Source organism: Bombus huntii, unplaced genomic scaffold, assembly GCF_024542735.1.
Source record: "Bombus huntii isolate Logan2020A unplaced genomic scaffold, iyBomHunt1.1 ctg00000151.1, whole genome shotgun sequence".
Lineage (NCBI taxonomy): Eukaryota > Metazoa > Arthropoda > Insecta > Hymenoptera > Apidae > Bombus > Bombus huntii.
The window spans coordinates 31,243-103,331 of record NW_026099394.1 but is presented as its reverse complement, the minus strand read 5'-3'; the positions used below and the strand labels follow the sequence as shown (position 1 = coordinate 103,331).

The window sequence follows — 72,089 nt, the reverse complement described above, 5'->3', positions numbered from 1 at the left end:
CGGGCGTCTATCTCTCCTTACGTCGAAGGGAGGCGTCCTTGATCTTCTTGGAACGCTAGGGGGGGCCACGCCCCCTAGCGCCTCGCTCCTATTGCGTCGTTCTGGGGACCCCGTCCCCCTGACGCCTCTTCCTGGTTTCCACGCGCTCCTACGGCGGCCGCGGCGGCGCCGGTGGCGGCGTCGCGCCCCTGTAGCGCGTTGTATTCCTAGGGCGCTGCGACCTCCTGGACGGGTCGCGATCTCGTTCCCTGCTACGTTCCGCCCGCTCCTTCGCCAGCATGACCTGCTCGCAGTAGGTGCGGACAGCGGAGTACTCCTGGCGCCCTCTGAGCATGGCCGCGACGACCGCTTCGGGGGCTAAGCTCTCGCCGATTTCGAGCCGCAGGACGCGTCGTGGTTCCGCCCACGCCGGGCAGAACTCCAGCGTGTGCTGCGCCGTGTCCTCCTCTTCCTCGCAGTGGTGACAGACGGACGTCGTCTCTCGCCGAATCCTTAGCAGGTACTCGCCGAACACTTCGTGGCCGGTGAGCAGCTGCGTCATCCTGAAGGTCAGCGGTGCCCCGCCTCGATCCCTCCACGTCTCCCAGTTGGGAAGCACGGCGCGAACGGCCCGGTGCGGCCGCACTGCGTCCTCCTGGATCAGCTGCGAGCGCCATCGTTCCCAGGTCTCCTTCCTCGCCTCCTCCCGGATGTTCGAGGCCGGCTGGCCGGCGGTCGGTGGCGTCGGATTCCTCTGGTGTTCGTATACGCGTTCGAGCGCCAAGGCTTGCAGCTCGAACGGCGGGGAGGCCGCCAGCACGGTCGCCGACGCGTACGATGTCGTCCTGTAGCCTCTCGCTATGCGGATAGCGGTCGTCCTCTGCAGCCTCCGCAGCAAGGTCAGGCTGCGGCGGCTGGTCGCCAGGCTTCTGGCCCAGACGGGTGCCCCGTAGAGAACTCGGGACCGAACCACTCCCTCGTAGAGGCGGCGGACTCTCGATCCCGCTCCGCCGATGTTCGGTAGGAGGCCGCACAGGGCGTTGGCCGCGGCCGTCGCCTTCGGGACCAGTTGCTCGAAATGCGGTCCGAAGGTCCATCCGCTGTCGATCGTGAGGCCCAGGTACCTCATCTGTCGTCCCACCGGGACCTCTTCTCCGCCGATGTTCACCGTCAGCCCGGGGGGAGGCGTTCCTCTTCGCCGCTGGTCGAAGAACCACAGCGCCTCCGACTTGGCCGGCGACACCGTCAGGCCGAGCCTCCGAATGGCGCTCACCGCGCACGCCACTGCGTCCTCCGTGCGGTTCGCCGTGTCGTGCCACCACCGTCCCCCGGCCAGGACCAGGGTGTCGTCGGCGTAGCACACCGTTCCCGCTCCCGGGGGCATCGGACATCGGAGGACCGAGTCGTAGGCCGTGATCCAGAGCAACGGACCCAGCACCGACCCCTGCGGAACGCCGCGCTCGATCCGTCTTCTCTCCTCTCCGTCCCTGCCGGCGTAGACGATGTACCTGTCGGCGAGGTACGCTCGAACGATCCCCACCAGGTACGCCGGGACCTCGAAGTGGCGCAGGGCTTCCAGGATCCTGCCCCAGGGGATGGAGTTGAAGGCGTTGGTGACGTCGAGCGACACCGCCACCGCCACCCCCTCCCGGGAGACCTTGTCCTCGGCCATGGCCCTCAGCCTCTTCACCGCGTCCACGGTCGAGCGGCCGCGGCGGAATCCGTACTGGCTGTCGTGCCATCCGGGCGTCCTCTCGGTGATGTGAGCCTCCAGCCGGGCGGCGACGATCCTCTCCAGCATCTTGCCCACCTCGTCCAGCAGGCATATCGGCCTGTACGCGGACGGCGAGTCCGGCGGGCGACCCTCCTTTCGCAGCAGCACCAGCCTGGCCGTCCGCCATGTCCGGGGGTAGACGCCCTCCTCCAGGCATCTGTCGAACAGGTGTCGCAGGCGGGGAGCCATGGTGACGATCGACTCCGCCCACGCTCGGCCCGGTATTCCGTCGGGGCCTGGCGCCACGTCGCGGGACGCCGTCCTCCTGGCCGCTTCGAAGAGCTCCTCGTCGCTGACTCGCAGTTCCTCGCTCCATCCCGTCGCGGTCGTCGTCGCCGTCTCCTCGTCGTCGCCGTCGTCGTCGACGGAGGAGGGGGAGGATGGCGCCGGTTGGCTCGCGTTCGCGTCTTCCGGCGGGAACAGCGTCCCGACGACGTTGTCCAACAGCGTCGGCTCCATGTCCGAGGTCAGCGGGGGCGCCGAGGGTCGCAGCTTCTTGGTGACCACTTTGTACGGCCGTCCCCACGGGTCGGATTCGACCTCCTCGATCAGCTCCGTCCAGCACCGAGATTTCGCGGTCTTGATCTCCCGCTGAAGAGTCCGTCTCGCCTCTCTGTACTCCTCGTAGCGGCGGGAGATCTCCTCCTCGTCGCGCGTCAGTCTGCGACGACGGGCCCTTAGGAATCTTCTGCGGGCCCGAACGCAGTTCTCTCGCATCTCGGCGATCTCCGGGGTCCACCAGTACGTTCCCCGGTCTCGTCCGCCCCCCGGGACGGAGCGCGGCATCGAGGCGTCGCACGCCGCGGTCATGTATCTTCGGAGCTCCTCCGCCTCCTCGTCGATGTCTCCCTGCTCGGTCGCCCGTCGGGCGTCCCAGCTCCAGGCGGACACGATCGCGGCCGCCCGCAGCATCTCCTTGTCCATCTCCTTCAGGCGCCATCGCGGCGGCGGCGGCGGCGGCGGCGGGCGGCGACGGTTCTCTCCCGGTCGTCGTCGTCTACTCCTCCCGGCGTCGTCCTCGGTCCCCAGGGTCACCTCCATCAGAATGTAGAGGTGGTCGGACAGCGTTTCCACCCCCTCGGCCACTCTCCAGTCGCGGATTCGCCTGAGCAGCTCCGGGGTAGCCCACGTGATGTCCACCACCGAGGATCCTCTCCACGCCACGCAGGTGCTCGCCGAGCCCCTGTTCGCCAGCAGGAGCCCCAGACCCGCTGCCCAGTCGGTGAGCATCCTTCCTCGGGAGTTGGTCCTGGGGTTTCCCCATTGCGTCGAGTGGGCGTTGAAGTCCCCCAGGACGAGCACCTGGCGGGGGAGGCATCTTCGGACGCACTCGCCGACTCGGTCCAGAAACTCCCCGTACGCGTCCAGGTCGATGTTCGGAGAGACGTACACCGCCACCACCGCCGCTCCTAGCCACTCGACCGCGACGAAGCCGCTGCCACGGTCCAGCAAGAGGCACGAGGCCGACGTCCACGTTATTCCTGCGGATCCGTCCAGGTCCCCGATCCAGTTGGGCGAGTCGGGTATACGATGCGGTTCCGCCACCGCCGCCAGGGCCACCTCGTTCTCCCGGATGGTCTGGAAGAGCAGATCCTGCGCTCTTCTCGACCTACCGAGATTGCATTGCAGCAGGCGCTTGAACTATGCCGCCACCTCCATGGCCTCCTCCCGGCCATCCGCCGCTGCTGCTGGTTCGGCGGCGCTTCCCGGTGTCTCTGCCGCGGCGGCTGCTGCTGCTGCTGCTGCCGCTACCGCTGCTGGTTGGCGGATCGGTCTCCTCCTCTTGACCTTCGGGGGGCTGCATGCCTCTCCGCCCATCCTGTGATTCGCGGGTGCCCCGAGCGACTCGCACAGCGGACACTTGGGAGCGGAAGCGGGACACTCTCTGGCGCGGTGTCCGCTCCCGCCGCACCTGTAGCACAGGTGCCCTCGGTCCTCGCCGGATACGCAAGTGGCGCGCACGTGCCCCAGTTCCAGGCACCTGAAACACTGCAGCGGCCGCTTCGGTATGGCCCTTATCCTCGCCGTTGACCAGCCCAGGGCTATCTTCTCCGCCTGGGCCAGCTTGCGGGCTCCTGCCGCCGGACACCTGACCCATGCCGATCCGAGGCCGCCTCTGGTGGCGCCGATCTCGCCCACTTGCACCTCCGCGCTGCCGCATCCCGCCGCCGAGGCCAGTGCTCTTCGCAGCTCCTCCTTCTTGACCGAGATGTCAATCCCGGTCACGCGCAGCTCCGCCATCCTGGTCGGTGTGGCGATTCTCACCGCCGTCGGGTCTAGCGTCTCGGCCAGCCGCGTCGCCAGTAGCGTCGCCTTTCCCCTGTCCTTGTCTCCGGGGACTTGTATTATAATGGCGCCCGTCATCGCCTTCTTCATCTCGAGGCGCTCCGTGCCGAGCTCCGATAGCGGGATCCTCGTTCTTGCCGCTTCCAGGACGTCGGCGTACGACATCCTCGCCCCCTCTTTCAACGTCAGGGTCACCGCGGATGTTCGCGGTGCGCGAGGGGGCGTGACCACCTTGGGTGTCCGCGGTGGTCCTCTCTGCGTAGCGGGGGCGCTCGCCTTCGGTGCGCCCGTCGTCCTGCCGGCCTGGGGTTGCCGCTGTTGTTGCTGCCGTACCCGCGTCGGTGGTGGCGCGGTCGGACCTTTCCTCGCCGCCTCTCCTCCGGCGGCGGCGGCGGCTGCCTTCGCCTCGCTCGCCTTCTTCCTGTTTCTCCTCCTTTTCTTCGTCGTCTCCACCAGCTCCCATCCGCCGTCCTCCCGTTCCCTTCGGGGCGGCGTCGGTTGGGCGGCGGGAGGGTCGACGGGGCGGTCCCCGCTGGGTCGCGCTTCGGGGGTGCGTTGACTTCGCGCGTCTCCGAATCGTTCTTCGATGGTCCTGAGAATGGAGGGACCCAGTTCTCGGACCGCTCTCTCCAGGGCGTCCAGACGCGTCCTGTTCTCGGTTCCGCCTTCCCACGCGGGGCGGGCGTATTCGGCAGCCGCGTCGGAGCATCGCGGGCACTCGTTGATGCGAGCGGCCAGTCTCCTCAGCTCCTGGCGGAGGGCTGCGTTCTCCCCCTCCAGCACGGACAGCCTAGCGTCCACGTCGTCGGTGGCACGCGCTGGCCTTTCCCTCCTCGCGGATTCCTCGTTCCAGGCGGCGGTGATATAGCTCGCCGCGTTCTTCAGGGACCTGATGTAGGTCCCCTTCAGGTTCGACGACGTCGTCGCGACGTGCATGATTTCAGACACGTGCATCGTCAGGCCCGCGCTGATTTCCGCCGGAGAACTCGTCCTCATCTGCACCTCCAACTCTTCGGACACCACCGGTGTTGTCGCGGCTGCCGTTCTCTTCCTCTTACCCCTGGACGCCATCGAAGCCAGCGACGAACGCGAGGCGATCGAGGCGACCGACTCCTCGTCGTCGGACCTCGCCCGCCCCCGCGATCCCCCCGCCATCGGTGACGTACCGTCGTCCATCGTGGCCGGCGCGAGAAAAACGTACTCGGACCTGTTCGCGGCTCTCAGCGAACGTCTCGTCGCCTTCCTCGGAGGCTCCTCCGCGGTCTCCATCCTGTCGTCCTCTGAATGTCCTCCTGCCGTTATCCTCCTCCTCTCTCCCGTTGTTTCATCGCCAGTCGTAGAAACGCGTCCGGGGGCCTGGCGGTCCACCCTCGAACGGCCGTGGTCGCGAGATATCGACGCAGCGGGGCCCACTTCACTACCCGCGACTGCGCCGGTACTGGGGTATCCCTCCCCTGCACCGTAAACTTTGTCGTTTATGTTCTCCATTTCCATATTGTTGTTCGTTTTTCGCCGAGGTCGTCGTCGAAGTCTCCGTCCTGGTGCCACTCACTCTTTCGCGCCCTGCCCCGGTCGAAGCCGGTGCAGGGCGACAGGGAGCCCCGCGAGAAGGTGAGGTGAGTGGTCTTGACAGGCATGGGCCCGCCAACTTCTCCGAAGTTCTCCGCACCGGATCGGCGAACCGACGGGTGCCAAGGGCACCGATCGGCCGCCACCCGACTGTAAGAGAACATCAGATCCATCGGGGTTTCCCAGGGCATGGTCCTATGCCCCGGGAACCCATGCCCGCCTCGTGCTCCCCAACCTAACCCCAACCTAACCCCAACCTAACCCCAACCTAACCCAACCTAACCCCAACCTAACCCCAACCTAACCCCAACCTAACCCCAACCTAACCCAACCTAACCCCAACCTAACCCCAACCTAACCCCAACCTAACCCCAACCTAACCCAACCTAACCCCAACCTAACCCCAACCTAACCCCAACCTAACCCCAACCTAACCCCAACCTAACCCCAACCTAACCCCAACCTAACCCCAACCTAACCCCAACCTAACCCCAACCTAACCCCAACCTAACCCCAACCTAACCCCAACCTAACCCCAACCTAACCCCAACCTAACCCCAACCTAACCCCAACCTAACCCCAACCTAACCCCAACCTAACCCCAACCTAACCCCAACCTAACCCCAACCTAACCCCAACCTAACCCCAACCTTTTTTTTTTTTTTTTTTTTTTTTTTTTTTTTTCGTGGAGAAATCCTCATGGACACCCGCTAGGCGGGTAGTGTCGGACTCTTACCGACTAAAACTCCACGGTGGCCTGTCCTGACGCCTGAGTCGAGATGCACCCGGGATCTCTCCCGAATTACTACCGGTTACCCCCGGGCGTCTATCTCTCCTTACGTCGAAGGGAGGCGTCCTTGATCTTCTTGGAACGCTAGGGGGGGACCACGCCCCCTAGCGCCTCGCTCCTATTGCGTCGTTCTGGGGACCCCGTCCCCCTGACGCCTCTTCCTGGTTTCCACGCGCTCCTACGGCGGCCGCGGCGGCGCCGGTGGCGGCGTCGCGCCCCTGTAGCGCGTTGTATTCCTAGGGCGCTGCGACCTCCTGGACGGGTCGCGATCTCGTTCCCTGCTACGTTCCGCCCGCTCCTTCGCCAGCATGACCTGCTCGCAGTAGGTGCGGACAGCGGAGTACTCCTGGCGCCCTCTGAGCATGGCCGCGACGACCGCTTCGGGGGCTAAGCTCTCGCCGATTTCGAGCCGCAGGACGCGTCGTGGTTCCGCCCACGCCGGGCAGAACTCCAGCGTGTGCTGCGCCGTGTCCTCCTCTTCCTCGCAGTGGTGACAGACGGACGTCGTCTCTCGCCGAATCCTTAGCAGGTACTCGCCGAACACTCCGTGGCCGGTGAGCAGCTGCGTCATCCTGAAGGTCAGCGGTGCCCCGCCTCGATCCCTCCACGCCTCCCAGTTGGGAAGCACGGCGCGAACGGCCCGGTGCGGCCGCACGGCGTCCTCCTGGATCAGCTGCGAGCGCCATCGTTCCCAGGTCTCCTTCCTCGCCTCCTCCCGGATGTTCGAGGCCGGCTGGCCGGCGGTCGGTGGCGTCGGATTCCTCTGGTGTTCGTATACGCGTTCGAGCGCCAAGGCTTGCAGCTCGAACGGCGGGGAGGCCGCCAGCACGGTCGCCGACGCGTACGATGTCGTCCTGTAGCCTCTCGCTATGCGGATAGCGGTCGTCCTCTGCAGCCTCCGCAGCAAGGTCAGGCTGCGGCGGCTGGTCGCCAGGCTTCTGCCCCAGACGGGTGCCCCGTAGAGAACTCGGGACCGAACCACTCCCTCGTAGAGGCGGCGGACTCTCGATCCCGCTCCGCCGATGTTCGGTAGGAGGCCGCACAGGGCGTTGGCCGCGGCCGTCGCCTTCGGGACCAGTTGCTCGAAATGCGGTCCGAAGGTCCATCCGCTGTCGATCGTGAGGCCCAGGTACCTCATCTGTCGTCCCACCGGGACCTCTTCTCCGCCGATGTTCACCGTCAGCCCGGGGGGAGGCGTTCCTCTTCGCCGCTGGTCGAAGAACCACAGCGCCTCCGACTTGGCCGGCGACACCGTCAGGCCGAGCCTCCGAATGGCGCTCACCGCGCACGCCACTGCGTCCTCCGTGCGGTTCGCCGTGTCGTGCCACCACCGTCCCCCGGCCAGGACCAGGGTGTCGTCGGCGTAGCACACCGTTCCCGCTCCCGGGGGCATCGGACATCGGAGGACCGAGTCGTACGCCGTGATCCAGAGCAGCGGTCCCAGCACCGACCCCTGCGGAACGCCGCGCTCGATCCGTCTTCTCTCCTCTCCGTCCCTGCCGGCGTAGACGATGTACCTGTCGGCGAGGTACGCTCGAACGATCCCCACCAGGTACGCCGGGACCTCGAAGTGGCGCAGGGCTTCCAGGATCCTGCCCCAGGGGATGGAGTTGAAGGCGTTGGTGACGTCGAGCGACACCGCCACCGCCACCCCCTCCCGGGAGACCTTGTCCTCGGCCATGGCCCTCAGCCTCTTCACCGCGTCCACGGTCGAGCGGCCGCGGCGGAATCCGTACTGGCTGTCGTGCCATCCGGGCGTCCTCTCGGTGATGTGAGCCTCCAGCCGGGCGGCGACGATCCTCTCCAGCATCTTGCCCACCTCGTCCAGCAGGCATATCGGCCTGTACGCGGACGGCGAGTCCGGCGGGCGACCCTCCTTTCGCAGCAGCACCAGCCTGGCCGTCCGCCATGTCCGGGGGTAGACGCCCTCCTCCAGGCATCTGTCGAACAGGTGTCGCAGGCGGGGAGCCATGGTGACGATCGACTCCGCCCACGCTCGGCCCGGTATTCCGTCGGGGCCTGGCGCCACGTCGCGGGACGCCGTCCTCCTGGCCGCTTCGAAGAGCTCCTCGTCGCTGACTCGCAGTTCCTCGCTCCATCCCGTCGCGGTCGTCGTCGCCGTCTCCTCGTCGTCGACGTCGTCGACGGAGGAGGGGGAGGATGGCGCCGGTTGGCTCGCGTTCGCGTCTTCCGGCGGGAACAGCGTCCCGACGACGTTGTCCAACAGCGTCGGGTCCATGTCCGAGGTCAGCGGGGGCGCCGAGGGTCGTAGCTTCTTGGTGACCACTTTGTACGGCCGTCCCCACGGGTCGGATTCGACCTCCTCGATCAGCTCCGTCCAGCACCGAGATTTCGCGGTCTTGATCTCCCGCTGAAGAGTCCGTCTCGCCTCCCTGTACTCCTCGTAACGGCGGGAGATCTCCTCCTCGTCGCGCGTCAGTCTGCGACGGCGGGCCCTTAGGAATCTCCTGCGGGCCCGAACGCAGTTCTCTCGCATCTCGGCGATCTCCGGGGTCCACCAGTACGTTCCCCGGTCTCGTCCGCCCCCCGGGACGGAGCGCGGCATCGAGGCGTCGCACGCCGCGGTCATGTATCTTCGGAGCTCCTCCGCCTCCTCGTCGATGTCTCCCTGCTCGGTCGCCCGTCGGGCGTCCCAGCTCCAGGCGGACACGGCCGCGGCCGCCCGCAGCATCTCCTTGTCCATTTCCTTCAGGCGCCATCGCGGCGGCGGCGGCGGCGGGCGGCGACGGTTCTCTCCCGGTCGTCGTCGTCTCCTCCTCCCGGCGTCGTCCTCGGTCCCCAGGGTCACCTCCATCAGAATGTAGAGGTGGTCGGACAGCGTTTCCACCCCCTCGGCCACTCTCCAGTCGCGGATTCGCCTGAGCAGCTCCGGGGTAGCCCACGTGATGTCCACCACCGAGGATCCTCTCCACGCCACGCAGGTGCTCGCCGAGCCCCTGTTCGCCAGCAGGAGCCCCAGACCCGCTGCCCAGTCGGTGAGCATCCTTCCGCGGGAGTTGGTCCTGGGGTTTCCCCATTGCGTCGAGTGGGCGTTGAAGTCCCCCAGGACGAGCACCTGGCGGGGGAGACATCTTCGGACGCACTCGCCGACTCGGTCCAGAAACTCCCCGTACGCGTCCAGGTCGATGTTCGGAGAGACGTACACCGCCACCACCGCCGCTCCTAGCCACTCGACCGCGACGAAGCCGCTGCCACGGTCCAGCAAGAGGCACGAGGCCGACGTCCACGTTATTCCTGCGGATCCGTCCAGGTCCCCGATCCAGTTGGGCGAGTCGGGTATACGATGCGGTTCCGCCACCGCCGCCAGGGCCACCTCGTTCTCCCGGATGGTCTGGAAGAGCAGATCTTGCGCTCTTCTCGACCTACCGAGATTGCATTGCAGCAGGCGCTTGAACTATGCCGCCACCTCCATGGCCTCCTCCCGGCCATCCGCCGCTGCTGCTGGTTCGGCGGCGCTTCCCGGTGTCTCTGCCGCGGCGGCTGCTGCTGCTGCTGCCGCTACCGCTGCTGGTTGGCGGATCGGTCTCCTCCTCTTGACCTTCGGGGGGCTGCATGCCTCTCCGCCCATCCTGTGATTCGCGGGTACCCCGAGCGACTCGCACAGCGGACACTTGGGAGCGGAAGCGGGACACTCTCTGGCGCGGTGTCCGCTCCCGCCGCACCTGTAGCACAGGTGCCCTCGGTCCTCGCCGGATACGCAAGTGGCGCGCACGTGCCCCAGTTCCAGGCACCTGAAACACTGCAGCGGCCGCTTCGGTATGGCCCTTATCCTCGCCGTTGACCAGCCCAGGGCTATCTTCTCCGCCTGGGCCAGCTTGCGGGCTCCTGCCGCCGGACACCTGACCCATGCCGATCCGAGGCCGCCTCTGGTGGCGCCGATCTCGCCCACTTGCACTTCCGCGCTGCCGCATCCCGCCGCCGAGGCCAGTGCTCTTCGCAGCTCCTCCTTCTTGACCGAGATGTCAATCCCGGTCACGCGCAGCTCCGCCATCCTGGTCGGTGTGGCGATTCTCACCGCCGTCGGGTCTAGCGTCTCGGCCAGCCGCGTCGCCAGTAGCGTCGCCTTTCCCCTGTCCTTGTCTCCGGGGACTTGTATTATAATGGCGCCCGTCATCGCCTTCTTCATCTCGAGGCGCTCCGTGCCGAGCTCCGATAGCGGGATCCTCGTTCTTGCCGCTTCCAGGACGTCGGCGTACGACATCCTCGCCCCCTCTTTCAACGTCAGGGTCACCGCGGATGTTCGCGGTGCGCGAGGGGGCGTGACCACCTTGGGTGTCCGCGGTGGTCCTCTCTGCGTAGCGGGGGCGCTCGCCTTCGGTGCGCCCGTCGTCCTGCCGGCCTGGGGTTGCCGCTGTTGTTGCTGCCGTACCCGCGTCGGTGGTGGCGCGGTCGGACCTTTCCTCGCCGCCTCTCCTCCGGCGGCGGCGGCGGCTGCCTTCGCCTCGCTCGCCTTCTTCCTGTTTCTCCTCCTTTTCTTCGTCGTCTCCACCAGCTCCCATCCGCCGTCCTCCCGTTCCCTTCGGGGCGGCGTCGGTTGGGCGGCGGGAGGGTCGACGGGGCGGTCCCCGCTGGGTCGTGCTTCGGGGGTGCGTTGACTTCGAGCGTTCCCGAATCGTTCTTCGATGGTCCTGAGAATGGAGGGTCCCAGTTCTCGGACCGCTCTCTCCAGGGCGTCCAGACGCGTCCTGTTGTCGGTTCCGCCTTCCCACGCGGGGCGGGCGTATTCGGCAGCCGCGTCGGAGCATCGCGGGCACTCGTTGATGCGAGCGGCCAGTCTCCTCAGCTCCTGGCGGAGGGCTGCGTTCTCCCCCTCCAGCACGGACAGCCTCGCGTCCACGTCGTCGGTGGCACGCGCTGGCCTTTCCCTCCTCGCGGATTCCTCGTTCCAGGCGGCGGTGATATAGCTCGCCGCGTTCTTCAGGGACCTGATGTAGGTCCCCTTCAGGTTCGACGACGTCGTCGCGACGTGCATGATTTCAGACACGTGCATCGTCAGGCCCGCGCTGATTTCCGCCGGAGAACTCGTCCTCATCCGCACCTCCAACTCTTCGGACACCACCGGTGTTGTCGCGGCTGCCGTTCTCTTCCTCTTACCCCTGGACGCCATCGAAGCCAGCGACGAACGCGAGGCGATCGAGGCGACCGACTCCTCGTCGTCGGACCTCGCCCGCCCCCGCGATCCCCCCGCCATCGATGACGTACCGTCGTCCATCGTGGCCGGCGCGAGAAAAACGTACTCGGACCTGTTCGCGGCTCTCAGCGAACGTCTCGTCGCCTTCCTCGGAGGCTCCTCCGCGGTCTCCATCCTGTCGTCCTCTGAATGTCCTCCTGCCGTTATCCTCCTCCTCTCTCCCGTTGTTTCATCGCCAGTCGTAGAAACGCGTCCGGGGGCCTGGCGGTCCACCCTCGAACGGCCGTGGTCGCGAGATATCGACGCAGCGGGGCCCACTTCACTACCCGCGACTGCGCCGGTACTGGGGTATCCCTCCCCTGCACCGTAAACTTTGTCGTTTATGTTCTCCATTTCCATATTGTTGTTCGTTTTTCGCCGAGGTCGTCGTCGAAGTCTCCGTCCTGGTGCCACTCACTCTTTCGCGCCCTGCCCCGGTCGAAGCCGGTGCAGGGCGACAGGGAGCCCCGCGAGAAGGTGAGGTGAGTGGTCTTGACAGGCATGGGCCCGCCAACTTCTCCGAAGTTCTCCGCACCGGATCGGCGAACCGACGGGTGCCAAGGGCACCGATCGGCCGCCACCCGACTGTAAGAGAACATCAGATCCATCGGGGTTTCCCAGGGCATGGTCCTATGCCCCGGGAACCCATGCCCGCCTCGTGCTCCCCAACCTAACCCCAACCTAACCCCAACCTAACCCCAACCTAACCCCAACCTAACCCCAACCTAACCCCAACCTAACCCCAACCTAACCCCAACCTAACCCCAACCTAACCCCAACCTAACCCCAACCTTTTTTTTTTTTTTTTTTTTTTTTTTTTTTTTTTTTTTTTTTTTTTTTTTTTTTTTTTTTTTTTTTTGGGAGAAAAACAACCGGTCGCTGAACGTAGCCACGGTCACGGGATGGATGTTTTATCTAACGGAGGTCTGGAGTGGTTGTATGTGTTTTCCGAGAAATGTGGTTGTGGCGGCATGCGGCCTCGAGAGCGGGCCGAGCCACGTGTGATGTTGCCTCGGAGGTGCCGATGCAATGGGACATACATTGTATTAGTAATCAAAACTCCAGGCAGAAACTGCCTAGCAACGGCGTTTGGAACTTTCTCGATGCTTCCAACGAGTGTGCCTAGCAACGGCGTTTGGAACCTTCTCGATGCTTCCAAACGGATATAGAAAACAAAATGCAATCGTACAGGGAGAAAAATCTCCACGAGGCTGGCATTCTTGCGACTGCCTTGGAGAGTGATACATCGAGCATTTTCGACGATCGCATTTGCGTCTAAGTTAGTTTCGCTTAGTAAGGAGTTATCCCGGTGACCGTGGATTCGTTTGAACTCAAACATTGCTAATAGTATTATTTAATTTAATTTAATTATTCGTAGATCGTATTATTCATTAGTCTTAGTGTTTGTTAGACTTATTATTAGTAGTACTTATTATTTGTTAAGCTTAGTGATAGACCTGTATATACGTGTAAATAAAATCTCGGCTTTGTGAAACGATGGCTAGTCCACATGAAGAGTCGTCGCGCGCCCAAAATTCGAATCGTGACCCGACATATATATATGTCGAGTTTACATTAGAATTAGGGTTAGGGGCGTGAAACGAATCTCCGTTTGGGTTACACGTTGTCGTTATGCAATAGAGAAGACATTGACTAGTGCAAATACGATTATTATAGAACCGGACAAGTAACCGCGGTAGTTAGGTGCTCGAGATACTAATGACAATGATCCTAGGTTCAATAACGAATCCGCGGTCAACGGGATGACAACAGAACGTACTCACAAAGTCTAAGTCTGAGAATAATCACTGATCGCGAAGGCGTTACTCTTGGATCGATGAGATCGCGAGCGAGAATGCCTTTTCCGTCCCGATGATGCCACACAGGAAAACTATAACGGGGTGTGTCTAAGGATACGAGATCATCGGATTCGTCGAGAAAAGCCTTCGTTCAGAAAGTGTTGCTGCTAATTGGTTAATCTCCATATCGGTGGTTAGAAAAGGATGCTAGCCGCCCTCGAGGGAAAGTTGCTAGTGGGAGAGGCCGCTCGTTGAAAAATATGTCTCCCCTATCTTCCCGTAGTTGGGACAAAGACTGTTTGTCTGTTTGAAGGACTTTAGTTAACTAAACCTTAAGATTTATAACGGGCCCTCGGGCTAGCCGAACATGTACTGCGGAGACGCATCGACATCTGGCAATCATCTTACTCGAAGAATAGGGTCTGCACGTGGCGAGCCACGGGACAGAAACCGTTGGAATGTTTACTGTCGCGTGTCGCCACAAATATTTCTTTTAAGGAGAGCTATAGAATTACTTCATACCTTTGTTAGGCAAAGCGTTCATCCCGTGACCGCGGCTACGTTCGGCGACTGACTGTCGCCTCGAGCCCAAGCTCATTATCACAATTCTCGAATAATTACAATCGGGTTGAATAACTACAATTGTTCAATTACAGCTATAGTAGACTCTAGGTTACAATGTTGCGGGGTTATCCAAAATTCCAAAGGCTCCGGTGTTCTTTCATCTCCGACACGGCCATCCTGACTATTACACGTCCTCGTGTGTAACTAAAATATCGTATTTCTTACATTAGATTCGATACAACTGACATTATTTGCGATTTAGCTAAATGTCCAAGTAAGTCAAGGGTCCAGTGCAATAACAAAGTTTCGTTCGGAGGTTTGACAACGGAAAAATAAAAGAGAATAGGAATTTGTAATGTTATAATTTGTATTCAAAGTGTTAGGTGCGTTCTGTGAGTCGCCAGTCAGACCGTAATGACACAACAGATCATTTTCGATTTCGTACACCGGTGAACCTCAGTTTGTTGGATCATATTGCCACGTTGGGTGCATTACACCCAGAAAGCACGTAAGCCCACTCAACGGGTTACAACAAAAGCACGTAACCCCACTCAACGGGTTACAACAAAAAGTACATCAACCCACTCAACGGGTTACAACAAAAACACATCAACCCTCTCAACGGGTTACAACAAAAACACATCAACCCTCTCAACGGGTTACAACAAAAACACATCAACCCTCTCAACGGGTTACAACAAAAACACATCAACCCTCTCAACGGGTTACAACAAAAACACATCAACCCTCTCAACGGGTTACAACAAAAGCGCATCAACCCTCTCAACGGGTTACAACAAAAGCACATAAAACCACTCGGTGTACTACTATGACCACAACGCAGTGTTAATGATCCTCTGAGGTCAGTGTACTTGCATCGTTATTATCACCGCCGTTGTCATCACCGCAGACGTCTAACTCAGCAGGGACGCAACCTTCTGGCATTTTTCTCAGTCTGTCGTGTCTGTCCTTATATGATCGTTTGCCGTCTAAGGTTTTTAGGGTATATCTATCTCCTTCCAAAATCTCGGCTATTACGAATGGACCCCTGAATTTCGGATCTAACTTCGTCTGGTTTCTTTCCTCGTTTTTACGTAACACGAAATCGCCAAGGTTGAACCTAACTATTTTAGCTTTGTTTTTGTCGAACCTATCCTTATCGTATTTGGCGCTTGCTTCTATATTCTTTATCGCCTGCTGTCTTATATGGGAGATATTTACTTCTCTTTCTTCGATATTGTCGGGTAGGGATAAGCCGTAGAGTCTCGCTGTTTTACCGATTAGTAGTTCCAACGGGCTTGACTTAGTCACGCGGTTGGTGGTACAATTTAAGGCCAGTTGTATTTCCCCGATCGCGTTTTGCCAGGACCGCCAGTTGGTTTCTATTGTTGTGAACATGTTTTTTTTTTTTTTTTTTTTTTTTCTTTAGCGTACTCATAATACGCTCTACCTGTCCGTTGGCCCTACTAGCTCCGGTCGCAATTAAATGGAGTTTAATGTATTTATCTTGACAAAAGTCTGGAAATTCTTTGCCCGTAAAACATCTTCCCTGATCCGCTATTATCCGGCAGGGACTGTCGAATAAAAATATAGTACTTAAGTGCTTTAACGGTACTAAGGAAATCTACTTTACAAGTATGATGCAGATATGCGAATTTAGTGAAGACGTCGACCAAAACAATGACATACTCTTTCGAACCACTTTTACCGCTTAGTTTGCCCGTTATGTCCACGTGAACTGTATGCCAAAGTATGCTGGTCTTAGGTATAGGATGTAATTCAGCTTGTATTTTACCTGAACTGGCCTTCGAAACTTGACAAGCGTGACAGTTCTCTACGAATTGGCGAACATACTCCGCCATTCCTTCGAACCAGTAACACTCGCACAGTTTCTCAAGCGTTTTATCCCAACCTAAGTGCATAATTGACTGTTGCACATGGTTAATAACAGATCATCTAAAACCTCTGGGGACAATGGACAAGCAGAGAGTTCTGCCTTTTCTCTGTATTTTACGATGAAGGGTACCGGACCGTAACTCATACGTATTCGCGACGTCTTCCGCGAGCTCTTCGTTCTGTAATTTATTGACGATCCCAGAAATTTGGGAGTCGCGACGTTATTCCACTAATAGCTAGTCTTCGGAGATTTCGGTCAGATTGATTTCTTTCTCTATGACTTCGTTGATCGTAAGGTGATCCAAGTCTACGGGATTTCGCGAGACAAAATTTACGTGGGCTATTCGTTTACCTTCCCGGTACAGAATGTCAAAAGTAAAAGTTTGTAAGTAAGCCCACCACCTGTAAACCCTGTCATTTAAATTTACCTTACTACTGGATGCCTTCAAAGGATTACAATCGGAGACGACAAGAAATTCTCGTCCGTGGAGATAATGACGGAAATGCTTGACGGCGTTCACAACTGCTAACGTTTCTAGTTCGTAAGAATGATACCTAGATTCCGCAGGGTTACTTCTTATACTGTAATATTCTATTACTCTATTTTTACCTTCAATTTTGTGCATTAAAATAACCTCATATCCATCCGAACTAGCGTCGATACGAAGTTCTATCGGGTAGTTCGGGTCAAATACCATTAATACCGGCGCGTCGGTCAGGGCGGAAATTACCTTTTGCCTTATTTTTCCATACCTATCTGTCCAAGTCATGTTTTTATTATCGGAAGTAAGCGCATACAAGGGTTTCATTACCCGTGAAAATTTAGGGACGAATTTTCGGAAATAAAAGGCTAAACCTATGAACTGCCTAAGCTGTGTGACGGTCGTTGACGCAGGTAAAGAACTCAAGGCGTGCATTATACCCGGGTTGGGACAAACTTCTAGGTCGTAAATTACATATTCCAAATAGAGTACCGATGCCTTTAGAAAAGAACATTTTGCAAAGTTAAAGGAGAATCCGGCTTTTACAAGGGTATCTAGTACGGTGTGCAATCCTGTTAGGGCTTGATCTATCGCGTCGGCAATAATTAGGACATCGTCCAAATAGGCGACAACGTACGAATGGCACGTCGGCTGTTATACGTGTTTTCAAAGGAATCTCAAGAATGATCTCTCGTTTTGTTTGTTCGCAACATCGAAGTCAGCAGCCGCTGCTGAATACAATGAAGGAAAGTGTAGTACAGATCACTTCGACCAAATGATTTCTTATGTCACCATAATTAAAAAGGGTCAAATGCTACAGAAGACTTGGCATGCCACTACTCCTGAGGATTTCCGTAGTAAACGCTTTGATGGTTTACACAAAATGGTAGCAAGGAAGAACATAAATATTAGAATATTTAGACAAGTATGAGTTGCAAAATTATTAGGGTTGTCCGAAAATATAAGAATCCCCATTTTCGACGGAGTCAGCATAGTATCGCCGTCCCGAAAATGACTTCCGGAAGAAACATTAAACGCGCACGCACTTATGTTATGCAAATAAAGGACATCGAATGGATCGAACAAAGGCACAAAAGAATTCGAAGAAAACAACAACTTATTATCCAAATTGATCATCTAGGGTAATCAAGGCTGTACACTTCCTAGAATTAGGATGAATAGGGGTTTGGAGAAACCCACCGGCCATGTCCAGAATAATAAAATATCTCGCTTTTGCAATCTCGCGACTTGATCCGCAATGAGGGGTAAACGATACCGATCCGCGACCGTGTATTTATTTAGTTCTCGAAAATCTACCTATCATCTATCTGAACCATTGTTCGTCTTCACGAGTAACGCAGGGCTCGCGAACGGTGAATTACTAGGCTTTATGATTTTTGGCTGTAATTAAATCGCTTGTTCTCTCACGTACTATTCCGCGCTCGCGAAGTTTATTAGGACTCCTTGTACGGCGATGTCAGGATCAATTAATTGTACTTCTAACTGGTCTGTATTTTTTTGTACGAGTACGTAGGGAACCCGTAACGGATGAATCTCTGAATTTTCGAAAAGAAAGATTAATCTACCCTTATCACTACCACGTACCTCATTGTCAACTTCATTAACATCGATCTCGTTTTCGGCGGTTTTATTACAGGCATTAATTATTTTTGTTTTACACATAGCGAGGCTATTTTGTGTAATATTACGTCAAAATCTTGGCTTAAAATTTAACGAGTAATCGCGATATCGTATTGTTAAATAACTATCAGCGAGGACATGAAAAATTTATCTCTAACCACTAACACCTGCAACGGACAAGATTTGAGCGATACGTTTAGTACCAATATCTCTTATTCCTCGCATTACTACTATATCAATCGTTCTTTTGCCAGAAATTCTCAAGACTACGGATTCTTTGATTAGCGAACACTCGGCTCCGAAATCGGGGTAAAATGGAAACGACTCACCCGGATGGCTTGATCTACCAGTTAGCGCCTCCACTACGTAGAAGTCAATTCGACACTCGGTATTGAAATTATATTCAGGGCACTGCTTTGTAAAGGATCTTCCTCCATAATCAGATTGGAAGCTGCGCACCAGGCAGCGGAGTCGAAAACTTGATAGATTCCACACTCGATTTTTTGCACTAGCGACGGAATTAACTCGCGCACGATGGTCGTAAGCTCTTGCACTGTTATAACCGGCACTGATCCCACTTCTGATGTCGGGTTTACATTAGAATTAGGGTTAGGGGCGTGAAACGAATCTCCGTTTGGGTTACACGTTGTCGTTATGCAATAGAGAAGACATTGACTAGTGCAAATACGATTATTATAGAACCGGACAAGTAACCGCGGTAGTTAGGTGCTCGAGATACTAATGACAATGATCCTAGGTTCAATAACGAATCCGCGGTCAACGGGATGACAACAGAACGTACTCACAAAGTCTAAGTCTGAGAATAATCACTGATCGCGAAGGCGTTACTCTTGGATCGATGAGATCGCGAGCGAGAATGCCTTTTCCGTCCCGATGATGCCACACAGGAAAACTATAACGGGGTGTGTCTAAGGATACGAGATCATCGGATTCGTCGAGAAAAGCCTTCGTTCAGAAAGTGTTGCTGCTAATTGGTTAATCTCCATATCGGTGGTTAGAAAAGGATGCTAGCCGCCCTCGAGGGAAAGTTGCTAGTGGGAGAGGCCGCTCGTTGAAAAATATGTCTCCCCTATCTTCCCGTAGTTGGGACAAAGACTGTTTGTCTGTTTGAAGGACTTTAGTTAACTAAACCTTAAGATTTATAACGGGCCCTCGGGCTAGCCGAACATGTACTGCGGAGACGCATCGACATCTGGCAATCATCTTACTCGAAGAATAGGGTCTGCACGTGGCGAGCCACGGGACAGAAACCGTTGGAATGTTTACTGTCGCGTGTCGCCACAAATATTTCTTTTAAGGAGAGCTATAGAATTACTTCATACCTTTGTTAGGCAAAGCGTTCATCCCGTGACCGCGGCTACGTTCGGCGACTGACTGTCGCCTCGAGCCCAAGCTCATTATCACAATTCTCGAATAATTACAATCGGGTTGAATAACTACAATTGTTCAATTACAGCTATAGTAGACTCTAGGTTACAATGTTGCGGGGTTATCCAAAATTCCAAAGGCTCCGGTGTTCTTTCATCTCTGACATATAATTATATAATGACTCATTGAAAACCAGCTTTCATTTTTTGTTGATAGTATGGCAAGAAAATGTGAAGTTCGAACGCTTGTAACGATTGCCTGAGTTGCGTCATCCTTGGTTTTAGGAAAAGATAGGGAAGTCACTGAAGGGTGTCGCGGCTTCGATGTCTTTCGTAGCTGCGACGCGGAGGCCTCTCGGTTGTTCTTTGAACAATCGTCAACGTGGACGAACGTCAAAGCGAAACCACGCGAATTCGGCATTTCCGATAATACGGAACACTGTAAACGCGACTGCGTTGAATTCGTTCGATTAATTCCTAGCAGTATCTATAAACAGTGAACTTAAGGCCCCATACACAACTGCATACGCTAGGTTGTAAGAAATAATAGCTATATAAGTATGTAGCGGCGCATGAGTTAGAGAACGATGCAAATCGAGAGCGACTCATATTATTGTTTTGCCTCGTGACACTTACACAGTCTTGACGTACATGTAACGTCAACAAATATCTCCAACAGACTCAGGAAACCTGAACCGCCTTGCACACGACACCGACTCCCAAAACAAAGGAATATGAATTCGGCACATAGGCATAAGATAAACGAACATCTAGAAGGGCTGAGTCTTGATCGAGTCTTTCAGTCTTTCGGTAACGGTCAAATCGCACACTTGTAATCCTATTTGTCGGGTTGACACTGGGAATGGGGTTGTGGGCGTCAAATGAATCTTCTCGAGGATTAGCCATTGATACGGTACGCACAGGCGTAGTTTATTACAGTGATAGAATTATTACAGTCTTAACAATTGATCACGGCGGTTCGGCACTCGCGACACTAGTGACGATGCTCTCGGGCTCAATAACGAATCCGCGGTCAACGGGATGACAACAGGACGTAGCCACAAAGTCTAAGTCTGAGAATGATCACTGATCGCGAAGGCGTTACTCTTCGATCGATGAGATCGCGAGCGAGAATGCCTTTTCCGTCCCGATGATGCCACACAGGAAAACCATAACGGGGTGTGTCCAAGGACACGAGATCATCGGATTCGTCGAGAAAAGCCCCCGCTCAGAAAGTGTTGCTGCTAATTGGTCAATCTCCATATCGGTGGCCAGAAAAGGATGCCAGCCGCCCTCGAGGGAAAGCTGCTAGTGGGAGACGCCGCTCGTTGAAAAAATATGTCTCCCCTATCTTCCCGTAGTTGGGACAAAGACTGTTTGTCTGTTTGAAGGACTTTAGTTAACAAAACCTTAAGATTTATGACGGGCCCTCGGGCTAGCCGAACATGTGCTGCGGAGACGCATCGACATCTGGCAATCATCTTACTCGAAGAATAGAGTCTGCACGTGGCGAGCCACGGGACAGGAACCGTTGGAATGCCTACTGTCACGTGTCGCCACAAATATTTCTTTTAAGGAGAGCTATAGAATTACTTCATACCTCTGTCAGGCAAAGCGTTCATCCCGTGACCGCGGCTACGTTCGGCGACTGACTGTCGCCTCGAGCCCAAGCTCATTATCACAATTCTCGAATAATTACAATCGGGTTGAATAACTACAATTGTTCAATTACAGCTATAGTAGACTCTAGATTACAATGTTGCGGGGTTATCCAAAATTCCAAAGGCTCCAGTGTTCTTTCATCTCCGACATATTATAAAATAAAGGTACCTCGAACTCTGGTTCAAGAACCCAACATTTTTTTATTATTATTTTCCCATTATTTTTACGTGACATTTTGGCGATCCTGCCAGGATCCATTCCCTTCTGTTTCAATCATTCGCGGAGAGACGCGATCGCGAGATATCACGTCAACGAGAGTTGTAAGTTCTCGTTACGATTAAACAATCGACGCCACGAACTGATCGATTCCCTTATTTCGATTATGATAATAAGGGTAGTTCAATGAAATTTCACAGAATTAACACAACTAAATTAATGTTTATTGCAACAACTTATTAACTAGAAAGATATAAATGGAACAACAAAAAGAAATGTGACTACGTAATGCGCGATATAAGATATGTGTTGACTGTTTGGCTTCTCGAAACGTTCTGATTCTTTCTGGAAGGCGACCCCCACTACCTTCGGATCACGCCACATTCTTTTACGCCAGATAAAATAACGGCCACGAATCGACGTTTCTGGAGGTCGCCCTGCTTAATGAACCATGCGCTTGCCACTACAATGTTTGTTTTGCCGGGCAGCCGCGACGATCCGTCCGCGACATTATAGTGCCGCGACCGACAGTTAAGAATATGATCTATGGCAAGCCGCATGGCGTAACACTTCAGTGTAAACGAAGTTACGATTTCAGTCTACGGACATTATTGAAGATCGAAGGATTCGAACTACTTGTGTTATGAACTTTGGTGCCAATAATTTACCACGGTGGACCAAATCAACCAATAACCAAAGTTATAAATCCTGGCAGGAAGAAAGGCACGTGTTATTGATATCAACTGGTTAGCTGGAATGTTGAATAGGAATTTAAAGAACCAACTCAAACTTTATCGATAATAAAATATGGAAAATATGACTGCAAATAATGACGTGAAGAATAATGGAAATATTCTATAGGATATTTGAATGTTTATTAGAGAATTTTAATAATAATATGGAACATAAAGAAGAAAGAAATTCGATGATACTAAATAATGATGATACTGAAAATTTCAGTGATTTTTATTAATATAAAATTAACATTAATATAAATAAAAACAAAATCTATTATAAATGATATAGACGAACGTTTTAACTAAATATCGTTAGAAAGAAAAGTGACACAAGTATACATACGAAACAATACAAAAAATCCGCATCTATCTAGAGAAATTTGTTATGAATTTCAAAGTCTGTATAAATACGTATACTAATACATAGAGCTTCTAAAGCTCTAAAGTTTTAATGTTTAAAAAAAAGTACAAAAATATTTCTATTAAAATATATATGATATTTTCCACGGTATTTTCTACGTAGTTTCTACAATTAAGGATTTCCTCGTTCCCATCGATTTTCCTCTAGTTGTGAGACCCTCGGATAATCACGTCCCTTTCATTTTATCTTCGCTACGCTCGATTATAAATACGGAACTGAATATAGAATTATTTGCAAATCAATGAATCCGATGATGTAATTTGTTACGCGCTCGAAACGAATTAGTATCACTTATCTTAGTTTCAATCAATACCTCACTTTCTCAAGTCATTGATTAAAATACGATTTACACTCGTACAGATCGAGTTTAATCGTTTAATCGACCTTGATAATTAGAATAGAAATAAGAAAATTCGAACGCCAAATCATTAACGAACCAGCCACTTGCTCACGAATCTTGTCAACTTGGCCTTGTTTTGTCGAACAAATTGTAAATTTTTCCAACCTCGGCTTGAGTCATCGATTCAGGGTTAATGCACGTCACCTGAGTTTCTTTGGTCTCGATTTTCACAATTGGAATGCTGTCTGCAGGACAAACTTGCTATTCGATCAAGAAAACTCGTTTCAATGACTCGTCTGATGAACTTTCAATCAGCGTTCTTACGTTTCAACAGAGTCTCTTCAAAAGTTTCAATCAGGGTCTTAACGCTGTACTTTCAGGGTATAAAATATCTTTCAAGACAGAGACTAGTCTAGATTTTCTCTTCAGTATATTGATATTAGAACAATAACTGGAAAATATATTTCTACAGTATTATAATTGAAATTTTTTCATGTAGAATTATAATAAAATTTTGTATTATAAATTGCCTGTATTATGGATATCAGACAATGAATTATCGATCTTATATTAAACAATTTATCAGAATTTTCAATGGAATATTTAAAATGTTACTTGATTGTTTTATATTATTATGTGATATTTTTACGAATTTTAAATAAGTTTGCTAGAAGAAGATGTTCATTTTAATTAAAACCATATACACGTATGTATATATATACATAGATTTATAGTTGTGGAAGCGTTCGTTGTAGAACCATTCATTCGTTACCTTCGCTTTCCGTTGGGAAGTGAAAATTTATGAAAACCCTGGTATGCTATAGTTGTCCAGAAATGAAAAGCAATTTTGAACAACTAATCCTTTGTAATCAGAATATTGTCTCGTTAAAAGAGAAAACAAAATTATAATTGATCGCGAGTATAGAGGGAAAATATTAGTATAGAAAATGATTGCGAACTAACTACCTTTAAATATTATAAATATTCAATGGTATATATAAATCCAAATATCTTAAAGTTTCATATTTTTATCTTGCATGAAATTCTTATAAAACAGGAAAATTAATTTTTCTCTGTCTCTCTCCCTCTCTTTGATATAAACGCCGCAGTTAAAAAATAAATATGTATGACCTCATGTATATTCATATGTATTTAAGCATCTTCGTAACTTTGAATGGTTTTCTATTTCATTTAAATTGTTGCATGGCAACGTGAGTTCTGTTGCGAAATTCATATACTTGTAGAAACGTCAGTCGTAAATCAAGCATAACAACAGTTTTACAGTATGTTGTAGAGATTACTTTGTTATTTAAACTTAGAGATCTTCCTGCTTACAGTAATTACAAAAAGTAACTGTACACCATCGTATTTAGAACAGCATTTATATATATACCAATTAATTAAGACTAAGTCTTAAGATAAGACTGATTAAAATATTAGCTTTCGTATCATTTGTAATACTTTCATACATGCTTATAAATAATTAATGCTATCAAAATGAAACGTAAAAACTGATTTAAAAAAAAGGAAGAGAGACGCTTCATTGGGAAATAAGGATACATACGTACAAGTACTTTTTGTAGCCACTGTGTGGCTTTCAAACTCAATTCCAGGGCAAAAAAGAAATTATTGAAAAACGGTTACCTAATATGTACATCATAGTGAAGCAATTATCAAAGGCGAATTTTAATATCGTAGAATAAATTTGAATTAGAGATCGGTTGAAAATAGAAAAAATCGTGTACGTCGTCCTTCTGTGGTTCGTTTACATTTAAGAGCGCCTATGTGACTAAAGTCACCTAGTTCTTACAGAGATATGAGAAAAACAAGAAACAACGTTAGAGCAGAAGGACGGTTTCGTGTTTCAAGGGCGGACGACCGAGAAGTCAGAGTATGCGAGTCGAAAAGCGAGTGTGTTGCGAAAGTCAGAGGTAATTGAGTCGTTGAAGAGTAGAGTCGTTAGAGGTTTCGAGTTATCGAAGAGTAGAGTCGTTAGAGGTATCGAGTCGTCGAAGAGTAGAGTCGTGAGAATTGATAGAGTTGTTAGAGAGAGAGAGTGTGTGTGTTAGATTCGTTGTGACAAGAGTGATCAAATAACTGTAAAGTTATTTGATATAGATACGAGTATTGCATTTAGTTCCGTTAAATAAATATCGTTCTCTGTCCAATTTATATCTGTATATTCAGTTTAATATTAATAAATTGTAAGTAATCGAAAAAAAATTTCTATCCTTATTTTTCAATATTACAGAATCCAACGAAAAAGCGACACAAAGTGAACTGCCAGAAGCTACCCGCGAACGCAGTAGCCACCCCAGCGAGAAATCCCATTAAATTAGCTCCGAGCAAAGCTGGTATTCTTCCATATTGATCAGCAACCCATCCAAAAATTAATCCTCCGAAGATAGCGCCGATGAAGAAGATACTTTGAGCTATGGTTGGCAATGCATCATACTGACAAACCCATCCCAGCTGCAACAGAAAACTACAGTCGAATGATTTACTTCTGATCACGATCAGCATCACAGAAATCTTATAGCAATTTTAACGCCTCGATTAAACGAATTTTCGATCAAAGTTTCGAAATTCCTAATGAAGCGCGCCTCTGTCCTTTTTTCTTTCCCTTTGAGGAAAAAAGAAGGAGAAGCTTAAGACCCTGCGCGTTCTCGCGTCCTTCTTCTGGATGCTTCCTACCCCTCGATGAATAATTCTCCTCCTGACGAGCGACGCAAAGTTCATGGAAATCCACTGGAGCAAAAAGTCTTGCAATTTATGTCGAACAAATCTGCGTGTTCGCGCTGTTGCTCGTTATAACGTTTTATTAAAGTTTCTTTTCAATCCGATATTTTCATTTTCAGTTTTATCGCAACCTAGTTTTATCAGCTTTCATAATTCGAAATTTTTTATCCTTTTTTTTTCTTTAAGTATTTTTATAAATATTTATTCGATTGTATTTTATTTGGCAATGTAACGCTTGAATTTAGAATGTACTCTGTAATTTCACTACATGCACTAATTATTACTGCAATATGTACTAGTAATTCTGTTACGTACTATAATTTTCCTCTGTGGAAATCGACATTGTTAATTTTCCCACTTCTGAACTATCGATCTTTCCACAAACGTTTATTCGACCCTTTCCATCGTTCTTCTTTCTTTCCAAAAATTGTACACTACGCTTATTTTTTATCGAAATAGATCATGCAAATAATCGAATACGACATACAAGGTATAAAGGGATTGATTGATAGGAACAGATAAAATATTCAAAAAGCAGGAAATTACAAGTCGAACATTTTCTGTCACCTCGGATGCCACAGACGCATAAGGGACGGTGGTATAATTAAATTCCCATCCTTGTTGGCAATCTTTCGTTGGCCACGATGGGTCCGGTACGTGGCTTCCATTTAGCAAAATTTCCGTGTAATTTACATCGTACATGCTGCATCTCGAGTAATCTTCGCGGTTGACTGGTATCGCCAGCGACAGCCTGAAACGAAGGAGAAGATAACGTAGATTGGTTCACGGTCTTCGATGCCGATGGACGTTCCGACAAGCGAGTAATTAACGTTCTATTTGAAACTCGACAAAAAACATTGGGAATCTCGAGTATTTGTTGAGCTAATAATATTGATTGTTAGTCGAGTCTGATAAAACGTATTTGATTGGAATTTCATTTAAAGCGAAGAAAGTTATTTTCAATTGTAGCTGGATGTACGTTAATTGCTGTTTTCCTGTCTTTACAAATTACTCATTCCTTTGTTTCATCAGCCTTTTCGATTATTATTGTCTCGTATTATTATTGTCGAGTATTGTCTCGTGGTTATTATCTCAACGCTTTTATCGTGTCAATTTATTGCGTTGTGTTCATACGGGTTTGTAGAATATATAATAAACAATGCAATGAGAAATGAAAATGAGAAAATTTTGAAGAATTATTAAATGAGGTAAATTGAAGGGAAAGAAGTTCTGTGAAGGAACTGGATTGGATCTAAACAGATAATAAAGAAAGATGATCCAAGATTTGCGACCTCCGACGTAAGTCGAAAACACTTACTCATTAATAACGAATGTCATTAAGATAATTCAGTGACGGTAATTGCGTCTGTTATTCTGATGAATGTTACATAACGAGATAGGAAGTCGATGTCATGATGACTGGCGCTGTCTGAATCAAATCAACCCTATTCACAACCAGATAATACCGTCAAACGATGTTTACATTATTATAATATGAAATCCAATTTGAAGGCTTCGTGAATTTCTATTATCCTTCAATGAAATTATGAAATAATGGCGCAATTTAATGATAAAGATTATTATTATTTCATTAGGCTTGCTGTATAATTTGCTAGATTGTCTTCAACCAGATAAATATATCAATAATTTTGGCAATGGCTATCATCACATACTTTATCGAAAGAGAGAACATTGGTTCTCTTTGATTTTCGATCGTTGAATCGTCGAAAGAAAACTTCGCGGCTCAGAGAAAGTTCTCCTACAAACACGTACATAGCATAAAAATCGGTAACACGCGGAAGTTCTACAGGAAAAAAATCAAAAAGACTTGCTGAGCAAGGCAAGAACTTTTCAATAGAAGGTGAGCATAATAATAAATAACACTTGCACGGATGCTTGCGGAGGAGTCGTTGACTATATTAAACTAATACTAATTATGAAACAATGTAACAGTAACGGTACTAGTCGTAATTAACATACTATCGTTAACATTATCGTGATATCGAAATTTCTTCCCACAAGATCACCGATTAATTCCATCGATTTGCGAAATTCTTAGTGTTCGATGATTATCATAGTCGAGGAAAGGTATTTACAAGATATTAACATCCGCATCTAATCACATCTCGTAGCATCGCGACTTATCACGCGTATCGCCTAACCTTTACATGAATATTGAACGAACGAACACTTCGAACGCATTATGCAAGTGTACGTTACGTTTTTCATTCGCCGGTAAAAGCTTTCAAAAACCAGTTAATGAGCGAATGATACGTGGCATGCGCGAAAGAAACGAATGCTTGCCCATAGAATAGCTGAAAATGATTCGAAAAGTATACTAGCAAAATAACAATAGATTCAGATGATAACTGACCAGTCGACCAGGATTAGTCACAGCCTTTTAACAATTCTATCGATTTTTTGCTACTATTATACTTATTTACTCCAAAGCTAAGATCCTACCTAGGCTAAACTAAACGTTAACTATGACTCACAGTTGGAAAATGCACTTATCTTATAAGTAATCATTTATCAATTACTGAGTTCGTTAAGTTCTATTTTTGTTTGCTGAAAGGAAAAAATCTTCCATTAATTAATCATCGCTATATCGTTGTTTGCTATTGTCTTTCGTCTGATCGACAATCATTTACCCATTCCATCGTTGTAGAACTCTTCATTTCTGGTTCCTATAATCTGGTATTTAATATCATCGAATTTATTTTGAAGCACGTGCACGTGCCAAAAAATTAGTTCACGGAAGTTTTATGCATTTCTGTGAAATCTGAAAGGGCAAAATTGCAAAGTACACGTGTGACACGTGGAAATATATAAAATATCGGAAAGTAGCACGCTTTGTAACGTTTAATCGAGGTAAAACAATTTTTTATCCAGCTTCTAGTTTTTTCTTTCGCTTCCTTTATATTCTGAAAAATATGCGTAAAAATCCGCAGGCTACGTATTATGACGTAAACGGAATGGAACGAATCAATAATAGAATAAATTAAATAATATTAATATTAAAATATTAAATAATATTAATATTAAAATATTAAATAATATTAATATTAAAATATTAAATAATATTAATATTAATATAAAAATTATAATAATAATAATCGATAATAAAAGAAATTAAGGACAATGGAACACATATTCGATTTATACTAAATATCCGCGGCTGTCCTGATATTTATTGCCAGTCGCGTACATACGTTCAAGTTATAATTTCTAATACCATTAGAAAGTTAGGAGAATTTTAATCGAGAACGAGCTCTATACCCTTTGAACGTAATTTGTTCGTCACTAAATCGCTGCACGCGGTAAACACTAACGAGCAGCTCTTAAACAAAAGTATTTGTATGTTATGGTCAACAACGGGGTGACTAGTTATTAGCGCGTTCTCCTGTTTCATTGAAATTTTAATTGCATCAACGTAGTACGTTCTATGGTCGACGTCTGAACACAATTGTACGGATCGAATGTCTTTACGTAAAACTGTCCCGTGCACATTGACGATTCGCGGCCAATCAACGATATCAGGCCGAATGTTACGTGCTCAACGCTATTTTTTAACGTTCACGCTCTCATTGTTTGCGCGAAGGTTCAACGCGTTCGCGCGGCGTACGCGATAATACGCGCTCCGGAAATTTTATCCAAAGAGCATTGTGCGAGCGCAACACGTTGCGACACCACATCCTTTGACTCTCTCGAAACGTCTTAATAACGAATTATGGTGAAATCGAACCATGCGCGTATAGCAAAAAGCAATCGTTTCTAGCCGTTCACTTTGAACACCGCGAAGGTTAATTTGGCAACTACATATATATCCATGTATTGTGTTTCTAACGATTGCCAAATGCTATTTTCATGCATATAGTGATGCCATCCTTTTGTTACGAAGGATTAGCATCAGAGAAATTTTCGGCTTATTACGCATATTGGAAATGTAACGTAAGATTCATCTTTTTTTTTCAGCAAATATGCAGAGATACGCACAGGTGCGTTTGAGTATTAGAGCACCTACTGGTTACATTTATTGGAACGCTCTAGCGGATTTTACGCTGTAAAACATACGACGTGAATGAAAGTTCGGATTCATAATAAAATAAGCAGAAGATACAATCGGAAAAAGGATCTCAGCAAGACGATAGTATTAGGACAGCGTTAGGAAACGGTAGGCCAAGAAAAGCCGGTCGAAAGATGATTCGTAGAACTAAAGGAAAGTGTTGAGATATTGATCCGTTTCATAGCGCCGATGCGAGCGAAAAGCGAACTAAAAATTGCGCGTTTAAGCACTAAAATGTCTATATACTATCACGAAACTACGAAATATTACTAATCTTCTATTTACAACGAAGCTCGTAAGTCTCGTGACCAATTTACACGAAAAAAGATCGAGTTAGAGACACGATAACGCGTTAATGAAACTTCTAATCTCTAAATCTCTAGAGAGAAATCCTTAAAAGCTGTAGATCCTTAATAAACAATTTACCGATTACGACGATAAGTCCCCTGATGCTCGTAACCAATTTTACACAGAAAACGGATCACCAAAGTTGCAAGACTTTTGAGTTGGAGGGAATGACGCGTTAACGAGAGCGTCGCGACGTATAATGTTTACAAAGTTTGCGTGGAAATTAACACGATCAGGAATAAGCTGGATCGTTGTCACCGTTTACGATCGTGTTTCCGAGATGAAAGAAACAGCTACTATTATGCAATCGATCGTTTCGAACTAGTAAACGGTGTAGCGAAATAAAACTCGGTGTAAGTCTTAACATACGTTCACTAGCAGGAACGTGTTTTATTGAAACTTTTACGACTCGCTACCGGCTGCTCCAGCCGTTGCATTATTTGAATAACATCGAAGGTTGTTGACCTAGCAACCGAACGAAGGTGCGATCCAATTGGATGTGGATGTAATTACACCTTGAAATACCTTTCGTCATCGAGCATTTCCAATTCCCCGCCGAGTGTCCTCCATTTTTGCGCTTAGTCTTTACGCTCGATATCGTCGCGATTTGCAAGCACTCGCTAGCAACAGAATGTGCGATCGTCGTCGCGCGTCGCCGTTTCGACAGAATTAACGTCGTTGGAATCTCACAACGATTGAGAAACCGCATATTTACTTCGCGCGAAAACCACGATGAACGAGTTATGTCTCGTTCGGGCTAATTTCTTTGAAGTAGTCAATGTGTCGATTTTTAATTTATGCTTCAAATATGTAATATCGGAAAATAAGGATAGAAATTTTTTTCCGATTGCTTCCAATTTATTAATATTAAATTGAATATACAAATATAAATTGAACAGAGAACGATATTTATTTAACGGAAACTAAATGCAATACTCGTATCTATATCAAATAACTTTACAGTTATTTGATCACTCTCGTCACAACGAATCTAACACACACACTCTCTCTCTCTAACAACTCTATCAATTCTCACGACTATTCTTCGACGACTCGAAACCTCTAACGACTCTACTCTTCGACGACTCAATTAGCTCTGATCTTCGCCAATACACTCCTGCTCGGTCGTGCTCGCTCTTGCTCTCGTCCTCTCTCTCTCACACACACACACACACACACTTTTCGGCTCACATACTCTGGCCTCTCGATTGCCACTCCTTGAAATGTGGAACCGTACTTCTGTTTTGACGCTGCTTATCTTTTCTCGCGTCACTGTTACTAGGCGCTCTTGGATATAAACAAACCACGAAAGACGACGTACACGGTGTTTTCTAATTTCAGCCGATCTCCAATCAAAGCTATTCTACGATATTACAAATATTAAGAATCGAAGATCCAGTGTGGAGAATTTGAAGGGTTGACTCTGAGATTTGAGAGTAATTTCAGAGAATAGAAGCTTAATTCCTGCGATTACTTCCTTCACATACTTCCCCTTTTCGGATCTTGACACTACGCAAGTCTCTTTCGGTCGTGCCGTACACCTCGCTGCAATATGTCCAAATCCGCTGCACTCGAACACCTAACACTTTCTCCCCTCTCCGGACACTTAACACTTAGATGATCCTCACTACCGCAAATGAAGCATCTTCTTTTCTTCATTGCATCTACAGATTGACTGGGCTTCCCGTTCTTCTGGGTTTTAGCCGGCTTCACAATCGACTTTGCTCTGCGACTCTTCTGCTCTTCGTACATCACTAACCTCTTCCTCAACTCTTTGATTGACGTAGCGCCGTACAATATAGCCTTATTGTTCTCGTCGTCTATTATTCCATCCACTATGTATTCCACCTTTGCTTCCTCCTCTATGTCCACATGGCTGGCTATTTCGAGCATGCGGTACATGTAAGCCAAACATGCTTCATCACTCTCCTTTTTTGTTTCTTCAAGTTTCTGATGTACTTGCCTACTGTTGACTTTCCTCGAAAATTCTTTCACTAGCCCCCTCTTCAACTCATGCCAAGTCCTGGAATGACACTCGAAGCTCGCAAATATGTTCGCTGATCCCTTCAGCAGCTTCCTGGCGTAGACTGCCTTCTGCCCATCCGACCACATGCACGTATCAGCGACTTCCTCGAACGACTCGAACCATCGTTCGACATTTTCACCTTTGTCGCCACTAAACGACTCTAATGCATCTTCGACGTCTCTAAAACTCAGTGTCGAACCAACACATGCCCTTCGACAATATTCATCACGGTCCTGATACACCCTTCGCGTATCTCTCTTGTATCCTCTTGCGTTTTTCTTGTCATCTTCATCCTCACTTTCGTCGTCGCTTTCTTCTTCCGACGATATGTAGTTACCATCCATGGCCGCTTGTAGCCGTGCGCGTAATTCTACTTTTCTTCCCGTCGTTTTTAAACCCAAACCAGCGAGGCGCTCCTTCAACTCCTTCGTATTCATTTTCTCAACATCTTCATCTTCGTTACAATCACGCTCAGCTCTCTGTACGTTTCCTAAATCTCGTTGACCGGTTAGCTCTTCACCGCCCGTCGATCCCTTAGGATACGATTGTCCAGCCCTACACGCCCGATTCAGCCTTGCAATCAGCACTGACCTCGCACCCGATATAGGGAGGTTCATTCGCGCGAGCTTACTCCTCAGCTCCTCCAGCGTCGAACCCTCTTCACCCGACAATCGTTCGTCCCCAACGTTTGCCATTTTTCACACTACACAAACTTAAACAGTCAACGATATCGTCTTTTACCGCACCGCGTACCGGTAAATTCACAACTAGCTCGAATAGCTCTGTTAAACCGTTTCGTTTTCTGTCTTGTCCAATCCCGGACGAGCCCCCAAAAATATGTAATATCGTGATATAATGTATTTACAAGGAGTGGACAATAGAGATGTTAATCAGACAGAAAAAGACGATTGTTGTTCAACCTGAACTATTCACGCCAAACGTACAGAAAACAGCGCAACTAAATAACTAGATAGCGACTCGACTTTTACCAAAACGCAATCAACACTCTCTCGGCAACGCCACTCGCAAACTCTGTCTCCGCTCAACTCGCACTCGGCTCCTCGACTCACACTCTGTTTCTCGACTCACACTCTGGCCGTTGTCGCATTCTATTGCCTTTTTCCTAGGCCCACCGCACACGTGTTCTGCAGACGCTCGTAGCCAGGGTCACGTAGGTCTTTTCCACGAAACTATGCACTAGAAAAGACCGATGACACATTGATGGGCCCGACGGCGCCTCGGCTCTCGCGACATTGTTCATAGTTCGCCCGATATTTCTTAGGCCTTTCGTCCACGATACTACATATATGTAGTGTTGTACTGGTCATCTTTTTTCCACACGTTTTTAGCTTTTTAGCTGTTTGTGTATGGGCGCCTAATCAGCCAATCAGAAATAGCCGGTATTCTATGAATCCTTCTCTTCAATGCTCGAAGAGCTGGATATTTATCCAAAGCTGATGCCCCAAACATATACTCGAAATTTTCAAGGTCCGCTGCAAACACGAAGTACGCCCATGTCGTCTGAAAAAAGGTTTGTATACATTTATTTTGTACCTCCTCTATTAAACAATTTTTTAATTTACCTTGAAAAATGTGAAAAATCGAACTCTTAACTAAAGATCACAAGCTTTTTAGGAAGAATTTGGATTTTTATTTATTGTCAGAATTTAATCTTCATTCTCTTTGCTTTCTTCAATATTGCCTCAACAAGTTCCTGTGGTTCACGATACTTGAAATATATACAATGTTACCAGCGTGGAAATTGTCTTGGAAACTTGGAAAATCTTTCAAGAGGAACAACATTGCTAACTGAGATTCGAGAAAGGAAAGGTAAGTAAATCCTTGCTTCTACTTAGAGCTTTTTTATTTACTTCTGACGAGTAAAGTACTGTTATTAAAATTTGATTAAAAGTACCAAGAATTTCGAGATATAAACAACCATTTGTGGAAAGGTCAGGAGAAGCAGAATTATCGAATAAACGTTATATAACTCTTAGTGATCTCCATATCAAGAATAACAACAAGATATAAACAGTCTTCTAGAAATTGAGTAAATATTACATAATTACATCTTGAGCAATATTTTGCATCTTAGCTTTTGCTTAATCATTATGATAATCTTAAATATCTGTAAATTCTTCACAGACTCTTTGCATCTTCTATACAGGTATCTCATGATCATGTGATAACACACAGGAAGAAAAATAGAGGAAAAAACAGCGTAAAAAAAAGTTGCGTAGGAGTATCGTCGCACTACATCATTCGACAATTGATGCACGTCATGGCGATCGTCACGGTTTAAAGCAGGCCATCAAAAACACGTTTGTTATCGTACGGAAAAATCTGCGACGTTCCAGCTGTTCAGGTGCATCGAATTGTGAATCATCGGCGGTACGAAGCAAGGCGAGGGGCGTAAATAGAGAAAGAAGAGAAGAGAAGGATTCGCATAAATGATAAAATATAATCGTTCGTTCCTCGTCGATGGCGGATGGATGGCTTTAATCGTGGATGATATCGATACGATTATATTTTATACATTTGAAACAAATATAAAAGACGAGCAAAAACCAGAGATACGATCGTTATGATATTATTCAATCGGTAGCCTATTTACCTCGTTTTTTGTTCACCTTCTCTGTCTAGTAATAATTTTCCGATTCGACTGGCGTGACGTTACGTTGGCGGTGTAAAAACACGATTTTAAACACCTGCGGATAGTTGCATGAGTTTCGAGCGATTCCATTCCCTTCGATTTATATTTATGCGATCAACGCGCGGATCGTTAACGCATTATGCAGACAGCAGATGTTACGTAATCACACATATCGTAATTGGAAATTAGTAACGTTATCGCGTACCAGGATCTTCCTGTCTTTGATCATCGAGTAACACTTCGTTGTCCTCGCTCCTTCCGCGGATAACCAGCGTTTATCATATAGAGACAGGGATTTGCAAAGAATAAAAGTTGTAGAACGTTGAAAGGCGTTGAGAGAAACGTGATGTTATCCCCTTATTCGTTAACGCAACGCAGTTAAAAAAAATCCCGTAGGAAGATTACGATAATAGATAACCTGAGTCGAGTGTTTGTCGGGGGATCTAAAAGATTCTTTCGAGTTGAGCGTCTGAGATTGCAGAGAAGAAAATTTGGAAGCCATCGAATTCGTGATGTCGATAGAAATCTTCAGTTGGAATCGTTGTATCATAACGTAGTCTGCTTATTGTCGATAAGACTTTACTAAACTAAAAGTGACTACTAAAAGTTTCTATCCTCTAAATTCTATCTACGATTCTATAATCTAAAAACTGACTTTTGCAAACAAACTGTAACATTCGCTTAACGGAAAGACATACGTATCTTGTTTGTACTCGTCTTTTCACAATGAATTCTTGAACGTCTGTCTCTGTGGTGAGACAAATGCAAAGTCATCTCATCAGTTACTCACCTTGCTTCAAATTGCTACGATTGCTATCGGTTTGGATACTTGCGATTGTTTCGTTATGGCTATATTCGGCTCTAGGTTGCAAGGCTAGGGTGTTGTCCTGAAGTTCCAGAGGGGCCCCGCCGTCCTTTCGTCTCCGACTCGGCCATCCTGACACTTACACGTCCTCGTGTGTGGCCTGCTGGCTTAGTCTACCCGTCGGGGCTTCCACCACGCAGGCATCGACCCGGCGCTCGTCCTCGGGGCAATGTTTTTCTTCTCGCCGCGATGGACAGCGAGACGCGATGTGTCCCGGCATGTGGCAGTGAAAGCACAACGCTTTTGGTGGAGCAGCCGGTCGGCTTTCCTCCGGGCGTCGAGGGTCCTTCTTCGGTTCCCACTTCGCCCTCTTGCGGCATTCGAATGTCGGATGTCCGTAAATACCGCAGTGGCCACACCTGGTCCAGGGGGCGGGTGATCTGCCTCGTTTGTTTCCGGAGCTCGCTAATGACCTCCACGGCGGGGGCGTTGGCCACTCCGTGTATAGGAAGGGCTTCATTTCTCTTTGGAATTGTTTCACCGACGTGATGTCACTCGTGAGCGCTAGTCGTTTAAAACGTTCATCGCGCGAGCCCAGCAGATGGAGGGCGGTGGCGGCGAGTACCTCTTCCCTGGTTGAATTTCGCCACTTCGACCCCAGGAGGGTGATGATACGATTTCCGTACGCTCCTGGTGTTTCGCCGTCCCGCGGTAGTTCCTCGGCTACCTTGATTAGCGACGCGGCTGCTACTTCTTGGCCACCGAAGTGCGCGGCGAATTGTTCCTTAAAATCTGGCCAGGTGAGCTCGTCGCCGTTCATTATCTGCGTAAGCCAATACGCTGCCGGACCCTCTAGGGCACGGTTTAGGGCAGAATACAGTGCGCTGTTTTTCAGGGGGTGGTCGCTCATGAGCAGGCCGAGCTCGAGTCACATTCCGAGTCCGAGCTCGAGGCGCCCTCCCGGGCAGGACTCGCGGGAGATTGCGATTCCGTGTTGGAGTTCTCCATCGTCCGGTCGCGGGTGGGGTACCTTTATTGTCGATAGTGACACTAGTGACGAGGGCCTCAGGCTTGATAACGCATCCGCGGCCAACGGGAGGACTATCATATAAAAAGCAACAGGATACACGAAATAATATAATTCTGACTAGGACAACATAAACGCAAGAAGTGTTGATATTGAAAAAAATATTTAATTTTGTATATAAATATTTTCATATTTACAAAAGTTTCCGGAAGCAGGAAGATTTACAAACAAATAATATCATAAACCGAATGTTTCATGATCCTTTTCTAATTAGAGTGTGTGACAGCATGCGAGAACGTTTCTTAAAAATATGACTTATTGCAATTACTTAATCGCAATTATAAACGATTAAGACCTTCTCACAACGAGGCAATCTATCCAAAGTATAAAACTCGTTATACTTGATGAGAAAACAAATCTCTACTTAGGTTTCATTTCGTTTCATCGCGTTCATAAAAAGTGAATTTGTATGAACACATCGTGCAATTTAGTAATTAGGACCGTTGATCTCGCTGCAACATAGATGGATAGAAAAAAGCCATTTAAAATGATACAACGTCGGGAAGACAATTATGAAAATTATAAATGGAACACAAGATAAAATTGTTTAAGATTAATTCTTCTTTTTTTTTTTTTTTAATCGCGAGTGTTTGCAAACGAAGTTTCAATCTGTTTACAATGATAGCAATGAGAGGAGAATGTCTATGAAAGTTATAAATGCGATATTGAATAACATTTCTGCGAGTGGGTTTGTTTTTCGTTACAAATGTTTTTTAAACGAATCTGCAATCTGTTGGAAACAACGGAACAGTAACGGGACGACTGATAGGGAAATAAAAAAGATCGCGTTTTATTTGAACAGACAAATCTTTGAAGTCTATTCGAAAGTCTATTTGAAATGGTACGAGCTCGAAAAGAACGGTGAATACTATAGAAGAAGGATTAATTAAAATTCTTATTAATCTGTACGCTTTGTATATTAAATACCTTGATCGATGCCATGATAACAAATTATTATACAAAACAGTGAAGTATCCACGTCTGACATTAATATTGAGTATTACCATTACTGTAATTTAATTTTTAACCGATCCTGAAAATTCCTTAGAACGTAAAAAGTATAAAATGTTACTGTGCATTTCAAGATTAAATGCACTGTAATTTAGAAACAGTTATGAAGCGGAAACAAATAATTTATTCAGAATAAGAATTCTACGTAATCATGTTAAAAAAAAAACGTACTTATAACGCGTTTAAACTCCAAATATGTAAAGACAATAAGGGAAAAAAATTAAACGAAGAATCGTATTTTTTGTAAATTCACACAAGATTTTATCCAAAAAAAAATTAAGATTTTTTGAAGAACGTACAAGAACAATAAAAAAGGGATGTTAAATACAAAAAATAGATTAAAATTTAGATTATGAAATATAAAAAAAATGATATTGCATAATTTACAATTATTTTCGATAGCTTACGTCAGTATGTTGGAGTGTAAACTATAAAATATTCAAAAACTGATACCATTTAGACATAATTTAGAAAAACAATAAATTGCGGAAACCGATAGTTAAAACTCGATACGATCGATACTCCAAAACTCTAATCCTAATAATTACTCAGCAATAATAACCGATAATTCATGTTGATTAATGTTTGAACTCCGTTTTTTTTCTGTATGTGTATACAAATTTTGTACAGTTTGATAAAGCGAAATTAAATTATCATCTTTTTGTACTACTTCAAACATTGAGATTTGTCATCTTCAAGGTCGATCACACATAGTTTCAGATTGCGGAGTTGCAAGGGTAATTAATTTTGCAATCGGTTTTCCTTTGATATAGATGTGAATACAAATAGTCATTGATTGACAATATACCGAAGCAATTCTAGTTTAATTTGAAGTCATCGATCCTTTGATATTTTTGGAAGAATAGTAAAAGTACAGAGAAAACAAGAAAAAATGGCGTTAACTAAAAGATAACTCCAATGTATCTCATAAATATTATCTATATATCATTTGTAAGATGTAAGTGACCAAGATATCGAATTATACAAAAATTGTATGTAATGATTAATACTTGAACGTTACTTACATTTATGTACATGAAAATTTGATCTTTTATTAACTAAGTTATTGATCGACGAAATGACTTCCTACATAATTCTCCGCCTGAACTGAAATGCATATCTTTTTTTACGCAAGCCTTATGTGTAGCTAGCAACGAGCAAACAGATTAATTACTTTACACACGGTCGTATCTTGTTTGCTGTAGGCGAGTTCTCTCGTGTAATCAACGAAGTACTCAACTTTAAAGCGATAACAGAAGAACATTATTGTATCGATAAAATTCATGCTTTTTTCAAAGAAATATGTAACTCGTATTTTTTTTAACGCAACCCTCATAATGTATTGAATAAAATAATCATACATTTTTTTTTGTTCAACATTTGTAAAATACGATATTATCAAGATCACCAAGGAGGTAATCTTCAATTCTTAATGAATATAATAAAAAACACAATTAATGATTGTTTGATGGTTTTATTATTATCTCTATAATACAAAAGCACAACATCGTGTCAACAGTTTATATAGTTCGTATGTTTCTGTAGGAATACACAAATAATAGTTCTCTATCACAACGTAATCTAAAGGGAAAACCCTAACTAAATGACAAAAATATCGGTAATAACTGGAACTAATGAATGTTAAAAGCAATCAGTATATTCCGTACAAACTTCCATCAACACGATTCGTTCTTCATTCTCTCAACACACTAAGACCGTAATCTTTAAACGCTTATAAAACCATAAGCAATCGTGAAGTTTAGAATTCGCTAACTGGGCGTCTCTCAATCCAGTTTTTGATCTTGGGCAGAAGGAGGACCTTTTTCTCCAGCAGCTTCAGATTCTCGTAATTCTCGATCAGATCAGACTTGTACATAAAGTTCAAATAATCGAGCAGAGCAACGAATGTTAAATCAGCCCAAGAGAGAGTACCATCGTAGAAGTAGCCGTCATTTTCCTTCACTTGCTGGTCCAAACGTTCTAAAATGAACAGCAGCGTCTCTTCAGCAGCCTTGCGTTTTGCAGCTTTGACCTTCTCGTCCTCCTCATAGTGGAAGGCGGCAATTTCTGAAAATTTGTTTTCAGTTAAATACTATTCGCTAATGTTATACTAATTTGAATACAGTGTTGTGCGAAATTTAAATGATACTGAAGATAGAATTACAATCCTTTTTAATCCTTTGTCTTGTATTGTTGACATACGTGTATCGTTCGATTAAATCAAATATTAAATCGGATTTCAACTAATAAATACCTGAACAGATATGTACTATCTGTTATCAAGATTCTCATAAGATTTATGCAAAACAGCACTGGATACTCACTATGACGAATATCATGAATAGTATCAACAGTGGCATCAATATGAAGATCTGCCCAGTCAGTCTTTCCAGCTAAGTCATATTGTTTGGCTAAGTAACGGCAAATAGCTGTAGACTGAGCAACCTTCCTTCTATCAGCTACGAGCATAGGAAGCTGGCCATAAGGAGTCACTAAAAACATACAACTAATAGAATCAAAGATTCTATCGAACAAACAGATTATGATGCTTCTTAAATATCTAGCTTCCTGTTATCTGTTTTGGAAAGATATAATTTAATTTATTGATAATTTATCAGCAAACAAAGGGCATTGTCTCCTTAACAATACCTATTGTTCTCCCACATATCTTATAGAGCAATGGAGAGTAAACAATAATCTCTGTTATACTCTGCATAATTGTGTTCTACTTTATTTAGCTACTTTAGTTAAATTAGGAAAGATGAGATTTAAGAAACAGAATTTCTTTAAATTTTAAGCTTACAGGGCTTTATTTCTGGCCAGACGTCCTTTTTGATACGTTCATCTTCAAATGGAATACTAGCATAGCTGAAGAAGAACGGATTGGTTCTGCCAATGCCGTAACTGGGAAGTAAGTCAATTTATAGAGCGGCATCTTCCTGGAAGTATAATATATACAAAGTAAAAACAAAGAATCATTGATGACAAGAATTATATTATTACAAATTATGAAGTATAAGACAATTTAAGTAAAAAGCATCAACTACTAACTACTCGCATAGCTATTTGTATCTTTATATTTTAATATAGCTTAGATATAAAAAGAATATTATTTTTGGATGTAATAATGTATAAACTTGCGCCAAATATTATAACAAAATATTGCACTTTCTATTTAAGTAGGATAGACATATTACCGGCATTTATTTTTTTTTCTATAGCAATGAAATTGTTTATAAAAAAGTTTATAAGAAAACTATCAATTAATGCAAACAACGCATTTCAAAATATTAATTACATTCGCACGATTCGTTATCTCTAGTATTAATTTAACCATATGGTTCTATACACCCAAGACCCTCTAACAGTAATTTAGTACCATTACTAGTCGTATGTACAATGTATGTTTGTATACAACTTTCGTAACTACAAAACATTCAGCATGATTATATATTCTTCCAAACTTAAGAAACATTTTCTAATTGCATACTTAAATTTATCGATCAATTATAAACATATGATAACATTTATTTCTTTCAACTACTAATTTTCAAATCCTCTGCTGTTCCGTTAATTGAACGACGCGCCGACTTTTCGTACAAGTATCTTGTATCTTATCTGTATTATTTAGTTATCAATAAAGAAGAAACATTTTCTAATTGTATACTTAAATTTATCGATCAATTATGAACATGTAATAACATTTATTTCTTTCAACTACTAATTTTTAAATCATCTGCTGTTCGGTTAATTGAAGGATGTCGGCTTTCTGTAGAAGTATTTCATATTTATTATTTAATTATGAATAAGGAAAAAACATACAAAATATAGTTTTTAAACGGTTTATTATTTATAAAGAGAAACTTTGACTCAGGATATATATACTATATATATATACTATTTACTTACAATTTTTTTTTTAAGACTTCAAAGTCGAAACAAGCACAGGAAATTTCCAAGCCGGTTAACAGAAACTTGAATGAGACAAAAATAACCTTTAGATCAATATATGTTCTTCTTCCCCCCTGTTGCTTCCACGTAACTCTTATCCTATTGGTGGAGCTGTGCTGATATGTGAAATTATGACTACATAAAAACATCCGGAAAGACTCATTGAATGATTTTATAGTTTAAGGTTAATAAATTTCCATAAATTAAAGTTGAAAATTTATGAGAACATGTTTTCTGTAACAAAACTTAGTAAAAACAAACTAGTAAGGTTTATAGATTCTTTAATGATTATGTATGTATTCATAAACTAGTTCCATAAACATCGTTCGATAAAACGTCGAACAACACACAACATTGAAGCGCGAAATTTCAAATTCAAGGAAAGATAAATAACAAATATTGCGAACAAATGATATTAAATTTACAATAATCTCATGTAAGAAAAAATAAAAGGGATAAAAGTAGTACAGAAGATAGAAAAATCTATAAAACTGGTGGCTAGGAAATAGAAAATATATAAATTTATGTTATTAGAGTTTAGTACTTCTGTCGATCAATGTGTTACGACCGTTCGCGGAGAGACGCAGTCGCAGTAGCGAGAGGCGTAAATTCTCGCTACGATTCGGTGAATCAACGCCGCGAAGTAGTCGTTCCTCTGTTTCGGTTGAGATAAGAGGTCGGTTAAATGAATATGACACAGTATAGTAAGTTATATTTCACCGTTTATTCCAACAACTTATAACGAAGGCAGTTACGCTGGTGCGTATGTACGAGATTTTTTTTTTTATTTATTTGTTGAAATTACAATCAATTCTCTCGTTGAGAATATGTACGAGATGAATGAGTGACTGATCTGTGGGTGTGTCCTACCCGGTGGAAGGATATTGACCGTTCGAAGGATGTGAAATCAGAACTGTCTTGGGAGACGATGCTGTCTCGGAGGAAAGCTAAGGATGGGTGTGTCTAGCGCACGGGACCATCGGATTTGTTGGTGACGATTTTAGTTAGGAGAGTGAAGGAAGTGGCTTCGTTGTTAATTGGTTAACGAAGGGTCTTAACCGCCCTCGAGAGAAAGTGGTTAGTGGGAGGAAAGTTGCAGCATACGTGAGAAAAACTAACTTTCCCTTGTCCAGTCGGGGTAGACAATAGTCTTTAGAAATTCTTCGGAAACAGACATTTGTTTGGTTTGAAAGACCTTTTCTAGGAAATCTATGAGATTTATGGAAGGTACTTGAAACTATGGAGGATACGCTGCGAGTATCCGGTGACATCTGGTTGCCATATTGCTCGCGGTGCGACGTAACAAAATGGAATAGAAAGATTATACCACAGACGAAATTATACTTTATACTTTATTATACTTTATACTTTATTATTACATTACATCAATTGACATCTTTGGAATTACAACGATTCGATACACATTTTAACGTTTAACATTCTAACATTCAGTTAGAACTTTGTATTGATTAGAGATATTGTAACGACTAGAAATATCGATACATATATCAATACTTTTACCTCGAAATTCGTAGATTCGTACTCTTCATTGTCCATACAAATTGTGTCATATATGTCCAAACCAAATTTAATTTCCAATTTAAAACCAAAATTCTTTTTCGAAAATGGCACTTTCAATTCTTCTTATTCTCACTATTTAATTGCTAGCCGTATCAAGTAACAACGAAAAAAATAATAATATCTAAACGTTAAGCAGGTCCATATTTTGGGGGATACAATTAAAAAAGTAAATCGTCGGTGGAATATTGTTTCACCTATCAAGAATTTTGGAAGATATAATTAGAAAGGTACAACCTGGGTAGAAAATTGTACTCTGTTACGTCGCGTAACACTCTACCTAGCCGAGGCCACACACCGCGGGAAATATGGCAACCAGATGTCTTCGGATACTCGCAGCGTATCTTCCATGGTTTCAAGTGCTTTCCATAAATCTCATAGATTTCCTAGAAAAGGTCCTTCAAATCAAACAAACGTCTGTTTCCGAAGAATTTCCAAAGACTATTGTCTACCACGGCTTAACTAGGGAAGGTTAGTTTTTCTCACGTACGCTGCAACCTTCCTCCCACTAACCACTTTCTCTCGAGGGCGGCTAAGACCCTTCGTTTAACCAATTAACAACGAAGCCTATTTCCCTCACTCTCTTAACTAACATCGGCATCATCAAATCCGATGGTCCCGTGCGCTAGACACACCCATCCTTAGCTTTCCTCCGACACAGCATCGTCTCCCAAGACAATACTGATTTTACATCCTTCGAACGGTCAACATCCTTCCACCGGGTATACACACCCGCAGATCAGTCACTCGCTCATCTCGTACATACGCATCAGCGTAACTATCCTCGTTATAAGTTGTGGAATAAACGGTGAAATATAACTTACTACTGTGTCATATTCATATCAACCACCTCTGTTATCCTAACCGAAACAGGGGAACGACTACTTCGCGGCGTCGATTCACCGAATCGTAGCGAGAATTTACGCCTCTCGCTGACGCGTTTTCCTCGCGACCGCGTCCCTCCGCGAACGGTCGTAACATACTCCTTATCGAGCATTTTTGAAAATATAATTGAGAAAGTGGAATCTGGATAGAAAATTGTTTTACCTACGAAGCATTATAAAAAGTAAGTTTAATAAAACTATACCTTGGATATTTCATATATTTTTTCATATTATACGCATTCGTTAAAATTTTACACTCCCAAACATCCTGCTATACTTGCACAAAAAAGCGCAGTCTAGTAATATCCCCCTCACTGCTCCTCGCATTTTCTTTCTAATCATCTCTCGTTCGCTTTTCCTGATATTATTTTCAGCGTAAGTTCAGAGTGGCGGTTTTTAAACTCAGGAACGCGCGGCTGTTCGTTAAATGAAATATCAAACGTAAGAATTGCCGCAGTCTTAACGCGAGATAATTCATTTCGTGGCACAGGGCGCACGTCGTTGAATATTAATTCATATCTCATATAAGTTGCGAATAAAAAAAGCAGATAAAAGAGGACAAAAATCCGATAATTACCGCGAATCTTTACGCAATTTCAAGAAATACAAAAGAAATTTGTTTGTAAGCATGCTACTAAGTATTATTAGAAGTACTGTACTTTCGATATTTTACATATTCTTGCATGTTTTCTACATTTTTCTGTATTTTTGTATCCTTAAACTTTCCGTAAACGCGTAAACGTCTGCGCTCTGACAATGACAAGGAAGATTCTACTGATAAAAATAAAGCATCGAATTTCACCGAACTCTCAGAAATGTAATTCTCAGATCACATGAATTAAAAAGAAAGAACAAAAGAAAATACAAATATATATATATATATATATATATATATATATATATATATATATATATATACATACGTAGCCACAAATCAATTTGGATCACGACAGATAAAATAGGTAGCAATAATGTCTCCACGAACATTATCATAATTTATTGGAATTTACATAAAAGCCAAAGAATGCTATTGTTTCAATGACACGAGCAAGTCTGATAAATTCTTATCTCTGGTCCATTCGTGGCCAATTTTTTAATACCCTCGTAACTTGTAACGACAAATAAAAATATTGGTACAAGCCAATTTTTTTTTGGATAAAATCTTGTGTGAATTTACAAAAAATACGATTCTTCGTTTAATTTATTTCCCTTATTGTCTTTACATATTTGGAGTTTAAACGCGTTATAAGTACGTTTTTTTTTTTAACATGATTACGTAGAATTCTTATTCTGAATAAATTATTTGTTTCCGCTTCATAACTGTTTCTAAATTACAGTGCATTTAATCTTGAAATGCACAGTAACATTTTATACTTTTTACGTTCTAAGGAATTTTCAGGATCGGTTAAAAATTAAATTACAGTAATGGTAATACTCAATATTAATGTCAGACGTGGATACTTCACTGTTTTGTATAATAATTTGTTATCTTGGCATCGATCAAGGTATTTAATATACAAAGCGTACAGATTAATAAGAATTTTAATTAATCCTTCTTCTATAGTATTCACCGTTCTTTTCGAGCTCGTACCATTTCAAATAGACTTTCGAATAGATTTCAAAGATTTGTCTGTTCAAATAAAACGCGATCTTTTTTATTTCCCTATCAGTCGTCCCGTTACTGTTCCGTAGTTTCCAACAGATTGCAGATTCGTTTAAAAAACATTTGTAACGAAAAACAAACCCACTCGCAGAAATGTTATTCAATATCGCATTTATAACTTTCATAGACATCCTCCTCTCATTGCTATCATTGTAAACAGATTGAAACTTCGTTTGCAAACACTCGCGATTAAAAAAAAAAAAAAAAGAAGAATTAATCTTAAACAATTTTATCTTGTGTTCCATTTATAATTTTCATAATTGTCTTCCCGACGTTGTATCATTTTAAATGGCTTTTTTCTATCCATCTATGTTGCAGCGAGATCAACGGTCCTAATTACTAAATTGCACGATGTGTTCATACAAATTCACTTTTTATGAACGCGATGAAACGAAATGAAACCTAAGTAGAGATTTGTTTTCTCATCAAGTATAACGAGTTTTATACTTTGGATAGATTGCCTCGTTGTGAGAAGGTCTTAATCGTTTATAATTGCGATTAAGTAATTGCAATAAGTCATATTTTTAAGAAACGTTCTCGCATGCTGTCACACACTCTAATTAGAAAAGGATCATGAAACATTCGGTTTATGATATTATTTGTTTGTAAATCTTCCTGCTTCCGGAAACTCTTTTAAATATGAAAATATTTATATACAAAATTAAATATTTTTTTCAATATCAACACTTCTTGCGTTTATGTTGTCCTAGTCAGAATTATATTATTTCGTGTATCCTGTTGCTTTTTATATGATAGTCCTCCCGTTGGCCGCGGATGCGTTATCAAGCCTGAGGCCCTCGTCACTAGTGTCACTATCGACAATAAAGGTACCCCACCCGCGACCGGACGATGGAGAACTCCAACACGGAATCGCAATCTCCCGCGAGTCCTGCCCGGGAGGGCGCCTCGAGCTCGGACTCGGAATGTGACTCGAGCTCGGCCTGCTCATGAGCGACCACCCCCTGAAAAACAGCGCACTGTATTCTGCCCTAAACCGTGCCCTAGAGGGTCCGGCAGCGTATTGGCTTACGCAGATAATGAACGGCGACGAGCTCACCTGGCCAGATTTTAAGGAACAATTCGCCGCGCACTTCGGTGGCCAAGAAGTAGCAGCCGCGTCGCTAATCAAGGTAGCCGAGGAACTACCGCGGGACGGCGAAACACCAGGAGCGTACGGAAATCGTATCATCACTCTCCTGGGGTCGAAGTGGCGAAATTCAACCAGGGAAGAGGTACTCGCCGCCACCGCCCTCCATCTGCTGGGCTCGCGCGATGAACGTTTTAAACGACTAGCGCTCACGAGTGACATCACGTCGGTGAAACAATTCCAAAGAGAAATGAAGCCCTTCCTATACACGGAGTGGCCAACGCCCCCGCCGTGGAGGTCATTAGCGAGCTCTGGAAACAAACGAGGCAGGTCACCCGCCCCCTGGACCAGGTGTGGCCACTGCGGTATTTACGGACATCCGACATTCGAATGCCGCAAGAGGGCGAAGTGGGAACCGAAGAAGGACCCCCGACGCCCGGAGGAAAGCCGACCGGCTGCACCACCAAAAGCGTTGTGCTTTCACTGCCACATGCCGGGACACATCGCGTCTCGCTGTCCATCGCGGCGAGATGAAAAACATTGCCCCGAGGACGAGCGCCGGGTCGATGCCTGCGTGGTGGAAGCCCCGACGGGTAGACTAAGCCAGCAGGCCACACACGAGGACGTGTAAGTGTCAGGATGGCCGAGTCGGAGACGAAAGGACGCCGGGGCCCCTCTGGAACTTCAAGACAACACCCTAACCTTGCAACCTAGAGCCTAATATAGCCATAACGAAACAATCGCAAGTATCCAAACCGCTAGCAATCGTAGCAATTTGAAACAAGGTGAGTAACTGATGAGATGACTTTGCATTTGTCTCACCACAGAGACAGACGTTCAAGAATTCATTGTGAAAAGACGAGTACAAACAAGATACGTATGTCTTTCCGTTAAGCGAATGTTACAGTTTGTTTGCAAAAGTCAGTTTTTAGATTATAGAATCGTAGGTAGAATTTAGAGGATAGAAACTTTTAGTAGTCACTTTTAGTTTAGTAAAGTCTTATCGACAATAAGCAGACTACGTTATGATACAACGATTCCAACTGAAGATTTCTATCGACATCACGAATTCGATGGCTTCAAAATTTTCTTCTCTGCAATCTCAGACGCTCAACTCGAAAGAATCTTTTAGATCCCCCGACAAACACTCGACTCAGGTTATCTATTATCGTAATCTTCCTACGGGATTTTTTTTAACTGCGTTGCGTTAACGAATAAGGGGATAACATCACGTTTCTCTCAACGCCTTTCAACGTTCTACAACTTTTATTCTTTGCAAATCCCTGTCTCTATATGATAAACGCTGGTTATCCGCGGAAGGAGCGAGGACAACGAAGTGTTACTCTATGATCAAAGACAGGAAGATCCTGGTACGCGATAACGTTACTAATTTCCAATTACGATATGTGTGATTACGTAACATCTGCTGTCTGCATAATGCGTTAACGATCCGCGCGTTGATCGCATAAATATAAATCGAAGGGAATGGAATCGCTCGAAACTCATGCAACTATCCGCAGGTGTTTAAAATCGTGTTTTTACACCGCCAACGTAACGTCACGCCAGTCGAATCGGAAAATTATTACTAGACAGAGAAGGTGAACAAAAAACGAGGTAAATAGGCTACCGATTGAATAATATCATAACGATCGTATCTCTGGTTTTTGCTCGTCTTTTATATTTGTTTCAAATGTATAAAATATAATCGTATCGATATCATCCACGATTAAAGCCATCCATCCGCCATCGACGAGGAACGAACGATTATATTTTATCATTTATGCGAATCCTTCTCTTCTCTTCTTTCTCTATTTACGCCCCTCGCCTTGCTTCGTACCGCCGATGATTCACAATTCGATGCACCTGAACAGCTGGAACGTCGCAGATTTTTCCGTACGATAACAAACGTGTTTTTGATGGCCTGCTTTAAACCGTGACGATCGCCATGACGTGCATCAATTGTCGAATGATGTAGTGCGACGATACTCCTACGCAACTTTTTTTTACGCTGTTTTTTCCTCTATTTTTCTTCCTGTGTGTTATCACATGATCATGAGATACCTGTATAGAAGATGCAAAGAGTCTGTGAAGAATTTACAGATATTTAAGATTATCATAATGATTAAGCAAAAGCTAAGATGCAAAATATTGCTCAAGATGTAATTATGTAATATTTACTCAATTTCTAGAAGACTGTTTATATCTTGTTGTTATTCTTGATATGGAGATCACTAAGAGTTATATAACGTTTATTCGATAATTCTGCTTCTCCTGACCTTTCCACAAATGGTTGTTTATATCTCGAAATTCTTGGTACTTTTAATCAAATTTTAATAACAGTACTTTACTCGTCAGAAGTAAATAAAAAAGCTCTAAGTAGAAGCAAGGATTTACTTACCTTTCCTTTCTCGAATCTCAGTTAGCAATGTTGTTCCTCTTGAAAGATTTTCCAAGTTTCCAAGACAATTTCCACGCTGGTAACATTGTATATATTTCAAGTATCGTGAACCACAGGAACTTGTTGAGGCAATATTGAAGAAAGCAAAGAGAATGAAGATTAAATTCTGACAATAAATAAAAATCCAAATTCTTCCTAAAAAGCTTGTGATCTTTAGTTAAGAGTTCGATTTTTCACATTTTTCAAGGTAAATTAAAAAATTGTTTAATAGAGGAGGTACAAAATAAATGTATACAAACCTTTTTTCAGACGACATGGGCGTACTTCGTGTTTGCAGCGGACCTTGAAAATTTCGAGTATATGTTTGGGGCATCAGCTTTGGATAAATATCCAGCTCTTCGAGCATTGAAGAGAAGGATTCATAGAATACCGGCTATTTCTGATTGGCTGATTAGGCGCCCATACACAAACAGCTAAAAAGCTAAAAACGTGTGGAAAAAAGATGACCAGTACAACACTACATATATGTAGTATCGTGGACGAAAGGCCTAAGAAATATCGGGCGAACTATGAACAATGTCGCGAGAGCCGAGGCGCCGTCGGGCCCATCAATGTGTCATCGGTCTTTTCTAGTGCATAGTTTCGTGGAAAAGACCTACGTGACCCTGGCTACGAGCGTCTGCAGAACACGTGTGCGGTGGGCCTAGGAAAAAGGCAATAGAATGCGACAACGGCCAGAGTGTGAGTCGAGAAACAGAGTGTGAGTCGAGGAGCCGAGTGCGAGTTGAGCGGAGACAGAGTTTGCGAGTGGCGTTGCCGAGAGAGTGTTGATTGCGTTTTGGTAAAAGTCGAGTCGCTATCTAGTTATTTAGTTGCGCTGTTTTCTGTACGTTTGGCGTGAATAGTTCAGGTTGAACAACAATCGTCTTTTTCTGTCTGATTAACATCTCTATTGTCCACTCCTTGTAAATACATTATATCACGATATTACATATTTTTGGGGGCTCGTCCGGGATTGGACAAGACAGAAAACGAAACGGTTTAACAGAGCTATTCGAGCTAGTTGTGAATTTACCGGTACGCGGTGCGGTAAAAGACGATATCGTTGACTGTTTAAGTTTGTGTAGTGTGAAAAATGGCAAACGTTGGGGACGAACGATTGTCGGGTGAAGAGGGTTCGACGCTGGAGGAGCTGAGGAGTAAGCTCGCGCGAATGAACCTCCCTATATCGGGTGCGAGGTCAGTGCTGATTGCAAGGCTGAATCGGGCGTGTAGGGCTGGACAATCGTATCCTAAGGGATCGACGGGCGGTGAAGAGCTAACCGGTCAACGAGATTTAGGAAACGTACAGAGAGCTGAGCGTGATTGTAACGAAGATGAAGATGTTGAGAAAATGAATACGAAGGAGTTGAAGGAGCGCCTCGCTGGTTTGGGTTTAAAAACGACGGGAAGAAAAGTAGAATTACGCGCACGGCTACAAGCGGCCATGGATGGTAACTACATATCGTCGGAAGAAGAAAGCGACGACGAAAGTGAGGATGAAGATGACAAGAAAAACGCAAGAGGATACAAGAGAGATACGCGAAGGGTGTATCAGGACCGTGATGAATATTGTCGAAGGGCATGTGTTGGTTCGACACTGAGTTTTAGAGACGTCGAAGATGCATTAGAGTCGTTTAGTGGCGACAAAGGTGAAAATGTCGAACGATGGTTCGAGTCGTTCGAGGAAGTCGCTGATACGTGCATGTGGTCGGATGGGCAGAAGGCAGTCTACGCCAGGAAGCTGCTGAAGGGATCAGCGAACATATTTGCGAGCTTCGAGTGTCATTCCAGGACTTGGCATGAGTTGAAGAGGGGGCTAGTGAAAGAATTTTCGAGGAAAGTCAACAGTAGGCAAGTACATCAGAAACTTGAAGAAACAAAAAAGGAGAGTGATGAAGCATGTTTGGCTTACATGTACCGCATGCTCGAAATAGCCAGCCATGTGGACATAGAGGAGGAAGCAAAGGTGGAATACATAGTGGATGGAATAATAGACGACGAGAACAATAAGGCTATATTGTACGGCGCTACGTCAATCAAAGAGTTGAGGAAGAGGTTAGTGATGTACGAAGAGCAGAAGAGTCGCAGAGCAAAGTCGATTGTGAAGCCGGCTAAAACCCAGAAGAACGGGAAGCCCAGTCAATCTGTAGATGCAATGAAGAAAAGAAGATGCTTCATTTGCGGTAGTGAGGATCATCTAAGTGTTAAGTGTCCGGAGAGGGGAGAAAGTGTTAGGTGTTCGAGTGCAGCGGATTTGGACATATTGCAGCGAGGTGTACGGCACGACCGAAAGAGACTTGCGTAGTGTCAAGATCCGAAAAGGGGAAGTATGTGAAGGAAGTAATCGCAGGAATTAAGCTTCTATTCTCTGAAATTACTCTCAAATCTCAGAGTCAACCCTTCAAATTCTCCACACTGGATCTTCGATTCTTAATATTTGTAATATCGTAGAATAGCTTTGATTGGAGATCGGCTGAAATTAGAAAACACCGTGTACGTCGTCTTTCGTGATTTGTTTACATCCAAGAGCGCCTAGTAACAGTGACGCGAGAAAAGATAAGCAGCGTCAAAACAGAAGTACGGTTCCACATTTCAAGGAGTGGCAATCGAGAGGCCAGAGTATGTGAGCCGAAAAGTGTGTGTGTGTGTGTGTGTGTGTGTGTGTGTGTGTGTGTGTGTGTGTGAGAGGACGAGAGCAAGAGCGAGCACGACCGAGCAGGAGTGTATTGGCGAAGATCAGAGCTAATTGAGTCGTCGAAGAGTAGAGTCGTTAGAGGTTTCGAGTCGTCGAAGAATAGTCGTGAGAATTGATAGAGTTGTTAGAGAGAGAGTGTGTGTGTGTTAGATTCGTTGTGACGAGAGTGATCAAATAACTGTAAAGTTATTTGATATAGATACGAGTATTGCATTTAGTTTCCGTTAAATAAATATCGTTCTCTGTTCAATTTATATTTGTATATTCAATTTAATATTAATAAATTGGAAGCAATCGGAAAAAAATTTCTATCCTTATTTTCCGATATTACATATTTGAAGCATAAATTAAAAATCGACACATTGACTACTTCAAAGAAATTAGCCCGAACGAGACATAACTCGTTCATCGTGGTTTTCGCGCGAAGTAAATATGCGGTTTCTCAATCGTTGTGAGATTCCAACGACGTTAATTCTGTCGAAACGGCGACGCGCGACGACGATCGCACATTCTGTTGCTAGCGAGTGCTTGCAAATCGCGACGATATCGAGCGTAAAGACTAAGCGCAAAAATGGAGGACACTCGGCGGGGAATTGGAAATGCTCGATGACGAAAGGTATTTCAAGGTGTAATTACATCCACATCCAATTGGATCGCACCTTCGTTCGGTTGCTAGGTCAACAACCTTCGATGTTATTCAAATAATGCAACGGCTGGAGCAGCCGGTAGCGAGTCGTAAAAGTTTCAATAAAACACGTTCCTGCTAGTGAACGTATGTTAAGACTTACACCGAGTTTTATTTCGCTACACCGTTTACTAGTTCGAAACGATCGATTGCATAATAGTAGCTGTTTCTTTCATCTCGGAAACACGATCGTAAACGGTGACAACGATCCAGCTTATTCCTGATCGTGTTAATTTCCACGCAAACTTTGTAAACATTATACGTCGCGACGCTCTCGTTAACGCGTCATTCCCTCCAACTCAAAAGTCTTGCAACTTTGGTGATCCGTTTTCTGTGTAAAATTGGTTACGAGCATCAGGGGACTTATCGTCGTAATCGGTAAATTGTTTATTAAGGATCTACAGCTTTTAAGGATTTCTCTCTAGAGATTTAGAGATTAGAAGTTTCATTAACGCGTTATCGTGTCTCTAACTCGATCTTTTTTCGTGTAAATTGGTCACGAGACTTACGAGCTTCGTTGTAAATAGAAGATTAGTAATATTTCGTAGTTTCGTGATAGTATATAGACATTTTAGTGCTTAAACGCGCAATTTTTAGTTCGCTTTTCGCTCGCATCGGCGCTATGAAACGGATCAATATCTCAACACTTTCCTTTAGTTCTACGAATCATCTTTCGACCGGCTTTTCTTGGCCTACCGTTTCCTAACGCTGTCCTAATACTATCGTCTTGCTGAGATCCTTTTTCCGATTGTATCTTCTGCTTATTTTATTATGAATCCGAACTTTCATTCACGTCGTATGTTTTACAGCGTAAAATCCGCTAGAGCGTTCCAATAAATGTAACCAGTAGGTGCTCTAATACTCAAACGCACCTGTGCGTATCTCTGCATATTTGCTGAAAAAAAAAGATGAATCTTACGTTACATTTCCAATATGCGTAATAAGCCGAAAATTTCTCTGATGCTAATCCTTCGTAACAAAAGGATGGCATCACTATATGCATGAAAATAGCATTTGGCAATCGTTAGAAACACAATACATGGATATATATGTAGTTGCCAAATTAACCTTCGCGGTGTTCAAAGTGAACGGCTAGAAACGATTGCTTTTTGCTATACGCGCATGGTTCGATTTCACCATAATTCGTTATTAAGACGTTTCGAGAGAGTCAAAGGTGATAAAAGTCCTGCGAAATGACCGATACATAGTGCAGCGAGAGGGGGAGCACGAAGGGCCACGTACAACTTCCACGGCAGCCGATCACATGAAATGGTGGAATGCTGTCGATAGTGATGTAAGTGCGAGCGGCGCTGATGAGCACATCTGAGGGCAGATGTGATTGTCAGGAAAGGCCGATTGTAATATCGTAGAATAGCTTTGATTGGAGATCGGCTGAAAATAGAAAAACCGTGTACGTCGTGTTTCTGTGGTTCGTTTACATTTAAGAGTGCCTACGTGACTAAAGGCACGTAGTTGGTAGTTCTTACATAGGTATGAGGGAAACAATAGACAACGTTAGAAGAAGGACGGTTTCGCTATTCAAGGCGAATCGAAAAGTGTGCGTGTTGCGAGAATCAGAGTTGATCGAGACGTCGAAGCATAGAGTCGTTAGAATTGAGTTGCGAGTGTTGTCGAGTGTTAGAGTTGCTAGTGAGAGAGAGAGAGAGAGAGAGAGAGAGAGAGAGAGAGAGTTACCAAATAGTTGTCAAGTTATTTGTTGTAAATACGAGCGTTGCATTTAGTTTTCCTGTTAATCAAACATCGTTTCTCTGTCTAACTAATATCTGTATTTTCAATCCATTATTAATAAATTATAATTAATCGAACAAAATTACACCTTTAATATATTCCGATATTACATTACCGTGATGTAATATTTATCATGCTTATTTTGTACGTAAAACGAATCGTTGGAATATTCCCGAAGCTAACGAAGCATTTCCCAAAAGTTAAACCGAAGAAATTAACGCGAATAGTTAAGTGAAATTTTTCCATTAACTTGCTGACCAACCGGCAAATAAAAAATCATAAAAATTGTTTCAATGTGTTGAGGTCACGCATAACTTCTTTTTTCATTGACGATTACCAAACAGGTAAAATTTCGAAATTGTACGAAGGCCACGTGACCAGATCGTATTGGAATTGGAAGTGCATGGAAAAAGACAACTCGAAGTACAAACCTTGAGCTGTACTACTCGAAGTACAAACGTGAACTAATGGATGCAGAAAAGCAATTAACGCCAAACATCCGAACAGCATCTTGGAGCCCGTCATTGTTCTGAAATAAAAGAAGTGACGAATTAAAAAGACGCAGGACTAATAATAATAAAGGAAACTTAGTTCGTATTATAAATTGAATTTACATCAGAAAAGAAGCACGATCAAGCGAAACAGATCGTAGAAATGACAAATATCATCGATATACGTTTCAGTGTAATTTCACTTTTGAAAATTATTTAGTTTAATACGATCGTATTCATCGCTCTGAAACTTTCATTGTGCTGCAATTTGTGCTGCGTCTTTTTAATTTCTCTATCTTTCTGTGTTTTCGGAAAAATTACTTGAAAGATTAAGAATTGCTTGCCTTATTTTATTTTCGATTAGTTAGGATTTGATTATTCCAGGTAAGGTTTATTATTTATAACAGGTTTTATCACTTGTTTATTATTTAGGAGTTTGTTATTTTAGGATTAGTACCTTTTAGGATTTCTTATCCTTCGAGTTTCTGTTTCAGATATCTAGGTCTATTTCAAGATGTTTTATTACATTAAGATTATTTATTCGATTAAGATAATTTAAGAGTTTCACAATGTACAAAGAAATAATCGCGTGAAATTTAGATTTATGCTTTAAACGTATTAAACACGCGGTAATTTCAATGTCTATAGCCTCGAACGTGTTCTGATTAGTTGTGTCATTGTCTGTGACATTGAAATCACAAAAATCCATTGCAAGTGTGCTGTCATGCAATATGGATGTAATTGGGTTTTTTGGGTATTTCCTGTATCATCTGATTTGTACAGTACTATTTTAACGCAAGAACAGGAAACTTATTATATATTTCCCGTCCATTATTTGAATCGTTGTGAAGTGTAACGAATTATATTCGATTCGAGGAGATGTTAATGAATTACCCATTTCATATGTAATTACATGGAAATAAAAATCATTGCAAAAATAATTGATCTAATGACAACGGAATTTCCAATATTTTTTTGTTTCGTCACGTCTTTTTCATAATATATCTTTTATAGGTACGTGATTTATTAATCGTTCGAATGGAAATAATTATTCGTATAATATTCAAACGATTCTAGCCATAAAATAAATTAAAACGATACCTGTCAATGATATGCAATCTGCGTATGACGTCAACCTCGATCTATGCTTATACAAGAAATTTTATCAATCAATGACTAGATATACAATAATCAAATATTATAAAATTTCCTGAAAACCTTTAGGTGTTAATATTAAGGTGTTAATATCTTTAATATTTGCAAGTTATTGTTTAGCGCTAATTAGTTAGAATGTAACAAGTGGTGTACCAGAATTGAGATAATTAAGCCACACGAACAATCTTATTTAGATCTTTTTAATTTTTTAATTCTCTTTTGCTCTAATACTTCGTAAAATTAATCTTCATTAGCTACTACACTTCATAGAATAACAAGAGATAATTTTTCTTATATAACGTTTCATTCATAAAATCTATCATTAAAGTATATCTTCATAAAAATATTATTCCATACTAACGGTATATTTGGTGTCATACGAGATAACAGTTACCAGTGATGACATATGTAACTTTATAAAGATATCTCGTTTTATTATATATTAAAAGAATGTACTCATTGCTGCTATATTTCAGATGAAAAAAAGGAGGCAATGATTTTACAGTAAAATCGTTCGTTTACAACTGATTCATTTACATTTCATGATAATACTGTGCATTCTGAATATGCTATGATTTGGTTTAAAATAATAAATAGTCCATTCTTGCATACTATTGCTCCAGCTTTACTTGTATTTTCCATATTGGTATAAATAAAAAGACAATTAATGTCGTTCGAGTCTATTTTCGGATCATTTATATTACGTTTAATCCATATAGTTATTATATGAGACATAGTATCGTAAAATTTGGAAGAATAAAACGTTCGTACAGGAAGTACATTTTATAAGAACTCCAACAAATCTGCGTGTGCACCTAAAATACAAACCGATAGTGATTGTTCATAAGTTTATATACATTATCTAATGTCAATCGAAGGTATCAATTCTTTTTCTCCATAAGAGTACTTTTTCATTTATATGTGTTCAAAAATACGTTCAACCGTGAAGCATATGTCACCTACAATGAAAAAGAGTTTTCCTATACTTAATATTTCCTTTATATACCTATGAAAGTCTATTCTTCGCGTAGTATGAAATTATGAATAAATCTGGAATATTGTTCAATCTGAAAAGAAAAATAACTTATTGACATCATTCATTGATACGAGATTCAGAATGTTTGTTTTGTCTTGCAGAAAAAGAAGGCAGCCCTCCCTTTCTTTTAATGTGAAATAGAAAGCGAAAATTTGAAAACAGATTTTTTGGAAATTTACTTGCAAATATCGTTTTCAATATCGTGATTTTCTTCCCAATGGTACTGTACTTTCAAATTTTCCAGTATCCCTCTAAAAACAAAAAGTCGAACCTCGTTATTATTAACATAGGCATTACAAGGAAGAGAAGTATTAGAAAGCAGCTCCTTTTTATTATGGATTTCTTTATAATCGTGTAAATAAGAAATTCCGGAAATTTTTTCCTCAAGAATTTAATTCTTGTGTTTTGATTGATAATTATTACACTGCATACTAACTTTTTGCATACTGTTCGCGTCTAACAATTTCCTAATAATAACTACTTCAAAATTACATATGTTCTTGCACGAATTCAAAAGTACGTATGATACAATTACAATTGATTCTAAAATAATAATTATTTAAAGATATTAAGATACTAATTAAACGTTTCACTATATTTCAAAATCTGGAACAACAAATTTTTATTTATAAAAAATGAAACTGTCTTTATATATTCTTTGTCATGATGCTATTTCTTATTACCATGTCGACATTTTTTAAAATTCATTTTGTTATCTCTACGCAATATGAAAATTCATATACTGCTTAATATTTTTTACATATTATCCATCCACCGCATGATATCTCCTGAAAAATCAAAAAATTAATGTTATATTATTACAATGCTTCTTAAATTTCAATTTTTGACAAATTTGAAATCCAATATATTTTGCACAATTATTATTTATCAAAAAATTCCAAGTTAGTAACTTTCTTTTCAAACGGCAAATAACATATACTTTGACTTACCTGTAAGTTTTTGTTCCTAATCATCATTTCCTCTTATAGAACATCGTTATTGTTCTTATAATTACTACCAGTGTCATAGATATTGTAGTGGCTACAACTGAATTAATAGAAAATGATAAATAACTGTGTATAACACTAACACATAACTGTGTATAACAATGACACATAACTTTTACTTACATATCTGTCGATAAGGGATTACTGTGATATCCTGTTGATGTTTCTTAAGGCACTTGATTAGGTGCGATACGGTATCATTCCTTATGGTATACTGTAGATAAGTATTTTAGAAAATAACAAGAATAAATCTAAATTATTCAGAGGTTCCAGTTTCGGCTTAGACATAAATACAGGACCATTTGCAAAGAAGAAAGGGTGCGTTTCTACAGCCTCGTTATAGTAACCATGAATACCAATCTCTGAATTACTGGTTACTAAACATAAATATCCTATAAAATTTAATATATTTCTTTAATTTTTAATACATACATGAGTTAGTAGTTCTAAATTATGAATCATCCTACCTGTGATATTACACTTTTCCTTATAATATCATCACTCAAGTGAACAACATTAAGTTCATGTAAACCATGTCATCCTATCTTACTGTGAAGATGCTTAGTTATGTTATCTAACATTATAAAAATATCATCAGATGCAAGTCCTTTTATTCACATCACATGGCCACGACGATCTGGTTCTTCGTTATATAATGTTCTAAAATTTGTCGTGTATATAGGATGTACAAACCGTGATATCAAGGTATCAGTTCTTCCTTCCCAAGGGACAGTTTCATTAAAATTCTGATAGAATTAAAAATTAATTATTAATATTCTAACAATCATATATGTTAAATACGTTATAGTCAACGATATATACCTGAGCGAATGTAGGGGTGATTCCTTGATAATTATAAATGTCATCAGCCCACATCATTGTGCCACTTCTTTGTACTCCAGCCTCTAGATTAACAGCCTAAACAAACATACGAAATTTTATAGAAGCTGTACAAAATATGGTATATATGCGCAATATTGAAGCGTTCAAGGGGATATAAAGGTAATGTACATCACATACACGTGTACTCTCATGCAACAAAATACAATTAGATTTAATAGTATAAGCTCTTTTATTCATCATAATAGATTGGAAATTTAAGTGTCTTACGAGGGTGAGTAAAAAGTTACCCGCTCTGTCGGTGTAAAATTTATTTTAAGCAATTGTCAAAAAAGACATACATCATTTTTTGACATAATCACTCGATTTCTGTATACACTTTGTCCATTTGCCGAAGGACCTTCGTATTTTCTCATTAAAAAATGTTTTGGGCTGAGCTGCGAACCACGAATGCATCGTCGTCTTCACCTTTTCATCAGCTTTTTCGGCATCCATCTCGCACAAACTTTTTAAAACCCAAATCTGTCGTGCACTATTGCATAAGCAGAGCCGTGGCTGATTTGCAAATGATTTGCCACATTATCCAGTGTCACTCGTCTATTCCATAGAGCATAAGTTCATGAGCACGTTCAATGTTGTCATCGTGGATGTGGACGGGCGTCCAGCTGTTTTTTCATAACACTTGTGCGATCTTCTTTGAACTTTTGTGCCCATTCAAACACACTTCGTGACAAAACACTTTCTCCATAATGTGCATTAAATCTTTGATAAATATAGGCATCAAACATAACCTCCGACCACAAGAAACGAATCACAGCATCCTGCACTGTTTTCCTGCAAATCACCATTGCAAAGCGCCATTACTCGCGCAACGGTCACAAACGAATTGACGTAACACAAAGAAACCTGCGCAGCAGCACTGAACAGATATTGACGTCATACGAAGAGTGCAGATGGATCAATACGGTCGACAGAAGTTTTAACTATCTGGAGTGCGGATAAATTTTTACTGAGAGTCGTATAGGAATCTATAATCCGTAAGTACACCTTTGGCTGAATGGAAATTTCTCTTACATATAGTCAAAAATGCAGAAACTGTGTATTGAATTGGAAAGTGATAAAAAATAAGTGAAGTTTCGAGGTTGCATGTGATTGCATGAGTACACAGGACGTTTTTAGCGAATAAAAAATAATTTTGAAAGACACGAGACTTATCTTGTATTTTATGCACTCTCTGTGTCCGAATTTCCAGAAGCTCTCTATCTTATGAAGTGTTTTAGATTAGCCGGAAAATTTTGTACGTACATACAAGAAGTATACGATCTAAGTGGAATATTCCATTATTCTCTTGATACAACAGAAACGAAATTTACAGAACTTCTCAGAAAGTTGGTTTATTATTACCAAATTAATAGAATTAATATACATTTATCATCTTTACATACCTAAGTCGTGGAGGTTTATCGTGCGTAAAAAATTAGTGTCGTTTCAAAGTTACATTTCGTACATTTTAAGCCTATAATTTGTAACGTACAAAACAATGTAAATTTGAGCTGTTTCTTATCTCCACAATAAGAAAATCCAACTTTACGTTTTTTACACAATGATATTTATGGAACAGTAATATCATATTATTGCATCGCTTGGAGAATGAAGTCAAGGTACGATATGACCCTAGTGTAAACGCTGGGATACCCAGCTGTGCCGCACTTATAAGCATAAGACACAATACCTATTAAATACGAGGTTAATTCATGTTGTATCAGCAGTGGTCCGCCACGGTCAGCCTGAAAGGATCGTTAAATTTTTAATCAAAGATACTGAAATATATCGATCGAATTGCATTGAAATTATACTTATATACAGTAATAATCTTCTATTGATTTGTGTATTGAAATACTCCAATTTATAACGTACATGTTATATGTATTTTGAGCAAAACTAAGATTAGAAGGAAATTAGATTAAATACCATAACGAGGTGTGAGAAGTGGGCAAAACTATTAAATTGTGTTTATCTATTATTTTTAATGTTTAAGACGTCGATTTGATGTTAATTCGAATGGACGTGTCTTCAGATACCGTATAGTTTGTAGTAACTCTGTAACTTAATTACCGTACAAGAATCCTCTCCACCCTGAGCATGTTCGGCGCATATTATACCATCAGTGATATCAGGTGCATTAGGAAATTTGGAATAAGCTATTTTGCATTCGGCGTTCTTAATCACTGGCATTTGTACTTCCATTAATGCATTAGGTCGTGGTCGTCCTACGAAGAAAATGAGAAAGATATTTAAGACTGGAACTGTTTAATTTTATTATAAAATTGATATCACTTACTATATCTTAACGCTTCCCATCCAGCAACAAGGGGGTTATAGCCGACGAAGTTGCTCTTTCGTACAAATGGGATATACGTACCCTGAAAAATAAAAAAATAAATGAAAATGCAGGAAACGAATGACCAAAAGTATGAGAAAGAATTGTACACGCTTTATGACACAATATATGTGTACAGTAAGAAATTTCAGGATATGATACTTCAGCAATACTCAATAGCATATATATATATATATATATATATATATATATATATATATATATATATATATATATATTTGAGGACTTACTCGAAAATGGCACCTCCTCCACCAATCTAAGAATGGCAATATTATGATTGTGTATGTTTTCTATTCCATCCATATGTGCACAATGTGCTGCGGTCAAAACATGCCTAGCCGATATCAGGGAACCTCCGCACTTCCATAGTGGTTTGTCTGGGTTTCGGGGATTACGAAAACCTAATGCAGCGATTCATGGCCAAGCGCCTAAAATGCAATAGTCATAGTTGTGAATATACGTAATTTTTTGTCACATAACGGGTAACAACGATTATTACCTATTCGATATTCGATCATACAGCAGACGATAAGTACATACGTACAAATACTCTGAAATAGAGATTTGATAAAGACAGAAATTAAATTTTTATTCCAGTGGAATACAAATTATTAAATAATTCTATATAATTTCTATTTGAACTATACTGAACTATAAAGTTCAAACGTGTAATTTCTGCCCTAACAGTTTTTGATCTCTATCCATATTATTACTCCTATATCAATTTTTTATTTCAAGCAAAAAGATACTCTTCCTAACATGAAGTAAAAGAAAGAAATAATTCAAGTTAATAAGTAAAGTTACTACCGATAAAATCATAGCATTATTATTTAGTCTAATTGAAATGTACATTGATGTGCTGTTTAATGCCTTTAAAGTTCATTCTTTGCAGTAAATGGCTTATTATTAATCGGAAAGAAAGACATAAAACGTACCAAGTTCAGCTGGTTTACCATCGACCACCCTGGTATGAGAGACGTTGCTAAAACCACAGTATGGTGGTCGCAAAGCCTTATACTTATACACAGTTTTTATTAAAATTTCTCTCTTCTCTTTGTTTGGATCGTTCGGACAGCAAACGATCGTAACATTGACCTGGTATCTGCACACTGATCGTCTATAAAAATCGGTGGCTGTACGGTACTGTATCTGCCATATTTCTTGCAGAGGTTTACATTTTCTGTAGTCAAGGCACCTGCCTTCTTGATTGTCCGGTGTGGTACATTCTGGATCAAACAATTTTAAAACATTTATACAGTTCAAAGATGCGTAAGAAAGCGACACCGATTACTCAACTTTCGAAGTAAAAAGCCGATCAAGTCCACCGGATTGCCCTACAGACACGTATTAATCCGTAAGAGTTAGTCATCATGTTGATAATAATTATCTAAAGAAACTTTTCACGTGAAAATATAAAATTTTAATTGATTAGATATTGTGTTAGCCATACTTAAGAAAGAAAATGAAAATGAATGAAATGAAAGAAAAGGACTACCTTCAACCTCATTTTTTAAATAAACACTTTGTCAGTTTTGCGGTAAATAAATTCTTAGGAATTCAGGACAGTTTTTGGTGAATCATTTTGTTTCGACCGTTCGCGGAGAGACGCGATCGCGAGATAGCACGTCAACGAGAGTTGTAAGTTCCCGTTACGATTAAATAATCGACGCCACGAACTGATCGATCCCCTTATTTCGATTATGATAATAAGGGTAGTTCAATGAAATTCCACAGAATTAACACAAATAAATTAATGTTTATTTCAACAACTTATTAACTAGAAAGATATAAATGGAACAAAAAAAATGTAACTGCGTTTTGGTTGATAAGTAATGCGCGACATACCACATGTGTTGACGGTTCGACTTCTCGAAAAGTTCTGAACGCCTTTCGATTTTTTTCGTTTTTTCTGGAAGGCGACACCCACTACGTTCGGATCACGCCACATTCTTTTACTGCGAGGTAAAATACGGGCCACGAGTCGACGTTTCTGGAAGTCGCCCTGCTTAATGGACCATGCGCTTGCCACTACAATGTTTGTTTGCCAGGCAGACGCGACGATCCGTCTGCGACATTATAGTGCCGCGATCGATAGTTAAGAATATGACCTATTGTAAGCCGCATGGCGTAACATTCTCCCCCCGTTGAGAGGGTACCGATCAAACTAGCGAGGTGTGGTTGAAGTTCCCATCTTATTTCGTCTCGGTGGCTAGTTGTTCGGGTTTCTCGAGATCGGGTTGAATTGGCAGTGGGACAAGCCTTTTGACGCCCCGATCCAAAATGCTCTTTGCCGCCTGAACTGTAGCTGTCCGGATGACACCATCGGCGCCTGGTTGAACCTTGATAACTCGGCCCAGAGGCCAATGCATGGAGGGAACGTTGTCCTCTCTGCGGATGACGATTGTGCCCTTTTGGATGCTGTGTCCACCCTTGCTCCATTTATTGCGGTTGGTTAGCTCGTTCAAATACTCCTTATGCCAGCGGTTCCAAAAATGTTGTTTAAGCTGTTGGATATGCTGCCATTTGGAGAGTCGGTTCGATGGAATGTCTCTGAAATCTCGATCACGTAAGCACATTAATGAATCGCCAATGAGGAAATGTCCGGGAGTGAGAGCTAGGAGATCATTTGGATCGGTGGAGATAGGAGTTAGCGGGCGGGAATTGAGGACTGCTTCTATTTCTATGATAAGAGTATTACGGTGTTAAGCTCATATGTTTCTGTTTCTCCACTCGCGCTGCGCCATAATATCCTTTGATATTTCCGATCCTCTGGTCGTACGAGGAATTGCCGATACATTTTCTCGAGTACGTACGAGTGAGTACGTACTGATGAGCGCGGAATCTAATTAATATACAAAATAAATTGTGAATTGATTCGAGAATATAGGATTTCCCCATTTTCATGATTATCGTGATTTTTGTATAAATATATTTTTTAAGATACTAATAATTAGGTACTTATAAATTAGTATTATCAATTATTTTGCATTTATAATTCCGTCTCTAGTATAAGTGTTAATTGAAAACTAACTTTATGTTTCAAAAAGTACTAGCAAAGTCGTTGAGTAACAAGCCACTGATGCTAACACAAATAGCATTGTCGTAATTAAATATTTCTAAATATTCATTTTTCATTTTGAACCTGTAGAAACAATTTATTATATATACTATTAGCTAAGTAATTGCATATTTAATTAAGTCGAAATATAAAACTTAGTTATTTTAATAATTTAAAAAATAAAAAACTGACAAACATTTCAATTTAATTTATGGTTGGAACAAAAGACAGTTATTTTTCATTAATTGAAATATTGCAATGCAGAGTACTTTCCAAAATACGCCGAGAGTATTCCTGATGGTGAAACGAGCGTTGCTTCATCGAACGCAGCTAAAGAAAACAACATCTATGTAGTTGGTGGTACGATGCCTGAAATAGAGGGCGCTAAATTGTACAATACCTGTACTATTTGGGGTCCCGATGGAACTTTGATAGCAAAACACCGAAAGGTAAGTAATATATTCCTTTATGGCTTTGAATTTGAAAATATTGGGGTGAAGAAAGTGACTCTATCTAGGAATAATTTAGGAATATACATATGTACATACGTATACTATAACCAATTCTATAATTTACGGTTTATAAAATACGTTATGATACGGGAAACGCCCATTTTTGTTGTAATGTGTTTGTTGTTGTATACATTTTTCACATACTTAAAATATTATTCTACTTATTTTTTCTCCTTTTTAAACATTATTAAATGATAAGATTTTTTAATAAAAGAAAGTGATAAAAACGCTGTCAGTTATTAAATAAAAAATAATTAAAGTTTAGGAGTTGGTAACTTTGATATTAAATTACAAAAGTTGCAGCAATAGAATTAGCGACCACATTTTTATGTTATTAGGTACATCTATTCGACATCGACATTCCTAATAAGATTACTTTTCGAGAGAGTGATTCACTCAGTCCTGGTAACTCCCTAACGACGTTCGATGTGAAGGGCTGCAAAATAGGTATTGGCATTTGCTATGATATTAGATTCGAGGAAATGGCACGCATTTATCGGAACAAAGGTACAGTAACTTAATCGACCAATACTTAACTAGCAAAAAATTAAATATCTTTCTTAAATATATTCTATATAAAATTAATATAATCTGTAACTCTGTATAAAAAGAAGCTTAATTTAAAAAACCAGTATATTTGCTGAAAATGAAACAAATAAAAGAATTAAAAGCACAATAAGAGGACTGTCCTCGCATATTCAGAAATGATGGAATGTGAACCGTGCAACTACGAAGTTAATTGGTATTCGGTGGCTTCATATTTCCTGCTTCTCTGGGTTAGGTTGCCAAATGCTGATATATCCAGCGGCATTCAATATGACCACTGGACCACTGCACTGGTCATTACTTCAGCGTTTCAGAGCGAATGATAATCAATTATACGTTGCCTGCATATCACCGGCTTGTGTTCCTTAAGCAAGTTACGTCGCATGGGGACATACACAGTTGACCAATCCCTGGGGAAAGATTCTTTACGATTTGGAAATTCAAGAGAATATGGCAGTCACCGATATCAAAAAAAAAAAAAAAAAAAAAAAAAAAAAAATTTCAACAAATAAATAAAAAAAAAAAGTCACCGATATCGGTAATTTACAGCTTAAAATTAAAAGCGAGAGATCCATGATGTAATTAATTTTTAGTCTCGTTAATTTATCGATTTAGCCATCTTCCTCTGTATTTGTTAAATTTATTAGTAAGCATTACTTATTACTTCGTATGTTTCTTTTTTCTATCAGATCTAAAAGTTGTTGAGGAAGTAAGGGCTCAGATACCTACATTTTCTCAGAGACGTACAGATTTGTACGACACTGTCTGTAAGAAGGAGTAACTCTACACTAAAACAGAAAATGTTTTTTTATAATATTTCTACTACGATATCCTTTTTTGTGAATTATTACTAATTTCTTATCATCCATTTCTTGTAAATATATTATATCACGATATTACAGATATATACGTAGATATACACGTTAATTAAATCCTCTATATGGTATTTTTATATCGGTGTCATGAACATTTTTCCCCGAACGACCTTCTATCACGCGCGTACGTATATCGAGAATATTATTGTATTATATATAGTGATACATACGTTGATATACACATTAATTAAATCCTCTATATAGTATTTGACTTTGCTATCTTGAATAGATAAATAATCTCGAATATAGACATACAGGTACACTTACGTTGATATACACCTTTGTACAAGGTGTCAAAAAATTTTTTATCACGGCGTTTTTTTAAGACGATTTTATAGCTTCGAAATTGATCTTGACACGATTTTCAATGTCAAATTATTTTTCTATTGCATCATGTGATACTCATTAGGAGGAACAAAACTTCTGTTTTCTTAGAAAAAATGTTTGAAATTTCATTAATTCCTAGATTGATTTTATTTATACTTTAAAGTCAGATATGACATCAAATAATGTCAATACTAATATCTAGTTATTTGTCAATTTACAGCATTTGAAAAACAAGATATCTTCGAGACAGCGTGGGTTTTCTTTCCAACTTTCTTAACTTTCAACAATAAAATTTTCGTCAAACGATACAATCTATCCAACAAAGTTGTTGTACACAGCCAATCTCGTAAGAACATAGATCTTCTTCCAGTATTATTCTTCACAATACTTCGTGTGGAATTTCTACTTGACGAGTTATTATTAAACGATTAAAAGCTTATTATTATACGATAATGTAATATCGTAGAATAGCTTTGATTGGAGATCGGCTGAAATTAGAAAACACCGTGTACGCCGTCTTTTTGTGCTTTGTTTACATCCAAGAGCGCCTAGTAACAGTGACGCGAGAAAAGATAAGCAGCGTCAAAACAGAAGTACGGTTTCATATTTCAAGGAGTGGCAATCGAGAGGCCAGAGTATGTGAGCCGAAAAGTGTGTGTGTGTGTGTGTGTGTGTGTGTGCAGGACCGAGCAGGAATGCATTGGCGAGGTTCAGAGTTGATCGAGACGTCGAAGCATAGAGTCGTTAGAATTGAGTTGCGAGTGTTGTCGAGTGTTAGAGTTGCTAGTGAGAGAGAGAGAGAGAGTTACCAAATAGTTGTCAAGTTATTTGATGTAAATACGAGCGTTGCATTTAGTTTTCCTGTTAATCAAACATCGTTTCTCTGTCTAACTAATATCTGTATTTTCAATCCATTATTAATAAATTATAATTAATCGGACAAAATTACACCTTTAATATATTCCGATATTACAATAACTTACTTTTTTCTACGTCAATGGACGTAGACGAAAGACGTTGAGTGAGGAATTAGAACAAGTGTGGATCGTTGGAAACCACTATGCTGCGGTCTACCATTCGTTTTACCCTATATATACTACGGAACAAAGGATAATTTTCACCGGCTTCATCAAGAGCACATTTTCTAAGCTTTATTATTTATTATTACACCCATTATATTATATTATTACGATATTATCTAATTAATTGTTGTTTATTTATTTTGATGCTTATATTAACTGTTATTTGAAACATACTTTCAACAACATAATAAATACAGAGTAAAGGTTAATGAAATTTTAAACAGCTTTTTCCAAAAGAACATGTTATATCCGTGTAAGGACTATAACACTTCTGTTTCCTCGTCATGAGAACTTTATGACGCAATAAAAACTGTTGTCCTTGAAAATTATACTCCAGATCAATTTTGTAATCCATTTTTTCTAACAGATCACCATCTCCCACGGCTATAACAAGTAAGTTTTTAACACTCTATACACATAGAAAACACGTATTGATTACGATTCTGCTGATTAAAACACGGAACGTCAATATATTTATTCACTATGCCAACACAGATAACATTTACCACTGACGAATATAATATATATTTGAAAGGATGGAAATTTTATTTAACCGACTATATGACCATACTCGGTTAAGTATCAACAGCGACTATCTATCAAAAAGATTAAAAATTTTAGCCATGTGATTTGGTCCCTTAAAGCGGGGATTTTAGAAGTAATATTTTTATAATAAAAGAATTCATGAAAAAGTTGTATTATCATAGAACTAATGATAAAATGCCACCAAAACCTTTAAATTTGTAATATTCGAAAGAAACTTGAAATCTCGTTTATTTATTCGGCAACAAAATCTGATTTACCTTCAGGGAATACCTATACAATTTTTGCGTAACTCTCTCTTTTAAACAAAACATCAAAGCGTGTTGTTCCTAGCTTCAAAGGGCTTAACTCAATTTTTTGATCAATTTTTTCTCGTTCCATACGGTCGTTTCAAAGCTTATAATACCATTTACACCTTTGCCTTGTATTCCATCCATAGTTCCCATGCAATTTTATTATTATCGTTCCGAAGAACCTTCGCACTTCTGCTTCGCTCGTGATATGTATTCACATTTGTTTTGCCATTTTGTTTCGCCTTTCGGGAACGATATGTTTGGAAATGATATGATATTGAAAACAAATAGGCCATTAAACGAGAATGGATGGATTCAAACGGAATTAAGTGATCTCAATTCCACAGCTTTGGCGGCTGAACGTGTTTTCCTTTCGAACGGTTTGCTCGCGTCAAATGGTGCAAATTTCAACAAGTACCCACATGTTTACTATTAAATTCATTTATTTCTTTTTTATTTATTTATTTATTATCTTTTTGGCTAGGTTACCTTCGACGCATTTTGCGTATTTCTTGAGCAATTTGTAAGGTATTATTTCCTATATTATTGAAGAAAGTAATGATTTTTAGATTACCAATAAAAGGTAGATTTAAATTTTATACAAATTGGCATACATTGGCAATTGGCATAATTTAAGGAAATTGGCATACTGAGATGACAAATTACTGACATTCCTTTAGTATGTTATGGAAAATTTGTAAAGGTTTAAAAATTGTTGGAACACTTTGCATGGAATATATATTCTATATAGAATACGAATTCTTTCTCTTTCCTAATTATCGTTTACGTGATAAAATAAGGCGTTTCAATTTGAATTCATTAAATGTTGTCTTAAATATTCAATTTGAAAATTCTTTGGAGAAAATCGAAGAAGATTTAGAACTATTTTTTAATCGATAAACGCTTCAAGAATTGTGAACCACTGACCTAGGGGAACTTGATTAATCGAGGGATACGAATAGTTCAATGATATTGCAGAAGCCATTTACTGCGTTCCCCTAATATGATTACATCGATAAAAGAGAGGTCACTACTTCTTCGCCATATTTCATACGTAAAAATAAAAATCTTATATCAATGCAAAAAAAGGAGTCACTTTTTTTTTTGGACCAGATCGCCATGTCATTAAATCGAGCACAATAATTAAATTAGAAAATTGAGACCGATTAACACGAAACAGCCACCGTCAACCGAATCTTATGGGCGTCTTACAGATTAGAGCGTTTCATTTACTTGAAGCAAAACGAGGATTAACTCGTAGCAACTGAGCAGTAGCTCAGTGCCGAACATTTATCTTCGTTCTCGCCAGTACGGGGAGTACAAAAAGGCGATTTGCGAAGTCAAATTTGTGCATCAAATTGAGCGGCTTTTTCAACAAATCGAAATTCGAAATGTTGTTAAATACGACTTATTCGGAGACAATGAGGCGAAAATGATTATAAGATTCCATGAAAATATTATGTTAGATGAAAGCTGTTGGTGCCTATTAGTATGGTCCTTCTGTAGTATACACACGTATAATAGAATAATAATAATTTACTACGAGTAAAAGAAACATTTATACGTATCCATAGGGCTTTCGATTTATGAAAATTGAAAAGAAGATATATTCCATTTGGTCGTCGATTCTATTTCAATTCGTTAGTAATCGTTCCAGTTACGTCATTAATAAAACATTTTTATTGATAAGCTACCTAACAAAAAGACCTTTTTGTCACCCCAAATTGCTTCAAAAGAAAATCCCTTGTCAAACAAACCATGTTCCTTGTACGAAAATCTAAAAAGGATTTTCCAAAAAGATGTATTCAGTAAACCGTGGCTTGTGACTGGTGAGTTTGAAAAGAGTTGTTGAAAGTTAATATTCGACCAAGCTCTTGTGACATCAATCACATCTCATCCTACATCAGTGATAATACATCGACACCCGACCTTCGGACACTTTTGGAGACATCACCACCTTATCATCATAGCATACACCAAGGCTGTGACGCACCTCCGTCCACATCAGAGATAGGATATGGACCCCCGACCTTCGGACACTTTTCTACATCATAACCTACACCTTTTTTTTTTTCGTGGAGAAATCCTCACGGACACCCGCTAGCGGGTAGTGTCGGACTCTTACCGACTAAAACTCCACGGTGGCCTGTCCTGACGCCTGAGTCGAGATGCACCCGGGATCTCTCCCGAATTACTACCGGTTACCCCCGGGCGTCTATCTCTTCTTTCGTCGAAGGGAGGCGTCCTGCTCTTCTTTGACCGCTAGGGGGGGGGGGGGGGGGGACCACGCACCCTAGCGCCTCGCTCCTGCTGCGTCATCCTGGGGACCCCGTCCCCTGACGCCTCTTCCTGGTTCTTCGCGCTTCTACGGTGGCCGCGGCGGCGCCGGTGGCGGCGTCGCGCCCCTGTGGCGCGTTGTGTTCCTCGGGTGCTGCGATGTCCTGGACGGATCGCGGGCTCGTTCTCGGTTTCTTTCCGCCCGCTCCTTCGCCAGCATGACCTGCTCGCAGTAAGTGCGGATGGCGGCGAACTCCTGGCGCCCTCTGAGCATGGTCGCGACGACCGCTTCGGGGGTTAAGCTCTCGCCGATTTCGAGTCGTAGGACGCGTCGTGGTTCCGCCCACGCCGGACAGAACTCCAGCGTGTGTTGCGCCGTGTCCTCCTCTTCCTCGCAGTGGTGACAGATGGACGTCGCCTCTCGCCGAATCCTTAGCAGGTACTCGCCTGGCCGTCCGCCATGTCCGGGGGTAGGCGCCCTCCTCCAGGCATCTGGTGAACAGGTGTCGCAGGCGGGGAGCCATGGTGACGATCGACTCCACCCACGCTCTGCCAGGTATTCCGTCGGGGCCCGGCGACACGTCGCGGGATGCCGTCCTCCTGGCTGCTTCGAAGAGTTCTTCGTCGGTCACTCGCAGTTCTTCGCTCCATCCCGTTGCGGTTGTCACAGACGAAATTCGAGCAACTGTATATAACAAACCGAAATTCCGAACGCCTTATCGCGTGTGACCGTCCGGTCAGCACCCGTTCTCAGCCGCCTGAGTGGCATTCGATCACTCCAGCCGTTCTCCGAATTTTACACTAAGTATAAACAAAACCTTCTCCCACTCCAACGAATGGAAGAATATAAATGCTCCCTTCAAAATCATCTAGTTAGTCTAATAAAAAAATTCTTAACTAATCCAAGTATCGAAAGTGTATCATCGCGAACCGAAAAAATTGTATAAATTGAGTAAAAAATAAAAAGAACTTAATCTCCTTTTCGGAAATTAACAAGTTCCTTATTTTTACCTTAATTTTACACGACACGGTCGTCGTCGCCGCCTCCTCGTCGTCGTCGTCGACGGAGGGGGAGGGTGGCGCCGGTTGGCTCGCGTCCGTGTCTTCCGGCGGGAACAACGTCCCGATGACGTTGTCCAACAACGCCGGATCCATGTCCGAGGTCAGCGGGGGCGCCGAAGGTCGTAGCTTCTTAGTGACTATTTTGTAGGGCCGTCCCCACGGGTCGGATTCGACCTCCTCGATCAGCTCCGTCCAGCACCGAGCTTTCGCGGTCTTGATGTTTCACTGAAGCGTGCGTCTCGCCTCTCTGTACTCCTCGTAGCAGTTGGAAATCTCTTCCTCGTCGCACGTCAGTCTGCGACGACGGGCCTGTAACGTCAATTCATATCAGAGACCAGGCCACACACCACGGACAGGATGGCACCCAGATGTCTGCATATCC

The 72,089-nt window shown here is 42.8% G+C and overlaps 3 protein-coding genes, 3 long non-coding RNA genes and 1 pseudogene across 10 annotated transcripts; 2 read left to right on the top strand and 5 right to left on the bottom strand.

Annotated features, from left to right (window-relative positions):
• Window positions 1-24,967: 24,967 nt before the first annotated feature.
• LOC126877357 (organic cation transporter-like protein) lies at window positions 24,968-30,036 on the bottom strand. Its single transcript, XM_050640154.1, has 3 exons — window positions 29,967-30,036; window positions 26,021-26,225; window positions 24,968-25,207 (listed from the first exon to the last, which is right to left on the bottom strand). Exons 2-3 carry the CDS (start codon window positions 26,174-26,176, stop codon window positions 24,968-24,970), a joined length of 396 nt encoding a protein of 131 aa, XP_050496111.1. The 5' UTR covers window positions 26,177-26,225; window positions 29,967-30,036.
• Window positions 30,037-38,924: 8,888 nt separating this feature from the next.
• LOC126877359 (glutathione S-transferase-like) lies at window positions 38,925-41,311 on the bottom strand (annotated as a pseudogene).
• Window positions 41,312-43,390: 2,079 nt separating this feature from the next.
• Window positions 43,391-47,969, top strand: LOC126877358 (uncharacterized). The gene is made up of 2 exons (XM_050640155.1): window positions 43,391-44,065; window positions 46,303-47,969. Exon 2 carries the CDS (start codon window positions 46,494-46,496, stop codon window positions 47,262-47,264), a length of 771 nt encoding a protein of 256 aa, XP_050496112.1. The 5' UTR covers window positions 43,391-44,065; window positions 46,303-46,493; the 3' UTR covers window positions 47,265-47,969.
• Window positions 47,970-48,289: 320 nt separating this feature from the next.
• On the bottom strand, window positions 48,290-48,856 carry LOC126877363 (uncharacterized). 2 transcript variants are annotated; one of them, XR_007694955.1, is made up of 2 exons: window positions 48,812-48,856; window positions 48,290-48,716 (listed from the first exon to the last, which is right to left on the bottom strand). It is a non-coding gene; the product is annotated as an uncharacterized LOC126877363 (long non-coding RNA). The 2 variants fall into 2 exon arrangements; XR_007694954.1 differs by having other exon boundaries at window positions 48,290-48,694.
• A 7,176-nt stretch (window positions 48,857-56,032) lies between these two features.
• LOC126877361 (uncharacterized) lies at window positions 56,033-59,151 on the bottom strand. 4 transcript variants are annotated; one of them, XR_007694949.1, is made up of 7 exons: window positions 59,022-59,151; window positions 58,714-58,809; window positions 58,359-58,637; window positions 58,015-58,283; window positions 57,835-57,931; window positions 57,064-57,672; window positions 56,033-56,915 (listed from the first exon to the last, which is right to left on the bottom strand). It is a non-coding gene; the product is annotated as an uncharacterized LOC126877361 (long non-coding RNA). The 4 variants fall into 4 exon arrangements; XR_007694950.1 differs by having other exon boundaries at window positions 57,156-57,672; XR_007694952.1 differs by having other exon boundaries at window positions 59,073-59,109.
• Window positions 59,152-59,686: 535 nt separating this feature from the next.
• Window positions 59,687-69,139, top strand: LOC126877362 (uncharacterized). The gene is made up of 4 exons (XR_007694953.1): window positions 59,687-59,768; window positions 64,455-64,639; window positions 65,041-65,209; window positions 65,484-69,139. It is a non-coding gene; the product is annotated as an uncharacterized LOC126877362 (long non-coding RNA).
• On the bottom strand, window positions 59,775-61,291 carry LOC126877360 (venom serine protease Bi-VSP-like). Its single transcript, XM_050640156.1, has 2 exons — window positions 60,847-61,291; window positions 59,775-60,518 (listed from the first exon to the last, which is right to left on the bottom strand). Exons 1-2 carry the CDS (start codon window positions 60,976-60,978, stop codon window positions 60,363-60,365), a joined length of 288 nt encoding a protein of 95 aa, XP_050496113.1. The 5' UTR covers window positions 60,979-61,291; the 3' UTR covers window positions 59,775-60,362.
• Window positions 69,140-72,089: the final 2,950 nt, after the last annotated feature.

Bases quoted from the DNA above. Each gene is read 5' to 3' on its own strand.
- LOC126877357 (XM_050640154.1), bottom strand. From the start codon at position 26,176: ATGTACGATGTAAATTACACGGAAATTTTGCTAAATGGAAGCCACGTA. The intron at 25,208-26,020 runs GTAATTTCCTGC...TTTCTGTTGCAG, and splicing joins TGACAGAAAATGTTCGACTT to CTGGGATGGGTTTGTCAGTA.
- LOC126877358 (XM_050640155.1), top strand. From the start codon at position 46,494: ATGAGCGACCACCCCCTGAAAAACAGCGCACTGTATTCTGCCCTAAAC.
- LOC126877360 (XM_050640156.1), bottom strand. From the start codon at position 60,978: ATGGAAGTACAAATGCCAGTGATTAAGAACGCCGAATGCAAAATAGCT. The intron at 60,519-60,846 runs GTAATTAAGTTA...CGATCCTTTCAG, and splicing joins GTGGAGAGGATTCTTGTACG to GCTGACCGTGGCGGACCACT.